This window comes from Archocentrus centrarchus, unplaced genomic scaffold (genome assembly GCF_007364275.1).
Source record: "Archocentrus centrarchus isolate MPI-CPG fArcCen1 unplaced genomic scaffold, fArcCen1 scaffold_24_ctg1, whole genome shotgun sequence".
Lineage (NCBI taxonomy): Eukaryota > Metazoa > Chordata > Actinopteri > Cichliformes > Cichlidae > Archocentrus > Archocentrus centrarchus.
In genome coordinates, this window is record NW_022060254.1 from 3281597 (window position 1) to 3353685 (window position 72089).

Here is a 72089-nt window from a genome sequence, read left to right on the forward strand (position 1 = left end):
ACATCGCCCCACCCACTGCTGTCAGGTGTGCTTCCAATCTCCCATATCACAGCAGGTCAAACCTTCATATACCAGTGTGACTGAAGCAGCGTGGAGGGTCACTTTGTGAGCGTGTTTCTTTGTGGACAGAAGAAGACTCTCACCCTGTGTGAAGTGGAGGTGTATGCTGCTGGATTTTACTGACTGAAACACACCTGCCTGATCTTGACTCATGCCTGTTTGTGCTTTTCAACACTTTTATGGGGATATTTTCACTGCTGCCTTAAACAAACAGTCCAGTCTTCAGCTTGGTATGGGCTGGTGTCTGGGCCACAACCTATCGATTGGTGCAGAAACTTGAAGGATGGATGTTATACACATGTTTCAAATGATCTGGATGCCTGATGGAGAGCAGACTTATTGGCTGTCACTGCTGTCACCATCATCAACAGACAAGACCATTATATAGACAGGATCAATGGGGTGATTGGGGGGGCTCTCTAGAGCAGAATGGCAACCAAAAGCCAGATAAGACATGACTTCAGACAACTGGATCATTTCTCCATAAATATTAAAGGAGAAAAAACATTTCTGATTTAAACAACACTTTAATGTCTGAATAAAGTTTACAAATGCCAACCCTGCATTTGTTTCTGTGCAGTAAATCAAACTGACACATTTTCAGTGATCTTTCTATAAACCATCAGGTTTCCTTACAGTGTTGTCAGACCTGCAGCAGCTGCTCCACCCCCTCCTCACACTGTGACGGTGCTCTTGGGTGGCAGTAACATAAGTAATTTATAAGTGATGTACTTCAACAGGAAGAAGGTGTCACCCATATATTATGGGAATAAATTTCTCTCAATATTATTCAAACAAAAAAACCTAATCTTAATCAAAAAAAAAAAATTGTGGTCAAAACTTTCAGATTTGTAATGAAATATTTTTTTGTAAAACTTTTTTGTTCAAATTACAAAATTTTTGTCTTAAAACAATTTTTTTTTAATTTAAATGACTCATTTTTTCTCATGAAAAAAAAATTTATTTGGAAAACCTAAACTTTTATTTGCGCATGTCAGAAATCTTTGGTTACGATTCTCTAACTTTCGGTTTTGACGCTCCCTTGAGGTGAGCGTTTTTTGCACTCTTGGAACGTGAACATCCTGGGGCGGGGCCTAAAGATGAATGATGTAACACGTGTCCCTATTGGTTAGCGCTGACTAAAGCAGCAGACTCTGATCCCTCCCACCTGCCGAGAACTGCAGGGCTTGCTTTGATTCAGTTCCAGGACATCAACACTAGAAAAGAAAGGAGGTAACACAGAAACTGAACGGTAAGTAATCTTCACAAATTTACACTGTTTAACAGCTACTAAAGTGTCCATCCTCTTTTCAAAGAAGAAAGAAGAAAGAGCCCAACACGTGGACATCCTCTGTTCTAAAATCATTTCAGCTGTTGTGTTAAATCCTCGTGACTTTTTTGCCTTTCTGACTGTATAAAGGACACTCTGAGACAAAAGCAGGCTGAGGAAAACAATCTGATGATGCTGTAGACTAATCCACAGGATCTGATCTCCTTGATTGATGGATCATTTTCCTATACTTGTCATATTCAAACGTCAGACATCTTCAAGTGTGTGTGTGCCTCTGAAGCACAGCTGTGACTCTGTCACTTCTTTTCCTCTACTTAATGATTGAGAAGAAGGGTGGAGTGCCCTCTCCGGCTCAGGAACGAGTTCTTGCCCCAAGTGGAGGAGTTCAAGTATCTCGGGGTCTTGTTCACGAGTGACGGGAGAAGGGAGCGGGAGATCGACAGACGGATCGGGGCTGCTTCTGCAGTGATGCGGTCGCTGCACCGGTCTGTTGTGGTGAAGAGGGAGCTTAGTGTAAAAGCGAAGCTCTCGATTTACCGGTCGATCTAAGTTCCTACCCTCACCTATGGTCACGAGCTTTGGGTAGTGACCGAAAGAGTAAGATCGCGAATACAAGCGGCAGAAATGAGTTTCTTTCGAAGGGTGGCTGGCCTCTCCCTTAGAGATAAGGTGAGGAGTGCGGCCATCCGGGAGGGGCTCAGAATAGAGCCGCTGCACCTCCACATCGAAAGGAGCCAGTTGAGGTGGCTCGGTCATCTGATTAGGATGCCTCCTGGCCGCCTCGTGGGTGAGGTGTTCCGGGCATGTCCCACCGGGAGGAGGCCCCGTGGTAGACCCAGAACACGCTGGAGGGATTATATCTCTTGGCTGGCCTGGGAACGCCTTGGGGTCCCTCCGGATGAGCTGGAAGAGGTGGCTGGGGAGAGGGAAGCCTGGGCTTCTCTGCTTAGGCTCCTGCCCCGGCGACCCAGCCCTGGATAAGCAGAAGAGAATGGATGGATGGATGGAATGATTGAGAAGAAGTTTGATGAGACCAGTGCTGCATTTGAATGCTTTCTTTCTCATCACACAACATCCAGACTGAAAGCTTCAAAGAATGAACTCCAAACTGTTCAAACAGGCTCCCACTGGCCATCACTGCCTCTGCCTGTAGCCGGGTCAGACCTGCAGCTGCAGGGTTTTGATGCTGATCTAAGAACATTTCAATGATCCAGTCATCCCTCGTGGTGCTCACAGCTTCACTTTCATGGGCCCTAAAGGGAAATTAGCTGTGCAGCTGAGCAAGAACAAAAACATGTAGAAAACAGAGACACAGACACTCAGAGGAAGACAGGAAATAACCTCTGACCCCCCCCTCCTCCTTTCAGGGTGGAGCCTGCTGGAGTCCGATGGTTGAGCCCAGGTCTGAGGAAGTGTAAGTGTGTTTTTAATGTGATTGATGAAAACAAAGCAGCACACATTCAACCATCTTCAAACTGTCACGTCACTCATTCACATCTCTGATGTCAGGAGTCATCATCAAAGTGTCAATCAATGAACAGATGATGGATCAATAACTGCAGCTGGATTGTGTTTGTTCTCTCCATCAGATTCCTGTCAATTCACAATCGACACAAACACAGTACACACAAACCTACAACTGTGTGACAACAACAGGAAGGTGACACATGTGGAGGAGGTTCAGTCATTTTTATTGAGGTTCATCATCCTTTTAACTGGTTTTAGATTGAGTCAGTTTCTTTTCTTGCTCACAGCTTCTCCACATCTGATCTTTCCAGTGGTGGGTCAGTCATGTACCGCTGCACCTCCACTGTAACACCTGCTGTGGCATTTCCTGCCCTCCTTGCTACAGAAGCATCTCTGTCCAGTGTTTCTCAGAGGTTTATATCTGAAAGATAAACATGAAGGTAATTATTAGTACTGAAAGTCATCAATATATGTGTCCCTTTTTACTTGTCCTGCATTTTACCGTTAATCCATTAAACCATCACCCCACGTGCCCCAAAACTTTATGTTAAGTCTCTGAGAGCTGCTGCTGAGGTCACATGGTTCCTTCTGGATCATTGGAGCAGCTGCTGCTCTGACTGGATCTAGTGGACTGTACACAGAGACACAGGCTGCTGAACATTTGAAGCTCTGCAGTAGAAATGTAATTTCAGAGCAGTCTGGTGATGATGATGAACCTTATTGTGTGTGGCGCAATAACAGACTAACATCCACAACCCCCTCCTCCTCCTCCTCCTCCTCCTCCTCCTCTGTCTCTAACAGAGTAGCAGTGTATGTGGACTGTCCTGCTGGCACTCTGTCCTTCTACAGAGTCTCCTCTGACACTCTGATCCACCTCCACACCTTCAACACCACATTCACTGAACCTCTTTATCCTGGGTTTGGAGTCTGGTCTCCTGCTTCCTCAGTGTGTCTGTGCTGAGCTGAGTGTAAAGAGCGTCCTCCTGTTAGAGAAACACTCTGACTGTTGAACAGATAGTTCAGTCTGTACATGTCTGTCTCTTTCACTCACAAACACGTTTTCACATTCATGGATTCAATCAGTTGATGTTTGAAACTGTTCTCAATGATTCCTTGTAAACTTCTTCCTCTTCAGTCCTTTAAAGATGGAAGCTGTGATTATTCCAGGATCCACATGTTGTTTTTCTGTCTTTTTCCACTTTTGCTCTTTTCCCTGCAGTTCGTTCCCACAATGACTCCATGATGGAAATCTCTAATAAACTCATCAAATGAACAGCATGTCTCCCAGTTTTTGTGTGTCCTTTCTGCTCTTCTCCTTGTATCCAGTCTCTGCTGCTGTGTGCTGTGCTGCACTCACTCACAGATCAGAGTACATGTACAGTTATCCCACCGACACCAGGAGGAGACAAATGTTTGGCTTCATTTACAAACAACAATCTCAGCTATGGATTCAAACAGCAGCAAATATGGAAATGAATCCTATTCAAGCTCCACCTTTGACCTTTTCTTTTCCTTACAAAGATCGGAGCACTGGGAAGCGTAATGTTGGCTTTATTAAAAATCAGCAGCTTGAAGCTGTCAGGGAGAGTCTCAGGGTCAGGGTGCTGTCTCACTGCAGAGTCTTCAGGCTGAATCCTCCTGAGCTCACACACACAATTATTTCTATGTTATATTTAGCTGATATTTCAAAAACAAAGCTCCACTGGAGTGAACAGAGATGAGGCCACTCTGACTGTTTGAGGTCTCTGCAGTTGTTCCAACTTCCAGCTGATCTGAGAGCAGTGAAAGCAGAACAGCAGCAGCTTGTCTCACACGCTGGTCTCCATCAAAGACTGCAGGTTTATCCACAATGAACAAACAACCAGAGAAAAGCTGCTCCACCCAACAAGCTCCAGCCACCTCCAGCTTCTGAACAGCACACACACACTGAAGCTTGAGCGACAATAGGCAACTGTGGCCACAAGATGATCAGCGAAGGGAACGGGAGATCGACAGGCGGATTGGGGCTGCTTCTGCAGTGATGCGGACGCTGCACCGGTCCGTCGTGGTGAAGAGGGAGCTTAGCGTAAAAGCGAAGCTCTCGATTTACCGGTCGATCTACGTTCCTACCCTCACCTATGGTCACGAGCTTTGGGTAGTGACCGAAAGAATAAGATCGCGAATACAAGCGGCAGAAATGAGTTTCCTTCGAAGGGTGGCTGGCCTCTCCCTTAGAGATAAGGTAAGGAGTGCGGCCATCCGGGAGGGGCTCAGAGTAGAGCCGCTGCTCCTCCACATCGAAAGGAGCCAGTTGAGGTGGCTCGGGCATCTGATTAGGATGCCTCCTGGCCGCCTCCTGGGTGAGGTGTTCCGGGCATGTCCCACCGGGAAGAGGCCCCGTGGTAGACCCAGGACACGCTGGAGAGATTATGTATCTCGGCTGGCCTGGGAACGCCTTGGGGTCCCTCCGGATGAGCTGGAGGAGGTGGCTGGGGAGAGGGAAGCTTGGGCTTCTCTGCTTAGGCTTCTGCCCCCGCGACCCGGCCCCGGATAAGCGGAAGAAAATGGATGGATGGATGGATGGCCACAAGATGGCACTAATGTAAAGGATGGATGCAAACAGGTGAGGGTGCTGTGGGAGTCAGGTGACTGAAAGCAGGAGGAGAGTGTGAGGACACCTGGTGGCGGGATGGAGAGTGAAGGGGTGAAAACAGCACAGGGCTGAGACAGGAACACAGACAGGGGGCGCTACTAGATGGGGATCTGACCCGAAACAGAGCAGAGACCTCCTGTGGGTCTGAAGGAGTCTGACTTCTGACCTCCATCACCTGTTTTCTATCTGCTCTGCGTTTCACGCTAACATAATCATAGCATCAATATAAGGAATCATAATCTCTGCAAAGCTCTGCAAAGACCCCCTGCAGAGTCTGAATCAAGCCTCAGAGTCTGGTTGTGGTGGAAGGCCTTTCAGATCAGAGCCTCCTCACCTCTCTGAAGCTGAGAAAAAGGGAGAACTCGGCAGCGGTCGGGGGGTGGTGGACCTGAGGCCTGGGCTGCAGAGTGAGTTCAGAATAGGTTATGTTTCTGTTAGCTGGATTAATTTAACCTAACATGGAGTCAGGTGAAGCTGGCTGTCAGCTCCCTCAGTGAACCCGTTTAAAGTTTGGACTCTCTGAGGTCTGAGAGCAAAGATTCAGTCTAAAAACAGCATTCAAACACAGGATCAGTCTGCGTGTAGATCTGATCTCAGGTCAGCAGTGTAGCTGTCCTGTTTCAGGATCAGGAGACTGAAGAACAGAAACCTGCAGCCAAACTGCAACACTGTGTTTGAGAATGTGTCTGTTGTGCTGAGAATCTACCTTGTTGATGCCAGAGGTCAGAGGTGAAAGGTCAGGCTGCTCTGAGCTCATATAAAGTCAACAGTAATTCAAATACCACTCATTGTAACCAAGGTATGCAGAAGAGCATCTCTGAGCACACGTCAAACATTGAAGCAGACGGGCTGCAGCAGCAGAAGACCACACCGGGTACCACTGCTGTCAGCTAAGAACAGGAAACTGAGGCTACAGTTCACACAGACTCACTAAAAGTGGACAACAGAAGGTTGGAAAAATGTTTCCTGGTATGATGAGACTCAGTTTGTGCTGCAACATTCAGATGGTAGGGTCAGACTGTGGCATCAATAACATGAAAGCATGGATCCATCCTGCTTGTATCAGAGGTTCAGGCTGCTGGTGTTGGTGTGATGATGTGGGGATATTTTCTTGGTACCCTCTGGGCCCCTCAGTACCAGCTCAGCATCATTTAAACACCACAGCCTACCTGAGTGTTGTTGCTGACCATGTCCCTCCCTTTATGACCACAGCGTACCATCTTCTGATGCTGCTTTGAGCAGGATAACACACCGTGTCACAAAGCTCAGATCATCTCAAACTGCTTTACTGAACCTGACTCTGAGTTCACTGCAGTCAAACGGCCTCCACAGTCACCAGATCTCAATCCAACAGAGCACCTTTGGGATGTGGAGGAACGGGAGAGTCTCATCATGGATACACAGCCAACAAATCTGCAGCAACTGTGTGATGCTGTCAATATGGACCAAAATCTCTGAGGACCTAATAAAGTGGCAGTCAGTGCAGATTAAAGAGAAGCTGATAACAAAGGAACAACTCTGAGCAAGTAAAACCAAAACCAGCATTAAAATCACAACTTTAACAAATTATTTCAATATAATTGAAATAATCAGCAAATATCTGGAAACATGAAACATTTTAAGGCCTTATTTTTCTTCATGTTAATGTCAGAGTTTTTAATAAGCTGCAGGAAGCCTGTTCAGTGTGAGTGGAGAGCAGCCAAGTCTCCTCCTCTGATAAACCTCCATCTGTGCCACTGAAAAGTTCATCTGACTGCAAACATGTTTCCATTTGGCACTTCAGTCTTTACTCTGAAATTCAGCCTTCTTACCAGAACTTGTAAAGCAGAACATCTCTCCTCTGTTCTGGGCTCCCTTCACTGGCTTCCTGTGTTTTAGGATTCATTTTAAGATTTTATTGTATGTTTTTAAAATCTCTAAACGGGTTGGCTCCATCATATCTGGCTGAACCTGTAACCCCGTATGACCCCTCAGGGTCACTGAGATCAACTGACCTGCTCCTCCTCAGTGTTCCTAAAACTAGATTTAAGAACGGGGGGAGGGGGGATTTCTTGTTACATTTAATTATTTATTGTTGTGTGTGTGTTATATTTATTTTATTGTGTTATCCTGTTTTCACGTCCATCACTTTGGTCAACCTTGTTGTTTTAAATGTGCTTTATAAATAAATTTGGATTGGAAGTGACATCATGGCTCAAATGATTCATTATTAAACTGTTTCTTTAACATTTTTAAATATTTTTATTTAACCTTTGTAAGATTTACAACACAAACAAAACAGCAACAACATGAAGATTAAACAGATTAAGTACAAACTAACATGTAAGATAACTTTATAATACAAATACTAAAACTAAATACAAATAACTACATGCTACTAATTTCTAGAAAAAAAATGTAAGTATGTAACATTTTCTTTCACAGCTCCCTCATCAGATCTTTACAGGAGATTCCATCAGAATTCTGTGGAGCCGGATCTCAAGGTTTTTAAGTTTGACCAGAAGAGGATCTTTGTGTGTCTGCAGATTCATTGTGATCCAATGATGGGAATGATTTCAGGCCTGCATGATCACGCTGATGTTTGCACAGAGCAGATAATGAAGAGAATGTTTTTGCACATTGGTAACAGTGAAACAGTTTCTTTGCAGCGTGGGATCGTTTGTGTTGGGAGTATGAAGTGAGATTCCTGAAGCTCTTGTCACACTGGTCACAGCTGTAGTTCCCTTCAGTGTGTTCAGTGTGTGTACTTTCATGACGGGTACGATGGCCTGATCGTGAGAAGCTTTTGTCACAGTGTCTGCACTTGTATGGTTTCTCTCCTGTGTGGACTCGTTTATGCACTTTAAGGTGACTTGCAGTGATGAAGGATGACCCACACTGGTCACAGAGGTGCTTTTTAACCCCACTGTGGATGAGTTCATGGTGTTTTAATGCATTTGTTGTGGGGAAGCTTCTCCCACATTCTTTGCATTCCTTCAGTTTGTGTCCAGTGTGTCTACGCTGATGTGTTTTTAGGCTCTGTTGATGATTGAAAGTTTTCCCACAAAGGTCACAGCGAAACGCTTTCCCACCACCACAGCGATGACAGGGTTGAGAACTGGATCCATCTGTGTGGCTCTGCTTCTAAACAAAGACACAAAGACAGTGTAAGTCAGGGAATTCCTTCAACATTTTTATCCTGTACGTCGCCTGGAATAAAGAGCATCTCTGCCAACGTCCAATTACATTTTACTGTTTACATTACAACACTCAGCTTACTGGGATACAATAACTACAATACTACCACCATAATACTACAATAATACTCATTTAATACTAGAATAACCTTTGTGTGGTAGTGCTACAATACTAATGTCTTACTAAATTAATACTAAAGTAATACTGCAATAATATTGTAGTACTGCATTCCGACCACTGTAAATGTGCAATAACATCAATGTAATACTATAATGCTTATAATAGGACCAGAAGACCACATTAATACTACAATACTGCTAATGTAATACTATATACCACCACCAGAGTACATTCATAGAGCACAACAAACTGTGGGACTCACTATAAGTGAGCAGTGAGTGATTTTGGACACAGCTGTGTCTGTTCATTTTTCATACGGCTCATTTCATACAGACTTTCTCCTGCAGCCTTCAAACAAGTCACACTTTGACTCTGTGAGCTGGAGAACGGTGGAACAAAGAGAGGACATGAGAGGAAGATGAGACTCTTTCAAAGGTAACGAGTCAAAGACAAACAATGTAAATGTTTTAAAGGCCCACTTCCAGCTCTGCTGTGGAAACATTAACGTAAACGAGCCAAATATACGACAAAAAGTGGCATCACAAGCAAACAGCAGAGCAGGCAGCCTGTTAAGGACCGACTCCCTGTGACAAATATTTAAACTGTTTGTAGTTTGGCTCTGTTTACTCTGTGCTAACAAAGCTTACAGGTGTTTTTACCTGCAGAGAGAAGAATTTGGGCTTCAAAGCAAAGAATTAAACAGAAATGTTTTGATCATTTGTTCTATGGTTGTATTTTATAATTTATTTTTTATGACAGTAAAATTATTTTTATTCTATAGACACCTGACTGAAGAAGGAGCCACTGTAAACCAACATAAAGACCCATATATGCAGAAATAATAATACCATGATATACCAGGAAACTGGTGTATCATAAATAATACAGTGATATAAATGTTTGTCACTACAAAAAAGTAACAATTTAGTTTCTTATGATCATAGAAGCAAAAATCATAACTGAACAGTTGTTCCCAACAGTCAGGCTAAAGTTACGAGATCAAAATAAAAACACATACCTCACAGTAACTGCACTTGTAGAGTCTCTTTCTGCTGTGGATCTGTTGGTGTTTTCTCAGGTGCTTTGGAGCTTTAAAAGTCTTATCACACAGGTCACATTTATGAGGTCTCTCCTCAGTGTGGGTAAACATGTGGGATTGTAATTGTTGGTCTGTTCCAAACTTTTTGCCACACTGATCACAGCTGTACACATCATGTCCAGTGTGAATGCGTAGGTGTGTATTTCTGCTCCTTAGCCGACTGAAAGTTTTTCCACAATAGTCACAGCTGTATGCCTTAATTCCAGAGTGGGTGACTTGATGATTCTTTAAGCTGCAACTTTGACTAAAAGCTCTGCCACACTGATCACAGCTGTACGGCTTCTCTCCACTGTGGATGAGTTGGTGTCTTTTTAAGCTTCCAGTCAGGGTAAAAGACTTTCCACACAAGTCACAGCTGAACGGCTTCTCTCCAGTGTGGATGACTTGATGATTTTTTAATGAACGTTTACTAGTAAAATCCTTCCCACACTGATCACAGGTGTATTTTTTTCCTCCCTTCCTTCTGTGAGGTTTGTCAGCCTCCTGAGAGCGCTGACTTCTCGCTCCTTGTTGGTCCTGCAGTGACAGAGATACAAACAGAGGCAGTGAGTGAAATGCAGTCGTGGAACAAACTTCAAACTCCATTAATATTAGAGTTTTTTTGGTAGCCTCCAAAGATCTACTAGGTCTATTACCTCCACCTACTGTGAAAGTAGCACATGCAGCCATGTACAAGGGAAAAAAAGAGGAAACATAAAATTATGTGAAATGATTTCAAAGCATTAATTGAACATCCTGGTTATAAACAATCATAACAGTCCAGCTCCAAAATGCCAAAGGATGGGACAACACTGCAAATGGATGAAAGCCATCCTGGAAACTTGTTTTATCTGTGAGCTAACAGACACATCCTGGTCAAAGATGAATCCAAGATTCCTTACAGGACTACTGCAGGCCACATGAATGCCATAAAAGGACAGCAAACACACACTTTTCAAGTACTGTATGCATATATTTTCTAATAAATAACAAAGCAAATATGAGCTCTCTCTCACTGAGTTTCTGATCACACTGACAGACAAACTCCACAGTGTTGAACTGCAGTTTGTGATGGTACTTGTTGTTCTGCTCTGCAGCCTCTGTGAGTTTGGTGTAGCAGCACATGAAGCAGCTCTCCACCTTCTGCAGCTTCTGCTTAGAGTGACCCTAAAGCTTGAAGCAGATCTTCAGAGCAGAACAAGGACTACTGCCACCAGCTGCAGTCCAACACAGTGGAGTTGGAGTGTGTTGAACCACGGGATGAGAGACTCTGGGGATCACCACAACATCAACATCAACAGCTACTGGTACAGCATTTCCAAACCAGTAAGAACTGGAATCAAACTGGTTGGAAAACAATGAGATCTAATGAGGAGAGAGTGGAAAAGTGCTATGAAAATATGAAATGTGTAATTATAACAGTAATGAAAATGACATTATAGATCAAATACTGCTCAGTGAAAATGATGTATTGTATGATAAATTGTGGGTTTGATCTGAATCTTGATTATTAATGTCTTTGTTTCAGTGTCCTGTTAAAATGTGACCTTTTTATTTGGTCTTGTTGTAACTTCAGTGCTAATTGGGACCATAATAAAACAAACCAACAGCAGCTGATGAAGTCACACAGTTTCAATAATAGTGTAACACTGATATTTTTCTCACCTGTTGTGTTGAACTCATTGTTTCCTCCTGTAGAGGCTGAAAATGTTCCTCTGCTGCTCCGTCAGACTCTCCTCCTCCTGATAATCAGCTGCAGGAGAACAGATCTTTATTAGAAGCTACCACACTGCACTGTTTGGGGGAATGAGCCCTTTAAGGCTGGATTTGGATTGATACACTTTTGTGGGATACGGCCGGTTCTAGCCGGCTATGTTAGGGTGGGCATCTAGAAACAGTAGGTGGGAAACTTGTTTGAAACAAAGACAGAAGGTCTGAACAGCCGACTAGTAACCCACAGGTTTGTGGTTGGAGTCCCTGTTCGATCTGGACTTGAAGGAAATGAGTTTTTATTTAGTTTCAAATATACTCATGGTACATGTTTGCTCTTACCATCGTTACATTTATTTCCCTGACAAATCTGTCTTTGACTGGAAAATAAACATAACTGATTAATGACACAGAAGCTCATAATGTTTGGGGTCAGCCAAGAACAGTGTGTTTGTTCTGGGTATGTCTCTAACTAACAGATGCCAGGACTCTGTCAGGTGAAATGGTCAGCCACTGATGGAGACCAAACAAACAATAAACAAACTCTGAGGTCGTGTGAAGACACAGCTGCTGGAATCCTTTGTCTTACACAATTCTTGTTTTGTATATGATGTAAGCAGGACTGATAAGCTTTGACTATATGAAAACCTGAGCTGAAGAAGAGAGTGTCAGTACTTCATGTCATGTCCAGTACCACACTGGGCATGGTATACAGTTCTGACCCAGATTAATCTGTAAACTGTATGAAAATGGCTAATTAAATTTAATAATTGACTCTGTTGCCTGGAGTGGTGGCCTAGGGGAGAAGAAGAGGGTTCATCACTGAGAGGACCCTGGTTCAAATCCTCAGGCTGGCATCACTGTGGGTCCCTGAGCAAGCCCCCCCCCCCCCCCAGGTTGCTCCCCGGGCGCCCTTTGGCTGCCCCCTGCTCCATGCTGTGCTGTGTGTATTACATACTCCATGTGTGTGATGGGTTAAATGCAGAGAATGAATCTCACTGCATGTATATATATGTGACAAATAAAGCTCTCTCTTCTCTTCTTCTTCTCTGTTGGAAGTTAAGAACGTGGTCATATATACTTGATTTTTGCTGCTGAAATCCTTTCTCCTGCTTACATCATATACAAAACCAGAAATGTGCAAGACAAAGGATTCCAGCAGCTGTGTCTTCACATGACCTCAGAGTTTCTCTTTATTGTTTGTTTGGTCTCCATCAGTGGCTGACCATTTCACCTGACAGAGTCCTGGTGTCTGTTAGTTAGAGACATACCCAGAACAAACACACTGTTCTTGGCTGACACCAAACATTATGAGCTTCTGTGTCATTAATCAATTATGTTTATTTTCCAGTCTAAGACAGATTTCTCAGCCAAATAAATGTAGAACTAATAAAATCAAATGCATATCATTATTATATTTAAAGCGTCATAAAAACTCACTTCCTTCAACTCCTTATTCCATTGTGTAATTCCTGTTCGATAAACGAACACGTTGAAACCTTGGAGGAAGAAGCTGGTAACAGATTTCTTCAACTGCGGTTTTCAGGACCGCTCCAACAGTTTGGATGAGTACATACCAAACAACACTTTTCAGTTTTTTTAATTATAAAAAATTTTTTTGAATCATGTATAATTGGTCTTTTACATTAAATTCCAGTGAAATATAATTATGTTTGTGGTTATAATGTGACAAAATATGGAAAAGTTCAAGGGGTATGAATACTTTTGCAAGCCACTGTAGATGCTGTGACGTCCTACATCAGCTTCTGTGAGGACAGCTGCACACCATCACACACCAGGGTGACTTATAGTAATGACGAGCCCTGGTTCACAGCTAAGCTGAGGAGGCTGAGGCTGGAAAAGGAGGAAGTGTTTCAGAGTGGAGACAGAGGCAGTTTCAAAGTTCAGGTTTAGCAAAGCAGTGAGAGGCTAAACAGGTGAACTGAGAGAAACTCCAAAACCAGTTTTCAGTGAACGACTCTGCTTCTGTCTGGAAAGTTCTCAGTGACCCAACCACAAGCCTAAAGCCCCCCCACTGCACCAGCAGTTCACACCTCACCAACAGCCTGAACAGCTTCTCTTGTAGCTTCAACAATGGGACAGACCTGTTACTCCCCCCTCACCCCAGTCCCACCACCTCCACCATTCATACTACAACAGGGACCTGCTCACCACCTCACAAGTCTCTCCACCCCCCATGACGCCTCTCTCCATAGTTGAGAGAGATGTAAATACTCTTTCAGAGACAGAACCCCCACAAAGCAGCTGGACCAGACTCAGTGTCTCCATCATCTACCACACAGTGGATCCCAGTAGAAAGCAAATATAGAAACAGGAGAACATCTGAATTCACTCTGTGCTAAACATTCATTTGATAGAAGGAACAATTGTAATCATAGTCAGATTGTCATGAAACATCTGTGTGGCAGGCAGGCAGGAGGACCCCAAAGCAGGACACGCCAGGCAAAACGTAAAAGGTAATTCCACTTTATTGCTGGTGCTTGAACAAAAGGCCGGACTAGGAAGAGCTAGTGGCAAAACTCAATACGAAAAAATACCACACTTAAGCAGAACAGGACACACAGCAGGAGACATAGACGACGCAACAACAGGCATTGAAAACACTGGACTTAAATACACAAGAGGCCTGATGAGGAAAGAGGAAACAGGTGGGAACACAGGTGACGCTGATAACACTGACGAGACCAGGGGAAGCAAAACTAAACACAAGAGACCAGAACTGGACGACTATCAAAATAAAACAGGAAGTAAGACGATGGAACAGAGACGCAGACCTGACACAGAGTACAGAGAGAACACCAGGGACTAGAAACAACAATTAAACCTCACAACCAAAAGAAATCCCAAAACAGAACAGACAAAATGAAGCAAAACAAAAAACACACTGGGTCCAAAGGACCCCGGACCATGACACAGATCTACCTGAGCTTTAATGACGGGGCCTTTTAACTCACACATTCAACACTTTTTACCAGCTTTCCTTCCTGGCTTTGACTGCTGCAGCTGTGTTTGACACTGCAAGACATTTTTAAATTATTCTTCATTCTTCATGATTATAGTTTATTCTTTTGGGGGAAATGCAGCTTTAAACCTTCAAATGTTCAAGTGAACCCAACAATACACAAGAAAAATCAATCTGATTGATCACAAGTGGACAAACTTTTGGCTTCTGTAGACAAAATAAAATCCAACATTTAATCCACAACATGATTAAAACATTCTTCTTGTCCCAAATCACCAAGAGCTGCACATGAAGCACCACAATATGTTTTTATTCTCAGTGATTTCAGATATGAACTCTGTTTACTTTCATCAGTGTTTGTTAACATCTTCCTCTGCATTAGTTTATAGCAGCGAGTCATTCAAATGAGACTTTTTAGGAGTTCACTTCCTCTCATGTGTTCATCCACAGCAGTTTTCTACTAAGCTGCTAAAGTTAGCTCGATGCTTACCTTTAGCTGAGCCCACAGACAGAGTTTAACGCTGTTCTCAGGTCAGATCCAGGAGACCAGGGTGCGCGGATCGATCCAAGTATCAACAGTATCGATACAAACGTTGGTAGTGATGTTGGATCGATGCTTTAGTTTGTTTCTCCTCTAAGTTCACTTCTTTTCCTCCAGGAAAAAGCAGCTCTCTCTCTGTGCTCCGCTCCAACCACGCAGCCGCACTTTGCTCCGCCCCCTCCTTCCTGCTCTGCTGTGGTTTGTTGCTGCGCGGTCACGTGACTCCGCGGCGCTCAGATATCACGTTTGCTGGAAATTCTCTACAACAGCAGCAACTTATAAAGACACGAAAAAGAGCAACAAAGAAACAAAGAGGAGGGAAATCATCATCAATTCATATCAATCATCAATAACCTGAGTAAATACAAACTGCACTTTTTCAATCATTTCATGCATTAAGGGAACAAAGTCATCCAAACCTACCTGCCCTGTGGGAAAAACTCATTTCCCCTCGTCTTCAATGATCAATGAACTGTGATGAAGCAGATTGTTGGAAAGCTGACTTCAGTCTCACTGCCACACTCAGGCCTGATTACTGCAGAGCTGCTCAATCACGAAGGCCCTTAAACACAAGCTGTGTGACAAAGTCAAGTGTAACAGGCCCCTGGCGAGTGGGCTGCCAACAGATTATATTTTGTCCTGAAAAGAACAGGAAAATCATGGGACGGACGACATCAGTGTGTTTCCTTCTCCCGCTTCTGCTGAGTCTGAAGACGGAAGCGGAAGCCACACTAAGCCATCTCACTGGGGTGAAGGTGCCCCCTTGTGGCGTAACTCAGGATAGCACTCCATTTATCTTGTAACAGAAATCAGAAAACTAAGATCCTAATTTAACAAAATTACAAACAAAATTCACACAATACCACAAAGTCAAACCACATAATGTGACCACACATTACGGTGTGTCACACGGTCCCTGACAAAATAAGAATGGCTCCTGACATTTGAAACCTTAATTTTTTTTTCCAAAAGATTTTACAAACAACAACAACATTTAATAAAGCAAGGGTGTGTTGTATGCGTGAGGTGCGTAAGTGTATGGGAGGTAAGGTGTGAAGCCAGAGAGTCCTGGAATATAAGGGGAAACCATCCCTGGTGGCATGTAGGGTGGGGAAAGCATTGCAACAGTGGGGTGAGGCTGAAAAGAAGGTTCACCCAAAGTTTGATATGTGAGCATCTGTCTAGGCTTCCTCTCCCTAGTCGACCTTCTTATGCCTCCGGGTGGGTGTAGTGGAGGTGGATGTGTAGGTCCTTCTCCTTCGCTTGGGACTAAAGTTTCATCCTCTGCGCATTCTGATGGGACTGAGTCATGTAATGAAAGTGCTTCGGAAAGGTTGTCTCCCAGACTGACTTGTTCCTGGCCGACCAGCGTATTAGTGTGATTTCTTCCCCATACAGATACATGTCTGTTTGCTTCTGCAGGGTTTATCTGAGATGGAGTAGGCGTACTCTGGTAAGCCTTTCTCCGAGTAGACTCCCTCTCTCTCACAGGAATCCTCAACCAAAATGTTTCACTACTGCCTTCAGAGTCTGATTCGCTTGCTTCTGACTGTCCCCTCATTTCTCTGTCATGTGACTGGTCCTTTCTTTTTGTTCGTCCCCTTGGTGTAGGCTCAGGGATGTTTGGTGGAGTCTCCACTGGTAAGTCATTCACAAGTAGTAACAAGTTACGGTGGAGCACTCGGGTCTTCTGTCTATCTCCTGCCTCTCGGTACACTACATACACAGGGTTGTCAGCTACCCGTTCTTTGACTACATAGATGCTTCTTTCCCAGTATGATCTGAGTTTTCCGGGCCCCCCTCTCTCACTGAGATTTCTAACGAGGACCCTGTCCCCAGGATGCAAGATGACACCCCTGAGTTTCTTGTCATAATAATATTTGCCCCGTTCACTGGATAGTCTACTGTTCTCACAAGCAATCTTGTATGCTTCAGTCATCTTTTCTGCCCATTTTTCAGCATAGCTTCTGTGAGACAAAGTTTTTTTCTCCCCAATCAGGCCAAACAACAAATCTATTGGTAGACGGGGGTGATGACCATACATCAAAAAATAAGGACAATACCCAGTTGACTCATGTCGCGTACAGTTATAGGCATGCACTGTTTGTTGGAGGTGATCTTTCCAGCGTTCTTTTTCTTTGTCACCAAGTGTTCTAAGCATCTGCAAGAGAGTTCGGTTAAATCTCTCAGCAGGATTACACTGGGGATGATATGGTGTGGTCCTCGAATGTCCAATACCAGCTTTTTCTCTTAGAGTCTTAAAGAGCTGATTTTCAAATTCACGACCCTGGTCATGATGCAGCCTGCCAGGGTATCCAAAACGCTGAATAAAGTCACCAAAGATGCGCTCAGCTGCTGTCCTTCCTGACTTATTTTTGGTTGGGTATGCCTGAGCAAACCTTGTGAAATGATCCACTACAACCAGGATATATTCATATCCACCTCGGCTGGGTTCTAGGTGGAGATAGTCTATGCATACAAGGTCTAAAGGTGAGTTTGAACTGATTGTGCCCATTGGGGCACGGACATGTACAGCGGGTTTTTTCTGCTTTATGCAGGGACATTTCTTTGTGACATATTCCTCAACTTCCTGCTTCATAAATGGCCAGTAAAACCTCTCCCTAACTAGGGACAGTACTCGTTCTGTGCCAATGTGTCCCATGTCGTCATGGAGGTACTTTAATACTATGGCCTTGTATCTAGCTGGGAGGACTAGTTGTTGCCTTTCACTGGTCAGTCTGTACAAAAGTCCGTTGTCAAGATATAGTTTGCTCCATTCATGGAGAAGTCTCCTGGCTGCTCTACTTACTGTTTGTCGTATCTCATTTGTCATTACAGCATTGGTCTCTTTTAGCTGGATGACTTCTCCCACTGCTGGATCTTCCCTTTGGGCCTTGGCCAACTCCTCACTGCTGATGGTTGGGAGTGACGTTGGGGGCCCTTGGCTTGTGTTAGTGGCGAGAGCAAGGGCAGCAACCCAAGCTACATCCTGTTCCTGGGCTGCCTTAGCACCACCCCATGTGGCTTGCACCACATCAGGAGACAGCTCCTCAGTGCACTCTGTCACATACTTGCTAATGTCAAGGGGCATGCGGGACAACGTGTCAGCATCTGAGTTTGCTTTTCCTGGTCTATATTTGATCTCAAACCGAAAGTCTGACAACTCCCCAACCCAACGATGCCCGACAGCATTGAGCTTAGCAGTGCTCATCACATAAGTGAGCGGGTTATTGTCAGTGTAAATGGTGAAGTGTGGCGCATAGTACAAATAGTCTCTAAACTTTTCGCACACTGCCCATTTAAGAGCCAGGAATTCTAATTTTCCACTGTGCAGGCGATAGTTTCTCTCAGCCTGTGACAATGTCCGGGAGCCATACCCAATAACCCTCAACCTACCATCCTGTAGTTGATAAAGTACAGCACCAAGGCCCTGTTCAGAGGCATCTGTGTGTAGCAAGAAAGGTAAGTTGAAGTCTGGGTAGGCCAAGACTGGAGGCTGGGTGAGCATGTCAACAAGCTGCTCCAGCACCCCCTGGTGTTCACCAGTCCAATCCACAGGTGTACTGGAAGGTAACTGGTTACTTTTGGGTTTCTTTTGGTGAGACTGTGCTAGTGTCATGCCAGGCTTAGCTTGGAGAAGTTCATACACAGGCTTTGCTATGCGTGAGAAGTCCTGGATGTAGCTACGATAATAGCTGAGGAAGCCCAGGAGCCGTCTCACATCACCAACAGTCCGAGGTGTTTTGGCCGTGAGTGACTGCACAGCCTCCAGGTCCTTTGGATCAATCTGCACGCCCTCTGCAGAAACAAGGCGGCCCAAATATCTCACCTGCCTGCGAAACAGTTCGCACTTCTCAGGTCTCAGTTTCACGCCATGATGTTGGAGTGCTTTTAAGACTTTGCGGACACCCTCAACATGGTCCTCAAAAGTCTTAGTGTAGCAGAGAATGTCATCCAAGTAGGGGATGCAGCATTCATCCCTGAATGAATGCAACATCTCTTCCATACTCCTTTGAAAGGCTGCAGGAGCATTTGAGAGGCCAAAGGGTATTCTAACCCACTCATATAACCCCCAGGGGGTTACAAAGGCTGTGAGGTGCCTTGAACCTTCTGCCATATATCCCTGGTGGTATGCCTTTCCTTGATCAAGAATACTGAACCAGGAATGGCCCCCCAGTGTGTCGATCAGATCTTGGATTCGAGGCAGTGGGTGCCTATCAGGGATGGTTTTTTGGTTCAGTAGACGATAGTCAATGCAAAGGCGTAATGTGCCGTCTTTTTTGCGGACACACACAACAGGGGCAGCATAAGGAGACTTTGATTTGATGATCCAGCCTTTCGCCAAAAGGTCCTGAATGTACTCTTTTACTTCATTAAACAATGGCTTTGGGACTGAGCTGTAGGCTTTTTGTACAGGAATGTCATCTTTAAGGTTTAGTGACATCTGTAGACTTGGAATGCAGCCAATATCATTGGCATCCTTTGCAAAAGCAGCTGACTCCTCATACAACAACTTTTTCACAACTCCTTGCTGCTCCTCTGTAAGGTGTTTTACATCAACTGGTGGATGCCAAAGTAGCGGTGAGCAGTTTGAATTGGGTGGGGGGGTGGTAACACTCTGGATCTTTGTGTCTCTGTTTGGGAGTGAGTCAGTTTGGACAATTTTTTTAATGGGTTGGATACTGCCAATCAAAGATTTTCGAGGTAGAATGATGTCATGTTTTGTCTGGTTTCCCAGAGGTAGGTTCACATGGGGGGTTTTCCCCCTCTGAATTTCTAAGAGACCCTCACCTATGTCTAGCTGTTGTAGCTGCGGGCAGCTTTCCTCAGGTTCAAACAATACTAGCGAACCACAAGGGTCAAGCTGCGGTGGTACTTTACATTTTATACAGGTTACGCTCCCAGCTGGGATGACTTTTTCTTTGTGACCTATCCTCAAGCGTCCCTGAGCTGAAACTGTTTTTTTGGTCTGTACAAAATGTACAATGGTCTGAGCTGTGTCACTAGGGATGGACATTGCTCCACCAAGTAAGCGAGTTAATGTGGGAGCTAACCTTTCTGGTTTTCCCTGAATCACCACTTCTATCACATTGAATCCCAAAAGTGGCACCTCTAATGGTAATGAGCTCACCAGGAAGGGCACACTGATCGATAAGTCTGGGTCTTCATTCCCTGGTAAGTTCACAGTTATGATGACCCAGCCATCAAAGGGAATTTGTTCTCCACTCACTGCATACACTTCTAATGTCTTTTTGTCCTCCATGAGTTCAATTAATTCAGCCAGTGGACGAATGTCAAGATCAGGTAAGTATTTTTCTTTCCAAGGTCGGTCTATTATGCTGACTTGGGCTCCTGTGTCCAGGAGAGCGTCAACAGCAAGGCCATTGAGAATGCACTTGGTCAAAGCCTTCCTGCCTATTAATTTAGCAACAGGCTCATTGGTAGATTCCATTATGTCTTTTGAAGAGTTATCAGTAGTTTTCTCGTAGCCAGACCTTTTGTTAACAACAGCTGTTTCAGTGGTTATTTTTGTCTTGCTGTTCCTAGTTTTATTGTGGGTGCTACCAGGTGCAGTTTCCCTGTGTGTGCATTGGGACTCTGGAAGAGCTCCGGTTACTGTTTGTCCCCCCACAGCAACCGGTTCATGTTTCCCTGATGCTTAGGGAGTTTTAGACAACCTACAGCCCTGTGTCCCAGTTCACCACAAGAAAAACAGTGTTTACAATCTTGTAAACCCCCCTGCACACACTGTGGACAGCCGAAGCGGTTCTCTCTCCTGACTACTTGTGGCTTGCCAGGTGGACCGCTGCACATCTGCTTTTTCTCCACTTTCTCTGCCAGTGAGTCTACTAATTTGGTGAGCACATCTATTTTTTCTGCAAGTTTCTGTACTTCATTGGGCATAGTTTTATGCTCTGCCGTCTCTTTCTTTGCACTTGGCCGCTGCACACTCTCTCCCTCGACCTGCACACTATGTGCAGTAGTTTGTTTTGAGCGTTGTGTTGATCCCAGACGCCTTTGTCGCTCACTCTCATCACTGGTCACTCTCATCACATGTTTAAGGATTGTCTCGTCTGTAACTGTTTGGTCTGAAAGGAAGGGCTTCAGCTCCCGACGAATATCATTGTGCTTGTGTCCTATTCCCTGGTACACTGTGTGTAGAAAGACACCTTGCACTGTGTCTGGGCTATATCTAATATCAGTCCCTGGTTGCCTTGATTCAAACAAGATTCTTTGTTTCAGCCCAATAACTCGGTAAAGGAACTGTTGAGGGGTCTCGTGCTCTTTTTGCTTTGTGCACATTAGTTCTTGAAATAGTTCTGTGCTATTCCTCTCCCCCAAGTGTGACTGGAGGAACCCCCTGAGCTCAACTACAGTCATGTCTTCCTTATTAACCAGCATGTCCTTGAAGTCCCCTGGTTTTATTATCCTTAACACACCTCTTACAATCTCTGAGTCGGTAAAGTTGTCCTTTAACCCCTCGTCTATCTGTCTGCACACACTGTTATAGCTAATGTCAGAAGAGTGGTCCCCAATTTGGCCTCCCTGTACTTTAAATTCACGATGGTGAATATAGGCAAGATCCTTTAGGGACACTACTTGTTCAGGTCCTGAGGGTCTGGAAGTGTCTGTCTGTGTTTCAAAGTGAGGTAGGGTTCTGTTTGGCAGAACAGGCCGTATAGATGTAAGCTGGGCTGTGGCTTGTGGTGTGTGGATGTGCACAAGTTGGGACAGTTTTTTGCTTAAATCCTCATAATCTAACAGCATTCTTTGGACATTCTCTGGTGACACATTACAAGTAACATCATTCATGTCAGTGGCTAACTGAGCATTTGTTGTCACAGAAGTGGCAGCATTCATTACATCGGTTAATGGCACATCAGTTGTAGCTGATTGTGCTGACTCAATAGGTGGAGCGGTGCCAAATGTTGACACTGGCTTTAGATGTACATTTGGCTCAACAGGTAGAATCACACTACTTTGCGACTGAAAAACGTCATCAACAATATCTTTCAGGGCTAGCAGTTCTCCCATGCCCCTATCCTCAGAATCTAGCAAGTTCTTACTGTACATGAAGGCGTGGATGTACTCAAAGCATCCTTCTGCGTCTCCACTGGAGAGCTCTGCAGCATCCTTGCCTGGAACAGGGCCAACAGCAGAGGCAATCTTGAAAAGTTCGTTGGATGACAGCGAGAGCAGGATCTTCCTGATGTCCCACACCAGGCTCTTCCTCTCGTGGTCTGCCATGTTAACGTCTTCCACAACCTCCTGCAGCAGATGACTCTCAGGAACAGCTCTTCCTTCGCTTCGTCACCAGCTCACCTTCAGGCAATGAGCATCGAGCCACCAGCTTTACCAGTCACAGGTAATGTAGATTGTGGGATTAGCTCGTAACCAACATCAAGAGCCAATCCCGGCCGAGCCCCCAAGAATCTGTAACAGGCCCCTGGCGAGTGGGCTGCCAACAGATTATATTTTGTCCTGAAAAGAACAGGAAAATCATGGGACGGACGACATCAGTGTGTTTCCTTCTCCCGCTTCTGCTGAGTCTGAAGACGGAAGCGGAAGCCACACTAAGCCATCTCACTGGGGTGAAGGTGCCCCCTTGTGGCGTAACTCAGGATAGCACTCCATTTATCTTGTAACAGAAATCAGAAAACTAAGATCCTAATTTAACAAAATTACAAACAAAATTCACACAATACCACAAAGTCAAACCACATAATGTGACCACACATTACGGTGTGTCACACAAGCAGCTCAAAGATGTCAGGAAGCAAAAAAGGAGCTTCCAAGACAAAGAAAGAAGCTGAAAGGAACCAATGCAGACACAAATGAGCCTCTGACAAAGAAACATGCAGACACAACACCACAAGCACCAATACTAAGGAGACAAAAACACATTCAATCAACATGGATCAAAGTGCAAGATCAAAGTTACAGGAGCAGCTGAAGGACAAAAAGCTGTGATCATTAAAGAACTCTGAGCTTTGGACAAATATCACAAATGTTCACAATTATGACAGCTTCATCCAAACCAGTTTTATAGCTCCTGTAATGTAGCGGACCACAAACATTGGGTCAGGCCTGAGGAATCTGCTGCAGCCATGGCTCTTATACTGGACCATAAGAAGTTTGTCTCATGTACTGTTTATATCTGTTGAGACTGAAGAAACCTGAAAAACTAGCCTATCCCCCAGGTTCCGGCATGTTCGTTTATTAAACAGGAATGACAGCAAACAACGGAATAAGGAGTCCAATTATTACATTTAATAAAGACATTTCTAACAGTTTACAGATTAATCTGGGTCAGACTGCATGCCATGCCGTGTGAGATGGCATGAAGTACTGGCACATTCTAATTCACACTAGACATACCATAAATATAACAATTTAAACAGAAATATAGCATCAAGTAGCATATTGCAGAATTAATCTTCACAACAAGGTGAAGGTGTTGAAATAACTCTGTACAGCAGACAGAAATAAGACTGCATAGTAGAGAAACAACAAAATCACATGCCGATGATTTACTGGAAAAGAATGTGTGTTTTGGTCTGATGTTTTGTGTCTACAGGACCCAGATGAGGCCGTTAACAGGCGACAGTGAAGGGCACAGAAGAAGGAACTGATAAGCATGCTACATGCTTGCATATTTCAATAACTGTGTAACTGTGTCTAAGTCTGTATAAAAGTTGAACTAAGATAGAGAGTGGTGTCAGACTTGTGTGAAGCTGCACTGACTGCATCAGACAGCTCCGACAACTCTGAACCAGATTAATCTGTGAAACTGTTTGAAATGGCTTTATTAAATGTAATAATTGGACTCCTTATTTCTGTTTGTTCTGTGTCCATTCCTGTTCAATAAAACGAACACGCAGAAACCTAAAGGCTTAAACAGCAACAGCACACACACTCTTCTTATTATTATATTTAAATTCCTTCAGGTCCAATCAAAGTCCAACTCTAAGAAGCTCTTACTCCAAACATACAAAGAAATGATCAACTGGACCAATGCACAGGTAGCAGTTAAATATGCAGCCTTCAGCCTCCAATACATCAGATCTGACAGTGCTTATATTCACTGAACCCACAGATGTTCAAACCACAGTAGTCATCGATTTATCACTGCAGATGTATTCCTACACCTCTTGGACAAACACTGTCCATATATGGCCGTCATCCTGGTCAGTTTCCTGTGAAAGGCACATAATGTCTCAGATGTGGTCTCAGACACCTGTGGGAAAAGTCCAGTGAGATAAAGTTCCAATTCTTCCCCGACAATTAAACAAATTGAGTCATGAACTGCAGGCCTTATGGGTCAATAATTACATTTACACAAACAGCTAGGACTATAGTTTAACAGGACACCAAGGTGCCCACAATATATATTTTAGAGATCTATTTATTCACTGGCTTTTCATTGTAAATCTCTTGTTTGTTTATCATGATGAGAAATTATGTTACAGTTTTAATATACCCCTAGTTTTAGCAGCACGGTGGAGCAGTGGTTAGCACTGCTGCTTCCCAGTTAGAATACCATCTGGAAGGCGTGGGTTTGATTCCACCTTGGCCCAGGCCTCTCCCTCTCTCTGAGTGGAGTTTGCATGTTCTACCCGTGCTTGCGTGGGTTTCTTCTGGGTACTCTGGTTTTCTCCCACATTCCAAAGACATGCACTTACTGGGGTTAGGTTAATTGGCTACTATAAATTGCGCATAGCTGTGAATGAGAGTGTGAGCGTGAAAGGTTGTTTGTCTCTCTGTGTTGGCTCTGTGACAGGCTGGCGACCTGTTCAGGGTGTACCCTGCCTCTCGCCCTATGACTCTTGCAACCCTGAACAGGATAAGTGAATGGATGGATAGTTTTACTAAGTTAGGATCAATCCATCAAAAGTGAATCTGTTTTCATGCACCCAGAGTTGTTTGTCAAATGCCTTTAAGCAGAACACTGAGAGACATTATGTCTGTGAGTGTAAGCTGCTTCTTCAATGCAAGTGTGTGTTTTTTTCTCTGTCTACAAGGTCAGTGTCAGCTGTCTTATCTTTCATCCAACTGTAAAGTTAATTTTTGCATTTTGGTCTCAAACTCATCAGTAAATATGAAATACAAATTAATGTCCTCAATCAAATTTTGACACACTTTCTATGTAAGTTAGAATGGAACAAAAAGCACACAAGAAAACAAAAAACAAAACATGGGATGAAGCCCAAAATGTCTAAAAATAATCATTTTAAAGTTCTCCAATTTTAAATAGCTCGTGGTTAACCTGTAAAATATCTGTAAAATTACTGTTCAAATCTGACTCCATTGCATGTGAAGATCTGGGCAAAAAAAATATCTTAAAAAAATCAACAATCAAAATCTTTTCACAGGATTATACTGGACTCAAAATTATATTTATTCTGCGAGGGTCTGTACCCAAAAAATCAAATCAAATCAAGGTTTATTTGTCACATACCTGGTCATACACAATACAACTGGCAGTGAAATGCTTTTGTGACTGCACCGCCACCCTGATTACAAAACTACAGAATAGTTAAAAAATATATTATACAGAAATAGAATGTATTTAAAAAGTATAAGTATATAAACATTAGAAAAATTAACAATATAATTAAAAAGAACAAATTAAACTGAGTAAACAAAATTAACAATATAATTACAAGGGGCAATTTAGAGTGAACCAGTGCGTAAAGCAACAGCAGTGCATATGCTACATAATTCTATACAGATGTGATAATAAAAGCATAACTATAGCAAAAAAATATGGCTTTAAAAACTTCACATTGCTAAATTATGGAGGGAAAAAAAGCAAAACCTTGACCTAAAAAACATCAGCAGTTTTTACCACTTTGCCAGTGAAATAAGAGTGATTTTTGTTTCTGATCTCTCCCTGTGTAGTTCTGTTTTTAAATCTAAAACCCCTGTAGTGGGGTTTCACCACAAAACAAACAAAAATAAAAATAAAAATGTTATGGACAATTTAGTCAAAATGTAGATACTTTTAGGGTCAGAGGTCATACTCATAACACCACTTTGTTGACCTTACATGCAGCTCACAGCAGACTTGTCATCAAAGTGAAATCAGGGCGTGTCCCCCTGAGGCCTCATGGGAATTCATAACAGAAATAAAAAAACAATAGTTAGTGTTGGAGGAAGCATTAAAGACATTTTAGTCCTGAAACCACAGAATTCTGGCCCCTGTACCCTAGTTATGGTAAACTACAATTTATACATGATAGACAAATATGAAAGTGATTACGAGTCAGACTACAAAAAAAGTATAACTGGAATAGAAACATTGTCAGTTTTCTTCTTTCCGTGCAGTTCCTTGACCCCTGTGAACACTGATGTGTTCCTTCTTCACTGGAACCCTGTGACTGGATGGGCCTGTGTCTACCATCCCCCACGTCAGAAACACACATATTGTTGACATTTCTCTGGGCCCAGCCTTTACACCGAGGTCACGGGTTCAGGTACTCACAGTTCACCCATTTTGCCTTTGCCAGATGTTTGGCCTTCTGGTGACAGCAGTCTTGTTCTCCCATCTTCAGGTCTGTGAGTCTGTTCGCGGGAGCTTGATATGACCTTGAGCGCCCTGAACTGCACCAGAGTTTCTTGATGTTCAAACTCTGTTGAAATGAGACTGAAAAAACTTTATTAGTGACATCATCATCTCTTAATTTAGTTTTACTTTGAAACTTTTCAGTATAACTTGGCTTCTTTTAGAAACTCTTTCTTCAAATTTAACAACAAGGCATTAGTCCATTATACTTGCTTTGTTTTAGAAAAACTCAATAAACAACAACGTACTCCTGACTGTCCCTTTTTTTGTATTTCTATTTATATTGTTATTTTTTTGTCCTTTGTCCACCTTTGATTGGCTCATCTAATCCTTTGTATCAGAAGCAAAAACCTCCTCCTGAGCACTTTTAACCCTCACATCCTCTCATCAACCAAAATATCTGCTCAAAAAAGAAAAGGAAAGAAGAAAGTTGTAACTCTGTCCCACACACACAAAGATCAGAGAGAAACGCACACACACGTGCTAAAACTGAGCAACCATTCCCTTCTCTCTGTTAAACACACACAAACAGCCATGCTCAACAGCTCACTCACTCACACACACACACACACACACACACACACACACACACGAACACACATACTCATACCTCACACACAGCATGGTAAAGAACAGCTGATATGACCTTCTCATGTACTTAAACTCAACTGCTGAGCGAAGAACAAAATGCCACCATCCATTGTTCGAAGCGTTCTATCAAGAAATGTTCTGTTATCACTGATTAGAACAGTCACCAGGCTCCATCATCTCTCAGCACTCATCTCTCTCTCTGAGACACACACAGACACACACACAGAAACACATTCAAGCATCCATCAGTTTCTCTCAATATACATTATTGTTACAGACTTTTTCTTTCCCATGTGACCCCATTTTGGGATTGCTTAATGAATTTTCTGACCTCTTGTTGTCAGATGGTGAATCAGTCAAAGTTTCTGACCCAAACATCAACTTTTACTTGATTAAAATGAAGACGTCTCTCCTTTAAACTTAGCTTTCAGCTTAATATCTGTGCTTGGGAGTTTACACAAAAATAATTTTACATCACCGGTTATTTCTGAAGATTTCACCCTCTTTTTAATCAGAGCCCATTTTCTACACCCATCAGTCATTTTATCAGTCAGTCAGTCCTCACCACAAACTGCAACAAACAGTGTTAACAAGGTACCAGCGCTTAGATTTTCTCTTTTTTTTTATTAGAATAGAATAGAATAGCGTTTTTATTGTCACTGTTAAAAAAAAAAAACAATGCTAAGAACAATGTTAAAACAGTGAAATGCAGTTTAGCATCCTCTCTGCGGCAGTAATTAAAAAGATAAAAAAAAAAAAACTGCATATGCAAGACAACAATAAATAAGTAAATGTAGTAAATTAAGGTAAATATATCAATGCTAGGAAAAAGATAAGATAAGATAAAACTTTAATGATCCCACGACGGGGAAATTTGCGCATTACAGCAGCTCAGTACAGAAAACTAAAAATAGAATAGAATAAAATAGAAAAACACTATACACATATACATAAGCACTATATACAGAAAATATATAGTCAATACACACATGTACATATACACACATATACACACACATCAAAACACTATATACAGATATCAAAATATTATATACATTTGTAGCCGGTAAGGTACACAGCATACACGGTATGCATTATATGGGTGAGTGTAATAAATAAAATGTATCTGGACTGTAAGGATAAAGTGATGGCAGAGGAGGTAAAGTGTCCAAGTGACTCAAGACATTATGAAGTGATTGTACAGTCTAACTGCTGTTGGGATGAATGACCTGTGAAAGCGCTCCTTCCTGCAGCGAGGATGTTTCAGTCTCTGACTGAAGGAGCTGCTCAGCTCACCCACGGTCTCATGCAGAGGGTGATGGGGGTTGTTCATGATGGATGTCAGCTTTGCTAACATCCTCCTCTCACCCACCACCATCACAGACTCTAGAGGACATACCAACACAGAGCTAGACCTCCGCACCAGTTTGTCGATCCTGCTCCTGTCCCTTTCGGTGCATCCACCCCCCCAGCAGGCCACTGCATAGAAAAGGGCAGATGCTACCACTGAGTCATAAAAGGTCTTTAACAGAGTCCTGCAGACACCAAAGGACCTCAGTCTCCTCAGCAGGTGGAGTCGACTCTGGCCCTTCTTATACAGGACGTCTGTGTTTGTACTCCAGTCCAACTTGTTATTGAGATGAACACCCAGGTACTTGTAGGAGACCACTGTTTCAATGTCCTTTCCCTGGATGTTCACCGGTGCTGTAGGGGGTGGCTTCCTCCTGAAGTCTATGACCATCTCCTTTGTCCGTGCCCTGTGGCGCCCCCGTGCTGCAGACTACCACATCAGACATACAGTCATGGCAGCTCACATACTGTGGTCTGTTGGTGAGGTAGTTGATGGTCCATGCCGTCAGCTGACTGTCCACTCCGGCTCCCTCCATCTTCCCTCTCAGTAGTGCAGGCTGGATGGTGTTGAAAGCACTGGAGAAGTCAAAGAACATGACCCTCACAGTGTTCCCTGCCTGCTCTAGGTGAGAGAGGGATCTGTGCAGCAGGTAGATGACGGCATCGTCCACCCCAATGCCGGGCTGGTAGGCGAACTGCAGGGGGTCCAGCGCTGAGCTCACCAGTGGGCGGAGGTGATGAAGGATGAGCCTCTCCATGGTCTTCATCAGGTGAGAAGTCAGGGCCACAGGTCTGTAGTGGTTGGACTCCCTGGGCTGTGCGATCTTTGGCACTGGAACTATGCAGGAAGTCTTCCACAGTTCAGGAACCCTCTCCAGATTCAGGCTCAGGTTGAAGATGTGTACAAGTATGTACAAGCTTTAGATTGTTTAAAGTGACGTGTGCAATCGGTGGTGGGCTGGCGGATGGGGGGGGTGGGGTGGGGATGGGGGGTTGGGGGTTGGGGTGGAGTTCACTGTAATTGTCCATTGGAGTCGATTGTCCACTAATTCTGCTGTTTGCCCATCAGGATGTATAGGTTGGCTGAAGGTGGGGGATTAATGGCTTTCACAGCCTGAGGGAAGAAGCTGTGTTTCAGGCTGTTAGTGTTTGCCTTTAATTGTCTGAATCTCTTTTTTTTTCTTACAAAACTCTTTATCTCTTTACTCTTTAATTTATCTCTTTCTTCTCTTTATTCTTTACTCTTTATTCTCTATTCTTCTTCACAGCTTCTACAGTTCATTCTGAAAAGAAAAACTTCTGAACCTAAATTTGTTATTTTTATGTTAAAAAAAGAACTGAGGGAACTCTAAACCCGACTTCGCTGTTCTGATGGGGTTTCTTTGATAATTTACTCTAAAACAAAGGACTTCAGAACACAGTGTGCTTGTTTTTATGTTTTTGAGAATAAATTGAGGGGCCTCGAAAACCTGCTTCCCTAAAGGCTTTTAAGGGGGGCTGCTTTCTTTGTGGTGTGATGCGAAATATCGGTCCCTCCAAACCGTAAAATTGTTGCTTTTATATCTCAAACCAGACCGCCAGGACCTCTAAACCTAATGAACCCAGTTTGGTTCCCCGGAGAGACAGGCATTTTTTAGGGAGTTGATCGGTCTCTGCTGGGCTCGTCATGTCACTACTCGTGCCTTTTTCTTTTAAACTTTTTTTAAAACTTCTTATTTCTTACTACTATTAAAACTTGTGTGAAGTGGCTATGACTTACACCTTCTCCTTTCTCACTACCAGTGACCAATTTGATAAAATACAATATGCAGATATTTAGAAAAGGTCTGTATTAACCTCTCAGATGGAGATCTCCTGCTCAATGACAGAGTCTAGGAGTCAGCACTGTCACGCGGACTCTCGAAGCGACGATTACCGGTGGCCATATCGCTCCTTATTTCCATGGAATTAAAAACACAAGAACCAAACAAAACATTAAAAAATCAAAAGAAATCCTCTGATCACATCGGGCATCACCATCTGAAGCAACCTGAAAACCACCTTCATCCTTTTAGGTTCCTCGTGTTCTTTAATTGGAAAGATTTCACACAACACACGAGATAAGGAGTCAATTACTAAATTTAATAAAACCATTTCAAACAGGTTTACAGATGAATCTGGTTCAGATTTGTTGCCTAATGCAGTCAGTCTGTGCAGCTTCACACAAGTCTGACACCGCTCTCTATCTTAGGCCACTTTTTATACACAGACTTAGACACAGTTACACAGTTATTGAAATATGCAAGATGTTACTTGCACATGTAGCAGCTCGTCAGCTCCTTCTTCTGTGCCCTTCGCTGTCGCCTGTTAAGAGCCTCATCTGGATCCTCTACACACAAAACATCAGACCAAAACACACATTCGTGTGATTTTGTAGTTTCTCTACTCTGCAGTCTTATTTCAACACCTTCACCTTGTTGTGAAGATTAATGCTGTGATATGTTACTTGATGCTATATTTCATTTAAATTGTTATATTCTACTGTGCAGCTTCTTTACACTCCTTCCTTCAGTGTTTGAGTCTACACTCGTTTTAAGAGAAGATGCAGCCTAAGACTCACGCAGCATCATCACACAGTTATAACGTCATATCCCTGAGACCATGTTTGTTTGTTTTGAAAACACAGCATATAGTTAGACCTGTTACGTAGCCTAATAAAGACGGGCAAATTAGAACACGTGTATTTCTTGTTTATGTTTCCTAAGCATAACACCCTTAGGAGGACATATGTGGATCGGGCTTAACAGAAAAACTAATCACAGTCACACAGGAGTGTCATAAAACCTGTGAGACCTTTGGGTGGGACCCCCACTAAAGTCACAACCACCCGTCTTTCTTAAAACGTGACAGTTCGTCGTAAACAAAACGGTCGTTGAATCAGCTTTAGGACAGAGGTTGGCCATTTCCCTAAGCTATGGTGCTGAAAGCTGGTACAGATCCTTTCAGGAAAAAATAAAACCGATGATCATCCTAATTTAGTGAAAAAAGTAGTTTAGGTTTATTTATCCTACACAAAGATAGGCTTAACCATCAAACTGTGGAGAAACTAAAGTAGCTCAGACCCTGCTAGTTAGGATGCATCATCAATGTGTGTGTGACTGTGAGGCCTTTTCTTTATGAATAAAAACATTTTACACCTCACATGACAGAGACTTTGTTTTTTAAGCTGATTATTAGGCTGTACACTATACAGGTGATACTATTCTTAACCTGTGATGTTTTAAAGCTGTTTCACTTTATGTTCTGACTTTATTGAGTCAAACTTATAACACACTTAGAAAAGGATGTGAAGAAGCTGCTGCAATAATGCTTTCACAGAGCCAAAGGGATTATTGAATAAAAACAAGCAGGGTATTCAGAAGTTTTAACTTTGGACTTTAAAACACAAACTAAAGTAGCTCAGACTCTGATACTGGGTTGATTGTCAAAGTGTATGTGTGGCTGTGGGGACTTCTCTCACCTAAAGGAGCTCATGTGAGTGCAGATCCCTTTGGTCTCTTTGTCTTTGTGTCTGCAAAATAGTGGCAGCTGCTGTTTGAAGGAAATGCAGATGTGATAACAGAAATACAGGAGAGCTGTAAGAACTCTTTTGTCCCCTTAGAGAGGAAAATACACACCCACTGCTTTAACCACAGTTTTGCTTGGATATAGCATGTAAGTGTTGTTTGGAATGATACAACACTTACATGTTGTATCATGGTGATTAAATATATTTTGAAGAGACACAGTCTCCTTTAGTTGGAAGTGATGAGGCATCTGTAAAGCAATGTTTTGTAAAGCTCTGATTGTGAGTCTCATACATGCAAAAGTTACAAGAAATATTTACATAATAAATTTGCAAAAATTTCTACATTTGTTTTTTTCTGTCAAGATGGGGTGCTGAGTGTACATTAATGAGAAATAAAAAGGAACTTTTTTGATTTTAGCAAATGGCTGCAATGAAACAAAGAGTGAAAAATTGAAAGGGGTCTGAATACTTTCCGTACCCACTGTATATCAAGCTTGGATCTTCATGGGGAAATATAGCAAAATTAAAACAGTATATGTTTCACACACAAGTCTGTGTTTGAGTGCTGTGTGAGTCTTAGTCGGCATCTCTTAAACAAATGTAGACTCATCAAACAGTATCACACTACAGCACTATTTGATGATTTGGCTAATTATATATATGCTTGTTCTAAACATTATAGACATGTTTGATGTGTTTGATGAAAAAAATCCTATAGGTTGAGACAGGCCTGAGAGGCCTGGGAGGAGCATCATTATTCTACTTCCTACTATTGATCTGATTGATGTGATCTGCTGTTCCATTGTGGAGAAGCTGCTCAGTATTACAGGATTCACAGCTATTATAAGATAAGATAAGATAAGATAAGATAAGATAGTGTTTATTTGTCACATGCACAGTTATACACAGTACAATGCACAGTGAAATGTATTTTGTACCTGCAACCATATATACACACACATATAAATAAGAAGAATAAAAATAAAAAAAAAGTAATTCACACTATACACTATACTCTATATACTATACACTATACACACTTTTTAAATTATATTATTTACATTGTGCAATAATGGTCCAGTTAGGGCTCAGAGTTGAGCAGACGGATGGCTTGTGGGTAAAAACTCTTCTTCAACCTTTCAGTCTTAGTCCTCAGGCAGCGGTAACGCCGGCCTGATGGGAGCAGGGAGAAGAGAGAGTGTCCGGGGTGGCTGGGCTGTCTATTATTATGGATCCTGGTATAGAAATGATTTTCAGGCTCTGTGATCAGTGCACTCAAAGAGTTTTAGTCCCAAATCCTCATTTTCACTCTTCATTTATGGACAGAGTTCATTTGGAGCAAACAGAGCAAAGTGATTATTGTTCCATTGTTATATGATAGTAGACTGTTGTGGCTTCCTGATGGGAAATGATGGTTTGGATGAAGCTCTCATAATTGTGAACATTTGTGATATTTGTCCAAAGCTCAGAGTTCTTTAATGATCACAGCTTTTTGTCCTTCAGCTGCTCCTGTAACTTTGATCTTGCACTTTGATCCATGTTGATTGAATGTGGTTTTGTCTCCTTAGTATTGGTGCTTGTGGTGTTGTGTCTGCATGTTTCTTTGTCAGAGGCTCATTTGTGTCTGCATTGGTTCCTTTCAGCTTCTTTCTTTGTCTTGGAAGCTCCTTTTTTGCTTCCTGACATCTTTGAGCTGCTTGACTTTGTCACACAGCTTGTGTTTAAGGGCCTTCGTGATTGAGCAGCTCTGCAGTAATCAGGCCTGAGTGTGGCAGTGAGACTGAAGTCAGCTTTCCAACAATCTGCTTCATCACAGTTCATTGATCATTGAAGACGAGGGGAAATGAGTTTTTCCCACAGGGCAGGTAGGTTTGGATGACTTTGTTCCCTTAATGCATGAAATGATTGAAAAAGTGCAGTTTGTATTTACTCAGGTTATTGATGATTGATATGAATTGATGATGATTTCCCTCCTCTTTGTTTCTTTGTTGCTCTTTTTCGTGTCTTTATAAGTTGCTGCTGTTGTAGAGAATTTCCAGCAAACGTGATATCTGAGCGCCGCGGAGTCACGTGACCGCGCAGCAACAAACCATAGCAGAGCAGGAAGGAGGGGGCGGAGCGAAGTGCGGCTGCGTGGTTGGAGCGGAGCACAGAGAGAGAGCTGCTTTTTCCTGGAGGAGAAGAAGTGAACTTAGAGGAGAAACAAACTAAAGCATCGATCCAACATCACTACCAACGTTTGTATCGATACTATTGATACTTGGATCGATCCACGCACTCTGATCTCCTGGATCTGACCTGAGAACAGCGTTAGTCTCTGTCTGTGGGCTCAGCTAAAGGTAAGCATCGAGCTAACTTTAGTAGCTTAGTAGAAAACTGCTGTGGATGAACACATGAGAGGAAGTGAACTCCTAAAAAGTCTCATTTGAATGACTCGCTGCTATAAACTAATGCAGAGGAAGATGTTAACAAACACTGATGAAAGTAAACAGAGTTCATATCTGAAATCACTGAGAATAAAAACATATTGTGGTGCTTCATGTGCAGCTCTTGGTGATTTGGGACAAGAAGAAAGTTTTAATCATGTTGTGGATTAAATGTTGGATTTTATTTTGTCTACAGAAGCCAGAAGTTTGTCCACTTGTGATCAATCAGATTGATTTTTCTTGTGTATTGTTGGGTTCACTTTAACATTTGAAGGTTTAAAGCTGCATTTCCCCAAAAAGAATAAATTATAATCATGAAGAATGAAGAATAATTTAAAAATGTCTTCCAGTGTCAAACACAGCTGCAGCAGTCAAAGCCAGGAAGGAAAGCTGGTAGAAAGTGTTGAATGTGTGAGTTAAAAGGCCCCATCATTAAAGCTCAGGTAGATCTGACTATGATTACAATTGTTCCTTCTATCAAATGAATGTTTAGCACAGAGTGAATTCAGATGTTCTCCTGTTTTATTTCTATATTTGCTTTCTACTGGGATCCACTGTGTGGTAGATGATGGAGACACTGAGTCTGGTCCAGCTGCTTTGTGGGGGTTCTGTCTCTGAAAGAGTATTTACATCTCTCTCAACTATGGAGAGAGGCGTCATGGGGGGTGGAGAGACTTGTGAGGTGGTGAGCAGGTCCCTGTTGTAGTATGAATGGTGGAGGTGGTGGGACTGGGGTGGGGGAGTAACAGGTTTGTCCCATTGTTGAAGCTACAGGAGAAGCTGTTCAGGCTGTTGGTGAGGTGTGAACTGCTGGTGCAGTGGGGGGGCTTTAGGCTTGTGGTTGGGTCACTGAGAACTTTCCAGACAGAAGCAGAGTCGTTCACTGAAAACTGGTTTTGGAGTTTCTCTCAGTTCACCTGTTTAGCCTCTCACTGCTTTGCTAAACCTGAACTTTGAAACTGCCTCTGTCTCCACTCTGAAACACTTCCTCCTTTTCCAGCCTCAGCCTCCTCAGCTTAGCTGTGAACCAGGGCTCGTCATTACTATAACTCACCCTGGTATGTGATGGTGTGCAGCTGTCCTCACAGAAGCTGATGTAGGACGTCACAGCATCTACAGTGGCTTGCAAAAGTATTCATACCCCTTGAACTTTTCCATTTTTTGTGACATTACAACCACAAACATAAATATATTTCACTGGAATTTAATGTGAAAGACCAACACAAAGTGGTATACAATTGTGAAGTGGAAAGAAAATTATACATGATTGAAAACATTTTTTATATTTAAAAAAACTGAAAAGTGTGGTGTGCAAAAGTATTCAGCCCCCTTTTCTCTGAGTGCGACCAATTGCATTCAGAAGTTGCCTGATGACTGCTAATGACTAAAAAGAGTCCACCTGTGTGTAATCTAATCTCAGTACAAATACAGCTGCTCTGTGACGGCCTCAGAGGTTGGTTAAGAAAATATTGGGGAGTAAACAGCATCATGAATCCAAAGAACACAGCAGACAGGTCAGAAATAAGTTTGTGGAGAAGTTTAAAGCAGGCTGAGGCTATAAAAAGATTTCCCAAGCTTTGAACATCTCACGGAGCACTGTTCAATCCATCATCTGGAAATGGAAAGAGTACGGCACAACTGTAAACCTACCAAGACAAGGCCGTCCACCTAAACTTACAGGCCGAACAAGGAGAGCACTGATCAGAGATGCAGCCAAGAGGCCCAGGGTGACTCTGGACCAAATGCAGAGATCCACAGCTCAGGTGGGGGAATCTGTCCACAGGACAACTATTAGTCGTGCACTGCACAAATGTGGTCTTTATGGAAGAGTGGCAAGAAGAAAGCCATTGTTAAAAGAAAACCATAAAATGTCCCGTTTGCAGTTTGCCAGAAGCCATGTTGGAGACACAGCAAACATGTGGAACAAGGTGCTTTGGTCAGATGAGACCAAAATTGAACTTTTTGGCCAAAATGCAAAACGCTATGTGTGGCAGAGAATTAACACTGCACATCACTCTGAACACACCATCCCCACTGTCAAATATGGTGGTGGCAGCATCATGCTGTGGGGCTGCTTCTCTTCAGCAGGGACAGGGAAGTTGGTCAGAGTTGATGGAAGATGGATGGAGCCAAATACAGGGCAATCTTAGAGGAAAACCTGTTGGAGTCTGCAAAAGACTTGAGACTGGGGCAGAGGTTCACCTTCCAGCAGGCCAACAACCCTAAACATAAAGCCAGGGCTACAATGTAATGGTTTCAAACCAAATATATTCATGTGTTAGAACGGCCCAGTCAAAGTCCAGACCTAAACCCAATCAAGAATTTGTGGCAAGATCTGAAAACTGCCGTTCACAAACGCTCTCCATCTAATCTGACTGAGCTTGAACTGGTTTGCAAAGAAGAATGGGCAAAAATTTCAGTCACTAGATGTGCAAAGCTGGTGGAGACAAACCCTAAAAGACTTGCAGCTGTAACTGCAGCAAAAGGTGGTTCCACAAAGTATTGACTCAGGGGGGCTCAATACTTTTGCACACCGCACTTTTCAGTTTTTTTATTTTTTTAAATTTTTTGAATCATGTATAATTTTCTTTCTACTTCACAATTGTATACCACTGTGTGTTGGTCTTTCACATTAAATTCCAGTGAAATATATTTATGTTTGTTGTTGTAATGTGACTGTTAGGGCTGCAACTAACGACTATTTTGATAGTCGATTAGTCATCGACTATTGAAACGATTAGTCGACTAATCAGATTATGAATCACATAATTATGAAATGGCACTTATTTAGCTATCAGCTTTTACATTTAGCATAAGGTTATTTAAAATGTGGTAGTGACACATACTTCATTCAAAACCTTTAATCAGGTTTGCTGCTGATATAACTAACGGTCCATTTTTCCAACCATAAAAAAAATATATATATAGTACTCTTTGTCCCTGTAAAACAAAGTTTGCACAGTTTTACCAGTATCCCCCATCACTAAACGTGCGGCTGAATGCTATCCGGTCTTTAACTCTGACGTCGTTTCTGGGTCCAAATGATTCTAAATAAACAGCAACGGTATAACCCAGGGGTCGGCAACCTGCGGCTCATCCAGGCTTAATGTGCGGCTCTGTGTGGCTCGTGGAAGTAAATTCTAAGTATCCAGTTGAAGTGCATTTTGTTTTTCTCAGTTCGGTTTTTGTTGTAGTTTTAAATTGGAACATTAGTGTGATCTTGATATATTAAAATAAAATAATTTTATTTATTTATTTTAGTTTCTCAATATATGCATCACTCCCGGTAACCTCTACCGGCTTTGGGTAGTGGCTACCGGCTTCCGCTAGTATTTGCGACTTTTCCGTGTAAACCGGGTTCAAATGGCTCTTTCCGGATTACGGGTTGCCGACCCCTGGACTATAACCAATGACTGGTCACTATTAAAGATGATTGTAACATACCTTATCAACTGCAGCTATTTCCGCTTCTCTTTCTCATCGGTAAAATCACAGCTGAGTGTGTTTTTTTTCGAGTTAAAACAACCAGGGACACAGCATTGCGGCAACTTGATCACGTGACAGTTTGGACCAGGAAATGGAATTCTACGTCATCACTTAACAGCCGGATTGCGCATGTGTGAAGCTCGCCAGAGAAAGACGGACAGGAAGATGTCTCACTACGTAAAAAAAAAAAAAATCACCAGTAATAATAAACGACTATTGTCGACAATTAAATTCGTCGGCGACTATTTTTATTGTCGATTATTGTCGACTATGTCGACTAATCGTTGCATCCCTAGTGACTGTGGTGTCTGCACTGCTATGTTAAACCCTGTATATGCATGTATGGTTTCTTCCTTAAGGTTTCATGCAAAAAGAAGTAACTTGAATTTAACATAAAGGTTTGCCATCAGCACAAAGGAATGCACTAAGGGCCCCTTGTAGGCTCTCTTGGTTCCATATAAGGAATTGACTATATGTCCAGATATAGGTTATGGGTTGAAGCTGTTTTAAATAGCCACATATGGAAAGTTAGGATGTGGGGGTTTCGCCAATACTATATAACCTTTGTCCTCCCATTGTTGAGCTGAGTTAGGAAGATTGGGCCTCCTCTCCCAGTTAGCTAAGGAAAAAGCATCTGTTTTTACACTGTCTGTTTTTTGCAATAAACTTTGTATATATGCATTAAGACTTTGTCAGCGAGGATTTTTTTATTCAAGAACACATCCATCCAACACAGCTTGACAAAATATGGAAAAGTTCAAGGGGTATGAATACTTTTGCAGGCCACTGTATATACTCATCCAAACTGTTGGAGCGGTCCTGAAAACCTCCCAGTCAATGCAGTTGAAGAAACCTGTTACCAGCTTCTTCCTCCAAGGTTTCAGCGTGTTCGTTTATCGAACAGGAATTACACAACGGAATAAGGAGTTGAAGGAAGTGAGTTTTTATGAAGCTTTAAATATAATAATGATATGCATTTGATTTCATTAGTTCTACATTTATTTGCCTGAGAAATCTGTCGTTGACTGGAAAATAAACATAACTGATTAATGACACAGAAGCTCATAATGTTTGGGGTCAGCCAAGAACAGTGTGTTTGTTCTGGGTATGTCTCTAACTAACAGACACCAGGACTCTGTCAGGTGAAATGGTCAGCCACTGATGGAGACCAAACAAACAATAAACAGAAACTCTGAGGTCGTGTGAAGACGCAGCTGCTGGAATCCTTTGTCTTACACATTTCTGGTTTTGTAAATGATGTAAGCAAGATTGATAAGCTTTGACTATATGAAAACCTGAGCTGAAGAAGAGAGGGTCAGTACTTCATGTCATGTCCAGTACCACACTGGGCACGGTATACAGGGATACAGCCGGCTAGAACCGGCCGTATCCCACAAAAGTGTATAAATCCAAATCCAGCCTTAAAGGGCTCATTCCCCCAAACAGTGCAGTGTGGTAGCTTCTAATAAAGATCTGTTCTCCTGCAGCTGATTATCAGGAGGAGGAGAGTCTGACGGAGCAGCAGAGGAACATTTTCAGCCTCTACAGAGGAAACAATGAGTTCAACACAACAGGTGAGAAAAATATCAGTGTTACACTATTATTGAAACTGTGTGACTTCATCAGCTGCTGTTGGTTTGTTTTATTATGGTCCCAATTAGCACTGAAGTTACAACAAGACAAAATAAAAAGGTCACATTTTAACAGGACACTGAAACAAAGACATTAATAATCAAGATTCAGATCAAACCCACAATTGATCATACAATACATCATTTTCATTCAGCAGTATTTGATCTATAATGTCATTTTCATTACTGTTATAATTACACATTTCATATTTTCATAGCACTTTTCCACTCTCTCCTCATTAGATCTCATTGTTTTCCAACCAGTTTGCTTTCACCAGTAGGTGGAGGTAATAGACCTAGTAGATTTTTGGAGGCTACCAAAAAAACTCTAATATTAATGAAGTTTGAAGTTTGTTCCACGACTGCATTTCACTCACTGCCTCTGTTTGTATCTCTGTCACTGCAGGACCAACATGGAGCGAGAAGTCAGCGCGCAGAAAAAAAATACACCTGTGATCAGTGTGGGACGGATTTTACTAGGAAGGATTCATTGAAAAGACATCAAGTGATCCACACTGGAGAGAAGCCGTACAGCTGTGACTTGTGTGGAAAGTCTTTTACCCTGGCTGGAAGCTTAAAAACACACCAACTCATCCACAGTGGAGAGAAGCCGTACAGCTGTGATCAGTGTGGCAGAGCTTTCACTCACAGTGGCCACTTAAAGAAGCATCATGTTACCCACTCTGGAATTAAGGCATACAGCTGTGACTATTGTGGAAAAACTTTCAGTCTGCTAGGGAACAGAAATATACACCTACGCATTCACACTGGACATGATGTGTACTGCTGTGATCAGTGTGGGAAAAAGTTTCGAACAGACCAACAATTACGATACCACATGTTTACCCACACTGAGGAGAGACCTCATAAATGTGACCTGTGTGATAAGACTTTTAAACTTCCACATCACCTGAGAGCACACCAACAGATCCACAGCAGAGAGAGACTCTACAAGTGCAGTTACTGTGAGGTATGTGTTTTTATTTTGATCTTGTAACTTTAGCCTGACTGTTGGGAACAACTGTTCAGTTATGATTTTTGCTTCTATGATCATAAGAAACTAAATTATTACTTTTTTGTAGTGACCAACATTTATATCACTGTATTATTTATGATACACCAGTTTCCTGGTATATCATGGTATTATTATTTCTGCATATATGTGTCTTTATGTTGGTTTACAGTGGCTCCTTCTTCAGTCAGGTGTATATAGAATAAAAGTAATTTTTTTCTCATAAGAAATAAATTATAAAATACAACCATAGAACAAATTATCAAAACATTTCTGTTTAATTCTTTGCTTTGAAGCCCAAATTCTTCTCTCTGCAGGTAAAAACACCTGTAAGCTTTTTTAGCACAGAGTAAACAGAGCCAAACTACAAACAGTTTAAATATTTGTCACAGGGAGTCGGTCCTTAACAGGCTGCCTGCTCTGCTGTTTGCTTGTGATGCCACTTTTTGTCATATATTTGGCTCGTTTACGTTAATGTTTCCACAGCAGAGCTGGAAGTGAGCCTTTAAAACCATTTACATTGTTTGTCTTTGACTCACCTGGTTTCCTGTTGCTGTGTGTGGGCGGAGCTTCCTGGGTGGTGTAACCTCTTCCTACCATATATAGGTCCATGTTAGATTTGCCATTATGGCTGCTGGAGTTTGGCAAGTGTCCCTAAAGAATACAATAAGCTTAAATTCAAACTGATGACTCCTTCTAGAAGTGAGTCCTGTTACTTTGCAGCCATATTGAAACACACTGGAGCACTTACAGTTATTTTGAAGCATTATCTAAATTAACTTTCATTTCAAAGATCAACGGGACATAAAAACTTCATGCACAGAATATTCAGTCAGATCTGATAAAAGTTTCTTTGTACACAAATAAGATTTTAACAGCTTCTCTCCTGGTAGTTATACTTCCACCATCTTTCTATCTGATATTTAGTCATAAATTTCAGTTCAGAGTTGAGCTCCATGTCTCTCTCTCATAATGTCTCTGCTGCTACCAGGACCTAACCTAGCAGTGACCAAGGATCCCACAGTCTGCCCTGCAGCAATCCAACAGAGTTCATCACTGTAAACTGAACCACAACACTGCAAACTACCCAGTTTAGCCTGCACTTACTGTCCACTATAAACTTTGAATAACATGAATTATCATTTCATTTGCTTTCAGAAAACTTTCTAGAAGATGAAACATCATGTACAGATCCAATATCTGACTAAAACTCTAAAATGAATGATAACGTTACCTGTAAGCTTTAAATTAGTAGTTTATCAAAGGACACTTGCTGAGCAGTCTTTACCTTAGAAAGAGTCTCATCTTCCTCTCATGTCCTCTCTTTGTTCCACCGTTCTCCAGCTCACAGAGTCAAAGTGTGACTTGTTTGAAGGCTGCAGGAGAAAGTCTGTATGAAATGAGCCGTATGAAAAATGAACAGACACAGCTGTGTCCAAAATCACTCACTGCTCACTTATAGTGAGTCCCACAGTTTGTTGTGCTCTATGAATGTACTCTGTATAGTATGGTGGTGGTATATAGTATTACATTAGCAGTATTGTAGTATTAATGTGGTATTCTGGTACTATATAAGCATTATAATATTACATTGATGTTATTGCACATTTACAGTGGTGGGAATGCAGTACTACAATATTATTGCAGTATTACTTTAGTATTAATTTAGTAAGACATTAGTATTGTAGCACTACCACACTAAGGTTATTCTAGTATTAAAATGAGTATTATTGTAGTATTCTGGTGGTAGTATTGTAGTTATTGTATCCCAGTAAGCTGAGTGTTGTAATGTAAACAGTAAAATGTAATTGGACGTTGGCAGAGATGCTCTTTATTCCAGGTGACGTACAGGATAAAAATGTTGAAGGAATTCCCTGACTTACACTGTCTTTGTGTCTTTGTTTAGAAGCAGAGCCACACAGATGGATCCAGTTCTCAACCCTGTCATCGCTGTGGTGGTGGGAAAGCGTTTCGCTGTGACTTTTGTGGGAAAACTTTCAGTCATCAACAGAGCCTAAAAATACATCAGCGTAGACACACTGGACACAAACTGAAGGACTGCAAAGAATGTGGGAGGAGCTTCACCACAACAAGTGCATTAAAACACCATGAACTCATCCACAGTGGGGTTAAAAAGCACCTCTGTGGCCAGTGTGGGTCATCCTTCATCACTGCAGGTCAGCTTAAAGTGCATAAACGAGTCCACACAGGAGAGAAACCATACAAGTGCAGACACTGTGACAAAAGCTTCTCATGTTCAGGCCATCGTAACCTTCATGAAAGTACACACACTGAACACACTGATGAGAACTACAGCTGTGACCAGTGTGACAAGAGCTTCAAGAATCTCACTTCATACTCCCAACACAAACGATCCCACGCTGCAAAGAAACTGTTTCACTGTTACCAATGTGCAAAAACATTCTCTTCATTATCTGCTCTGTGCAAACATCAGCGTGATCATGCAGGCCTGAAATCATTCCCATCATTGGATCACAATGAATCTGCAGACACACAAAGATCCTCTTCTGGTCAAACTTAAAAACCTTGAGATCCGGCTCCACAGAATTCTGATGGAATCTCCTGTAAAGATCTGATGAGGGAGCTGTGAAAGAAAATGTTACCATAGTTACATTTTGTTTCTAGAAATTAGTAGCATGCAGTTATTTGTATTTAGTTTTAGTATTTGTGTTATAAAGTTGCAGAAATGTACAAAATACATTTCACTGTGCATTGTACTGTGTATAACTGTGCATGTGACAAATAAACACTATCTATCTATCTATCTAAATGTGTGTTTTGTTCAGGTGAGATTGCAGCAGTATTATAAGTTTGCCATCCAGTGGGCTGGATTAGACTAATTGAATCTTTTGGTGGGCCTCAGGCCTTATGTTTGACAACCCTGAATTTAACACATCTGAGACAAAAGATCCATAAGATTGAAATGTTTGAGGAAACCTTCTTCCTGGATTTAAAGTGTTTTAGCTGTTAGAGTTCGTGTTAGTGATTAGCTTTTCTCCAGCAGTCAGATTAAAAATCAGTTCTTATCTTACATGTTAGTTTGTACTGAATCTGTTTTATCCTCATGTTGTTGCTGTTTTATTGTTGAGTTTTTGTTGTCATATCCCACAAATCCAAGGTTAAATAAACAATTTAAAACTTTTAAATGGTTTAATAATGAATCATTTGAGCCATGATGTCACTTCCAGTTCAATTTTATTCATAAAGCACATTTAAAACAACAAGGTTGAACAAAGTGATGGACATGAAAACGTGATAACACAATAAAATACATTTAACACACACAGCAATAAATATATGTAAGAAATCACAAAAATATAACGGATGACAGGGTTGGAGCTGATCCAGCTGAATGATGTCATTAATATTTCATGTCATTTTCCTTCACAGCTGTTTCTCTGCTTTTTTCTTCCTTCAACTGTTCTGAGCTTTTCTTCTTCACTGGATGTTGGACTTTTGGTTCACAATCAGTTTTTTCCTGTTTAGCTGTTCATCTTTTTATTAAATATTGTGAAAGTTTCCACACATGAAGCTCTGCAGGTAGAAATGGCTGTTCCTGCTGTGCATGTCAAAGGTCATATATGAAAGTCCTCACAGGTGAAGCTCTGAGTTCAAATCTCCAGTTTGATCAAAGCAGTTTTCTTTTCTCCTCAGCTGCAGCATCCAGTGCAGTTTGTTTCAGAGCGTCCTTTAGCTCACTGTGATTCTAAGGACTCTGCTGGCTCTTTGAAATGGTGGAGATGTTTTAATGTTCATCCAGCTGTTCAGTAAATTTAGTGTCATCATCCTTGCTGTGTATATTGTAATGATATCAGAGCATCTGTTTGTGCTCATATTACAGAAGTGATCCTTACAGATCAATCAGAGGCTGCACAGTACAGCCCTGCTGACACGGCAGAGGAACCACATGGAAACATGATCTTTAAATCCATGTTTAATGTTACACTTGAGGATTGTTTGCTGTCCATCACTGTGGCTGTTCTTCCCCCCTTACACAGCACATTCAAGCTGCACGCTGCAAACACAAAGATCCTCCTCTGTAGTTGTTGTTGTCTTCACAGCAGCACACACAGCAGAGCACATTCAGAAGAAGTGGAGGAAGAAATGTTTGAAGGCGTGAACTGAAAGGCTGTTTTTCTTGTTATCATGAGACATTTGGAGGGACGGTTGCTGCCACTCAGTTTCTGGTTGTGCTTCAGTGAAGCTCGGTCTGAGAAGCTGCTGTTGGTGTTTAACACAAAGAGAAAAGCTCACTTCTTTGAACTGATTCACAGCTACAAAAATGTGACTTTAAACAGCTTTGACAGCTTTGATCTTCTGATCATCACACTATATCTGAGCTGCTGGACTTCATCTCAGAGCTTTCTGGGTCCTGATGCTGCGTTTCCACTAAGCAGTGACACTTTGATTAGGACACATTTAGATTTACGATCCCAGATTTGCCAAAGATGTGTTTTTGTGTTTGTTGTGCTGCAGCTTCACAGCAGATGGAAGGAAACTCAAAGAGCCACTAATGCAGCCGCTGTGCTGACTGCACATGGAGGATCTCTGCAGATCGTTGTGTTCCTCATCTTCCTCGTCAGCCGCTGCTTCAGGTCTCGCTGACACTATCAGACAGCAGCAGCTGTTATTGAGCCATGAAGCATCTGTAACCTTGTTGAAGCTGTTCAGGAAGAAGCTCTGAGATTAATGAGCCCGTTTCCCACAGAGATCTGGAGACAGAAGCAGCAGAAACATGAAGATACAACAATAAGAACAGATGTGGAACAGCTGCTTAGATCACTGACAGCTCGACCATTGAAGAGTCTGATTCTGCTTCTTCACATAGAAATGAATATCAAATATAAAGATGGCCGACCTTATGAAGCTCATGTGTCCATGATGATTGTTTTTATATCTCACCATTAAAGTGGAGCTTAAAGTTTAATGGGTGACACCCCCCTCTCCCATTACCTAAGCAACCAAAGCTAACTAGTGGGGGTATTTCCACCCTCCAAAGCAGTGGGGTAAAGAGAGCAGCAACAAAGCAGCAGCCTGCACAGCCAGAGACGTGCTCCCACCCATGTTCAATGCCATGATCCAAACACTGAGGAAAAGCTCTGAAATGTGTGCTGTTTGGAGCTGTCATATTACTGCATGCTAGGGTGTGTTCCTACAAACAGCTGAGCTCTGGTTTCTATTTTGAGGAGCACCTGCAGCCCAGATCTTGTTTCCAAAGCTTTAGTTTAGTTCTTTCTTCCTGTTTCCTTGGACATCATCTTTGCTCTTCTCTCTTCTCTCATAGAGATCTCATACAGACACATTTTAGTGAGCTCATTATGAGACTGGGCTGCTTCCCTCTGATCTGGAAGTGTCTCCAAAAAGCACATGGAGCAGTAATGTGTGTGTGCAGCTGTCTTTAAACAGCAGCTGTCTGTTTGTGAGGATGCACAGATGACGCTGGGATCCAGTTTCAGCCTGTATCCACTGTTTAGCTCAGATCTGACTGAAGTCTGCTGAGCTCCAATGATCATGAGACTTTCTCCCAGCTGTCACAGGGCAGAGGAAGGAAACAGTCTCATCAAACTCTGGGATCAGAGACATAATGTGAAGCTCACACTTCTCTGAAATCCAACTTTAATGACAAATGTGAGCAGCTGTGCTTCTTTCTGAGACATCAATGTTTGTGAGCAGAGCTTATTATGATCAGCCACTTTCTAACATCTTTATGGAACAAAGAGCATCAGTGCTGGAAGCCTCCCCTCTCTCTCTCTGCTGTGAAACGCAGAGATCCAGGAAATCATTGGTACACTCGAAAAGGTAATACCTATTTTTACTTAAATTACGTTTGTGTGCTTTACTTAAATCTCACTATACTGTCGATTTAACTCAAGCAACGTGAGTAATTTACATGTTTAGCCTGAGACAGGTACAAGACTAAGTTCTAGTGTGTAAACTGGACTTGAATATTTTTGTTACTGGAGTTAATGCTGGAGTGAGTTCAGCAGTGCACATGCGCAGTACAGAAGTGCGGGAAGCTTCCAGAAACCCTGTGGACTTACACATTGGAAGAAGCTGATCTTCTCTAAAGGTGAGCTATTCATCTTCATTATATTTTCATGTGTCATGTATGACTATATCATTCAATGTATTGTTACAGGCTAGTTTTGCATGATGATGTATAAATGTATTTGCAGACTAATGCTAATGTTAATGTTAGCATGGGCTTATGGGGCCATCCATCCATCCATTCTCTCCCGCTTATCCGGGGCTGGGTCGCGGGGGGCAGGAGCCTAAGCAAAGAAGCCCAGGCTTCCCTCTCCCCAGCCACCTCCTCCAGCTCATAGGGAGGGACCCCAAGGCATTCCCAGGCCAGCCGAGAGATGTAATCCCTCCAGCGTGTCCTGGGGTCTACCACGGGGCCTCCTCCTGGTGGGACATGCCTGGAACACCTCACCCAAGAGGCGGCCAGGAGGCATCCTAATCAAATGCCCGAGCCACCTCAACTGGCTCCTTTCGATGTGGAGGAGCAGCGGCTCTACTCTGAGCCCCTCCCGGATGGCCGCACTCCTCACCTTATCTCTAAGGGAGAGGCCAGCCACCCTTCAAAGGAAACTCATTTCTGCCGCTTGTATTCGCGATCTTATTCTTTTGGTCACTACCCAAAGCTCGTGACCATAGGTGAGGGTAGGAACGTAGATCGACCGGTAAATCGAGAGCTTCGCTTTTACACTAAGCTCTCTCTTCACCACGACAGACTGGTGCAGCGTCCGCATCACTGCAGAAGCAGCCCCGATCCGTCTGTCGATCTCCCGCTCCCTTCTCCCGTCACTCGTTAACAAGACCCCAAGATACTTGAACTCCTCCACTTGGGTCAAGAACTCGTTCCTGAGCCTGAGAGGGCACTCCACCCTTTTCCGGCTGAGGACCATGGCCTCAGACTTAGAGATGCTGATTCTCATGCCGGCCGCTTCACACTCGGCTGCACTGCGAGCTGGAGGCCACCCCCTGATGAAGCCAACAGAACCACATCATCTGCAAAAAAGCAGAGATGAGACTCTGAGGCCACCAAGGAAGAAGCCTTCCGCGACCTGGCTTCGCCTAGAAATTCTGTCCATAAAAATTATGAACAGAATCGGTGACAAAGGGCAGCCCTGACGGAGTCCAACACCCACAGGACACGAATCTGACTTATTACCGGCTATACGGACCAAGCTCTCACTGCGGTTGTACAAAGACTGAATGGCCCGCAACAATGGGCCAGACACCCCATACTCCCGCAGGACCTCCCAAAGGACACCCCGAGGGACACGGTCGAATGCCTTCTCCAAGTCCACAAAGCACATCTAGACTGGTTGGGCAAACTCCCACGCACACTCAAATATCCTTGAGAGGATAAAGAGCTGGTCCAGCATTCCGCGACCAGGACGAAAACCGCATTGTTCCTCTGGATCCGAGGTTCGACTAACGGAGGGACCCTCCTTTCCAGCACCCTGGCATAGACCTTACTGGGGAGGCTGAGGAGTGTGATCCCCTGAAAGTTCGAGCACACCCTCCGGTCTCCCTTCTTAAAGATGGGGACCACCACCCCGATCTGCTAATCCAATGGCACTGCCCCAGATCTCCACGCGATGTTGTAGAGGAGTGTCAACCAAGTCAGCAGCACCCCACCCGCACTATAAAACCATGTGAGTGGAGCACTGCTTTCCCCTCCTGAGTCGCCTGACGGTTTGCCAGAATCGCTTCGATGCCGTCCGAAAGTCTTTTTCCATAGCCTCACCGAACTCCTCCCACACCCAAGTTTTTGCTTCGACCACTGCCCGAGCTGCATTCCGCTTGGCCTGCTGATACCTGTCAGCTGTCTCCGGAGTCCCACAGGCTAACCAAGCCCGATAGGACTCTTTCTTCAGCTTGATGGCTCCCTTCACCTCCAGTGACCACCATCTGGTTTGGGGGTTACCACCACGACAGGCACCAACCACCTTGCAGCCACAGCACTGAGCAGGAGCCTCAACAATGGAGGTACGGAACATGGTCCATTCGGACTCAATGTCCTCAGCCTCCCTCGGAATGCTGTCAAAGTTCTGCCGGAGGTGGGAGTTGAAGATCTCCCGGTCTGGGGCTTCTGCCAGGCATTCCCAGCACACCCTCACAATACGTTTAGGTGCACCACGTCTGGCCAGCATCTTCCCCCGCCACCTGATCCAACTCACCACCAGGTGGTGATCAGTTGACAGCTCAGCTCCTCTCTTCACCCGAGTGTCCAGAACATACGGCCGCAGATTTGATGATACGATTACAAAATCGATCATCGACCTGCGACCTAGGGTGTCCTGGGGCCATGTGCACTTATGGACATCCTTATGTTTGAACATGGTGTTCATTATGGACAAACTGTGGTTTGCACAGAAGTTCAATAACAAAACACCATTCGGGTTCAGATCGGGCAGGCCGTTCCTCCCAATCACGCCCCTCCAGGTCTCACTGTCATTGCCCACGTGAGCATTGAAGTCTCCCAGCAAGACTATGGAGTCACCAGATGGAGCACTCTCCAGCACCCTACCCAGCGACTCCAAAAAGGGTGGGTACTCTGAACTGTCATTCGGCGCATAAGCGCAAACAACAGTCAGGACCCGTTCCCCAGCCCGAAGGTGCAGGGAAACTACCCTCTCGTCCACTGGTGTAAATGCCGACGTACAGGCAGCAAGCCGGGGGGGATACAAGAATACCCACCCCAGCTTGCCACCTCTCACCAAGGGCAACTCCAGACTGGAACAGAGTCCAGCCCTTCTCCAGGAGACTGGTTCTGGAGCCCAGGCCATGTGTTGAGGTGAGCCCAACTATATCTAGCTGATATCTCTCAACCTCACGCACTAGCTCAGGCTCCTTCCCCACCAGAGAGGTGACATTCCGTGTCCCAATAGCCATTCTCGATAGTCGTGGATTGGTCTGCCAGGGCCTCCGCCCTCTGCCACCGCCCAACACACACTGCACCCGACCCCTATGACGCCTCCTGCGGGTGGTGGGCCTACAGGAGGGTGGGCCCATGTAACCTCTTCGGCAGAGGTGGCAAAAGTACTGACATTCTATACTTAAGTAGAAGTACAAGTACTTGTGTTAAAAAATACTTTGGTAAAAGTTGAAGTACTGGTTCAATTTCTTTACTTAAGTAAAAGTAAAAAAGTACAGGCTCTGAAATGTACTCAAAGTAAGAAAGTAAAAGTAGCTTACTGGAGGACGTTTCTACCTGCTATTTTTCTGTAAGCTAACTGAACCTCATTATATTGTATATTATTGTAATAATATAAAAGGTATTAGGTACTAAACTGCAGTATTTTCATACAATCTCCGAATTACACAAAGTCAGCATACATCAGTTTATTTTCCAGTCCTTACCTTTAAATCTAGCCTCTCTTCTTCCTCTCCTGTCCTCTTTCTCCATCTCTGAGTGAACTTCTCTCTCTTTGCTCTCCCTGAAATACAGCAGCTCTTCTTTTAGCTAGCAGACACACTGTGTGACAAACTGCACACACTTTGTGTGTTTGCAGATATTTGTTGAGCATTTAGAAACGTTGCATTTACCTGCCACACGTTACTCCCTTCATGCTCGCTCCTCTTCAGTAGCGCTAGCTAAGCTGTTCATGTCCCGCGAGCGCAACTTACGGACTCGGTCCGGCCCGCTGTAACTCCTGATTATAGCGCTGTAAATGAGACATTAATTAAATGGGTTTGTGTATTTAATCCCTGTGTACGTGATAAGTCCGGTGATGGAGGATACGCCAGTACGATTGTCTCTTATGTTATTATTCCTCCATTTAGATCGTTTGATGTTTGACGGAAATGCAGACTTTTCTCAGACGTGTTAACCTAAAGTAACGAGTCTGTTTGAAAATGTAAGAAGTAGAAAGTACAGATACTTGTGTAAAAATGTAGGGAGTAAAAGTAAAAAGTACTCAGAAAAATAAATACTCAAATAAAGTACAGATACCTGAAAAATGTACTTAAGTACAGTAACGAAGTATTTGTACTTCGTTACTTCCCACCTCTGCTCTTCGGGCTGTGCCCGGCCGAGCACCACGGGCTAATGCCCGGCCACCAGACGCTCTCTCTTGAGCTCCCTCCCCAGGCCTGGCTCCAGGGTGGGGCCCCGGTAACCCGGTAAACTGTTCCCTTGCTGTTTCAGTCATAAGGGTCTTCTGAACCGCTCTTTTTCTGGACCCTAACCAAGGACCAGTTTGCCATGGGAGACCCTACCAGGGGGACAAGTCCCCAGACAACATAGCTCCTGGGATCACTGGGGCACACAAACCCCTCCACCACCCATAAGGTGGCGATTCACAGAGGAGCTTATGGGGCAATATTAGCTAAATCTGCCATGCGTTTTACTTGAGAGCCTTTAGTCCGCCCTGTTTTGTCCACGATAAGAGCTCTTAACATTAATTACCTGTATTTCAAATGCAGCACGTTAGCATGTTTGTAAGCGTAAACCAGGCCTGCTAACTTTCATGTAGCCTTAATTTCACTCGGTCATGCGGAGGGTAATGTGACATTCAGGAACAAGCCTGGAGTGGAAAAACTGCTGAACAGTTCAAATACTGGCACCAGAACCCCGTCGGTGGAAAAGCGGCCAGTGAGAGTCATTCTTTGTTGTTTTACGACTTTGCTTGCTTATAATACTTTGCACATGTAGCATGGAAGAAAAAAATGCAATACATTCCACTAAATAAGTGCTCTCACCGTGCTAAACAATTATTTTGTGTCACTTATTGTGAAAAATGTGATTCATTTTCTTCAGAAGATGCTTTTGCTTACTTTTATTGTTTTTCCCTTCTTGTAGACCAATGATGTTGTTCCCATGAGGACTGCTGTCCTGCGATGTCTCTCGGATTTCCTTGGGGATGATGAAAGAGACTTCTACAATGTCCCTTTTGTATGTATTGCAATTTCGTTTGTTAGAGGTTCTGCATTTGAAATCAAGATTTTCACCCCTTTCTTTTTTTCTCTCTTTTTTTTTTCTTAATATCCACAGGATTCAGATACCATGGCAGACTTCACCCAGGTTCCTGTGGGATTATTGACTGTTATTCCTGAAGTCAGTCAGCAGCCAGGTCAGAATGCTCTTTACCTTGAACCATCCAACATGTTATCATTCTGGAAGGTACAATTGTCATGGTTGACACTGAACACTGATCAAGCTGTTTGCCTCATATTTGGGCTGATTTATGCCCTATGTCCTGACTGTCCAAAATGCCTTAAAAACACCTTTGATTTCATTCAGAGGCTGATGCTCAGTCTGGTTTCTTTTTTATGCCATTATTTGTATTTCTATGTTTTTTCATATTGTGTATTTATTTAATATGATTTTTTTTTTTACTTATTGTCATATTTTAATTTTAATTTGTGTTTTGCACTGTTGCACTGTATTATCAAATAAGTTGGTAAAGTTCTTATTTTGTATTTGTTGGATGCAATGTTTGGCACACGTGTAACAGTATTTATGTTGTATGTGATTCCACTTGCCATAATAACCACAGTTTGTAATGTGGAGGTTTACTGGCTCAATGGCGCCCTCTCTGAAAAGGCAATGGATAAATGCCTCTGGCAATGTTGTAATGTGGCCAGATCATGAGAGACGAGCCTGAGGTGGGTTGTAGCGCACAGCAGTGTACATGATTATTAAGTATTAACATCTGTTTAGCTATTATATGAAGTGTATGACTATTATAAATGATGTTACTGCTAACGGAATACCTTAAGTGGACTGTTGCAGTCGTGGAGTGCTATAACAATCATATAATGACAGGATGCACCGGCTAAGCTAGCTAGCGAACTTCTGTGCCCTTACAATGTACCGTCCTTTTGTAGAGCGCTGTGCTTGAGCTGCCCCGTACTGAGCCAACCTGCCTGACCAGTATATGTTCTGTTCTTACCCAGACAATAAAACGGATCACATCTTAAAGATAAGCAAGCCTTCGTCTATTATTACTACACAACGCAGAGTCGAAGAGGTTTAATTGGACCAGCCAGTTACAGTGTAATTGAGCCCTGGTTACACATGGATTACTTCATCAAGCTATTTTTTTATTTCTATGTTTATTGCCAAGTATGTCAGAATATGCCCTCCATATATAACTACTTAAATCACTCTTTTTTTAAAAATGTTACAGTGCTAGAGTGCCCACTTGTTACAGTTCAAAATAAACTGTTTAAGTTGCTGCTCATTCAGCCTGTAAGCTGACTTAAGCATCTTTCTGGTGTTACTGTAATTGAGCCCTGTGGAAGGGTAAAAACGTGATTAGTTTTGTATTTGTTCATGTGTGGCCACATTGGCCTTTTGTTAAGAAACTAAGGATAGTATTTTGTTAAAAATAAAACACTGAACCTTGTGAACTCATCATGTTTTGTTGTAGTTACTTCATTCATTTAAGGCAATCGGTTTCCTAGAGCAGTGTTTTTCAACCTTTTTTGAGCCAAGGTACATTTTTTTCATTGAAAAATATCACGAGGCACACCACCAGCCAAAAATGTTTTTAAAAAACAATGATACTCTGTAGCCTATATTAACAATATAGTCATTCTCAAAGTGTCTTGAAAAGGAATCAAATAAACACAAAAAAGAACTTCATCATATAATATATATCTTCTTTCAAATAAAAAGTGCACTTAACATGTCCACTTCAAAAACACAGCTTGAACATGACAAATGCCACAACAATGTGGTCTTACAGTAGAAAACTTCAGTGTTTTGCAAACTCTAATTCTGCCCAAAAGCATTCTATTACCAGGAATAACACAACACAACAATACATGAGATAGAGGCAAGATCACAGCTAATACCAGTTTAATATCATCATCATGCATAAGTCCCTTATACAATGTTTTAATGGATGAAGGTTATCATTGTTAACTATAACCCTATACCACCGAACATGTCATAATCGGCTCAGTGTACTTCAAAAGTGCCGCCGTTCGTGGAGTTACGGCAACAATTAGCGTAATAACACCAGAGTAATACCCTATGTTGGTTGTGAAGTGCAGTTTCTCAGCTTTCAGAAAGAACCGTCTCAGGCTCTGTGCTAACCAGCTGTTCGGATAGTAGCGGCGAGGATTCTGGTGAAGGAGTCGCTCTCATGCCTCCGCTAGTGATGATACTCCCTGGCTAATCAGTGGCATACTGTACTCTGCCTCATATTTTTGTATCTCCTGGGATCGCTTAGAACCTCGGGTGAGTGAGTACGGAAAAAAGGACCGGCAAAATGTACCTGATTCTAATGGAGATGCCGTCAAATCGCGGCGAGTCGAGTCGACCCCCAGCGAGTCGTTCCGTATGGAAACGCGGCTTAATTCTCTTGTCTCTATGTACAATGCAATTTGGTACCTGCTGCTATCTAGTCTACAGATATGGAAGTGTAACACATGATTATGCTCCCTGTCACTATTACAGCACAGACACTCATGGCATATTAGGTGAAATTGGATAATTTCCCACGGCACACCTGACGATCTCCCACGGCACACCTGACGATCTCCCACGGCACACCTGACGAGTGTGCCGCGGCACACTGGTTGAAAAACACTGTCCTAGAGTCTGCTAAGTAAACTGTACTGTTCATGTAAGTTGGACTAACTTGATGTAGCTAAGTTAAGAACAGGTTAATTTACTTGCTATTTCTGAGTTGAAACAACTTCAAAAACTAAGTTAGTTTAACTTAGCATGATTAAATTGACACAACAAGGTCTTAAGTACACTGAACAAGTATATGTTAAGTAAACAAACATAAGACTTAATAGTTATACTTACATTTTTCAGGGCAATCGGTTTCCTAGATTTTCTTAAGTAAGGTCAACTTGTCAAATTTTAGAGTGTACCCACAGCTGTCAGGCTTTTTCACTGCTCATACAAACAGCAGCTGAGCTTCAGACACATGAACTTCCCTCTGGGATCAATAAAGTTCTTCTTCTTCTGAACTTCCTGTAAGTTTGGCTTCATAAAGATGATTGATGTCAGAGCATACGTTCATATTCAGACAGCAGCACATTTGTAGGCTCAGACTGTGATGGTGAACCTGAGGCGATGGTCCACAGAAAGCAAACATATTAGAACAATATTCAGGTGATGCCTTTACCTGTGAAATGAGGCTGCGCACACAATGACTTCACCTCGTTCACACCCAGCTCTATGATGGCCTCTGTCTCCATGGTTACATCATATGGTAGCTTCTTCCAAAGATGCTGCCACAGCTCTGCAGCTTTGATGGGAGAGGACACACATCAATGTTCACAGACACATTTTCATTTTCATGCATGGAGCCTGCTTTGATTTGACTTTGTGTTTCTATTGTTGAACCAAATGTTGGACACCACTCTGGTGGAGCGGAGACCCACCCAGGGTGCAGCCAGGATAGAGGAAGAGGACTTAAAGACTCAAACACTGATTAGACAACAGTGACAGGTGCTGCTTCTGGCTGCTGTCTTTCATCCTGTGTCTGCAGCTCCAGTCTCACACCTGTATGTTACAAAAAGTCCTGCAGAAATATTCAGATATTAGCAGCCTGTAAGTGCTGTGGGACACCTGAGCAAACAGTCTGAAAGCTATGAAATAGTTCAGTGTTGAGCTTCATCTCTTCCATTTCTCCATTCTTACTCTGCAAACATCACACAAGCTAAATGTGTGCTCAGTTGTTGGAGCAGCAAATGTTGTTGAAGAGCACAGCTCACAGAATTGTAGGAGCAACAAAACAAACACGTGTTTCAGTTTCCTGACTGGGAGGCGGAGCTTCAGCTTTCAGGCCCCTCCTCTGTGGAAGCAGTTTGGATTCAGGAGACAGACACCCTCTCTATTTTTAAGATCAGCTTCAAACTTTCCTTTCTAAATAGTTCTTATAGACTCTTTTCCATCTGAGCACTCAAAGTAACATGTTTACATTTACCCATTCACACCCATTCATACAAGCACTTCCATATATAACTAAGCTAAGTGCTTCTATTGTCTAACATTCACACACATTCATGCTCCAACACTTGCATTGGAGAGGAATGAAGGGTGGCTCAGGACTTTTGCACAGTGCTGTATTTCTACATTTGCTGACGTTTAGTTTTTAAATCTAATCCTCCTGCTATGATCTGAATGTGCTCCTTAAATAGTAGTAGTAGCAGTGTAATTATTAACACAAAGATTATTGTGACTGAGTGGATGTGAGTGTGTGTAAATGTTGTGTGGTTGCATTTGTAAAGCAAAGTGATTTGAAGGCTTTGTGGTCACACTGAGACATTTTGCTGTCGTCCATCATGAGTGGGCCTGTTAGTGGAGTAGATAAGGGCCCCGTGATCCCTGACTCTGCTCATCTGTCTAACAAAGGTGCAAATGTACACGAGTCTTTGTTCACTTTTTAGCAACACAACTTTGTGTGAGTCACAGCCACAAGTTTGGTTGTTGAGACGCACAAAAAGTCTTTGGACATTTCTTCTCTCTGAGCTGTTTTTCCTGAAGCGTGTCCGAGCAGTTTGGCTCTAAAAAGCAGCAACAGGATCTAAAGTGAAGCAGCTGCATCATTAATGCACTGCTGCTAAAGGCAGAGCCATGAAGGGACACACTCACCTTAGAGTGACACTCACACACATCAAAGGTCATGTTGGATTGTGTGTCTGTCAGAGTGTCACACAGATGAAGAGGAGTGTATCTGACACACAGCCCAGTCTGACGCCACACAGTCTGTTTGTTCTCATGTTCATGCAGTCTCAGGCTGAGAGCTCTGCTTCCTCCATCTGACATTAAATACTGTCTGATCTGACTGAGGATCTGCTGCTCACAACAATCATGGACACCAAATGTGTGTCCTGGAACAGGAATCGATGGGTCAAAGGTCACGAACGTTTGACGGGCTGTGACAGAGTCTCTGCGTCTGCAGCGTCCCTGCAATGAGCCGATGGAACAAACTGCAGCTGATTATTTCCCACATCATCATTTCTTCTTCAGGAACTTGAAGCTGTTTCTCACATTAGACAAAGTGAGAGTGTTTCTATCAGAGCTGCATTTGAATTCTCATTAGCAGCATGTCATCTTTGTGAGGCACATTTCCACTAAACTCACTAAAGATGCTAAATGTTCCCTCAGGAGTCAGCAGCTGAATGAAGACGTGATGCTGATCCAGCTTTAAACAAACCAGAGCACTGAAAACATTTGAAGCTTTAGACACTTTGTTACCAGCAGCCTGTTACAAACACACATCATTTGTTCCCATTTCTTTGGTTGGATCCATGAAAAATGCCAAAAATAACACAGTTTGACACACATCAAATAGTATTTGTGCAGCAACAAGGTGATCATCACAGAGATATTAGCTGCAGACTTGGAGGAGCAAAGAAGAAGAAGAAGAAGAAGAAGAAACATCCTTTATTGTCCCACAGAGGGGAAATTTGGGTGTAACAGCAGCCGCAGTTATTATAAAGAAGAAGAGCTTTGAATGGCTGATGTTGATTCCAGATGTGTCTCTGGTAACTGTGAGCAGCACACAGTTTATCCACTGCTGCAGGAGCTCGTTTTACTGGGACAAACTGGATGCTGGGACGTGTCGCTCATTTCAAAACACTTCATGTCAACTGTGTTCATTAAAGTGACATCATGCAGTTTGTGTTTGCACCTCCAGAGGGCGACAAATCAGCACAGACAGAGAGCTCGATTCAAACTTTGCTGCCATCAGTAATAATTCTTCAAATATGATCATCAGTGTTTGAGCAGTTATGATATCAGGGACAATCTAGACATGTGTGACAATACTGAACATGTTTGACACTCCTTCAAAATCATGTGATCCACTCTCAGTCTGCACTTTCATTGATGAGCTCAACATGTTCAAATGTGCTTTGAAGAAGCTTCAATCAAATAAAGCTTTCATCACAGGAAAGCAAAGAATCAGTGGATTTATCTTCTGTTTGGCATCAACTCTGATCACTTAGAGCATCTTAAGGACCTTTTTTCTAAGTTCTCACTAACATCTGAGATGATTTCAGGTCCCTGCTGTTCTCCACCTGCCCTGTAGGTGGCCTCAGTGTGTTCCCATTGTTTTAAGTCACCTGAACCCCTCATCCATCAGCACACCTGTTCCCTGCTCCTCCTGCTGCAGGTACAGAAAGTCTGGACACTCTGTGGAAAATGTCCATGAATCCAATGATTTGAAATCTAACTAACAGGGCGGATTTTGTGGGTTGGGGAAGATTTTTATTGAGGTTCATCATCCTTTTAACTGGTTTTAGATTGAGTCAGTTTCTTTTCTTGCTCACAGCTTCTCCACATCTGATCTTTCCAGTGGTGGGTCAGTCATGTACCGCTGCACCTCCACTGTAACACCTGCTGTGGCATTTCCTGCCCTCCTTGCTACAGAAGCATCTCTGTCCAGTGTTTCTCAGAGGTTTATATCTGAAAGATAAACATGAAGGTAATTATTAGTACTGAAAGTCATCAATATATGTGTCCCTTTTTACTTGTCCTGCATTTTACCGTTAATCCATTAAACCATCACCCCACGTGCCCCAAAACTTTATGTTAAGTCTCTGAGAGCTGCTGCTGAGGTCACATGGTTCCTTCTGGATCATTGGAGCAGCTGCTGCTCTGACTGGATCTAGTGGACTGTACACAGAGACACAGGCTGCTGAACATTTGAAGCTCTGCAGTAGAAATGTAATTTCAGAGCAGTCTGGTGATGATGATGAACCTTATTGTGTGTGGCGCAATAACAGACTAACATCCACAACCCCCTCCTCCTCAACCCCCTCCTCCTCTGTCTCTAACAGAGTAGCAGTGTATGTGGACTGTCCTGCTGGCACTCTGTCCTTCTACAGAGTCTCCTCTCACACTCTGATCCACCTCCACACCTTCAACTCCACATTCACTGAACCTCTTTATCCTGGGTTTGGAGTCTGGTCTCCTGCTTCCTCAGTGTGTCTGTGCTGAGCTGAGTGTAAAGAGCGTCCTCCTGTTAGAGAAACACTCTGACTGTTGAACAGATAGTTCAGTCTGTACATGTCTGTCTCTTTCACTCACAAACACGTTTTCACATTCATGGATTCAATCAGTTGATGTTTGAAACTGTTCTCAATGATTCCTTGTAAACTTCTTCCTCTTCAGTCCTTTAAAGATGGAAGCTGTGATTATTCCAGGATCCACATGTTGTTTTTCTGTCTGTTTCCACTCAAAGCTTCACAGTGAATATCAGGATGTTGTGTTTCTCTGAAGCTCACTTCACAACCAGCTCCTCTGCATTTTCAACAAGTCTGAGCTCATTCAAATCAATCCAAATCTTTGATTTCTCTTTCTTAACGGCATTTTTCCAACCTCTCCACATGCTCTTACTGTTTGACTCCTTTTTGGAAGCTGTGATGGAAGCAGGACAGGAAGGAAGCTCTCAGCAGAAGCACCTTATCACAATATGTTTTTCTAATTGGACTGCTGACTGCTGTTAACCACACTGAGACCAACACTGATGTCTTCAACACAAACATTGATGTGGATGAACAGTCACTAAAGACTATTAATGTATATTTGTGTCTTTAACTTCTTTCTGTTTTTCACAGAGAATCTCTGGATTTGATTTCTGGATCTTTGCTCTTTTCCCTGCAGTTAGTTCCCACAATGACTCCATGATGGAAATCTCTAATAAACTCATCAAATGAACAGCATGTCTCCCAGTTTTTGTGTGTCCTTTCTGCTCTTCTCCTTGTATCCAGTCTCTGCTGCTGTGTGCTGTGCTGCACTCACTCACAGATCAGAGTACATGTACAGTTATCCCACCGACACCAGGAGGAGACAAATGTTTGGCTTCATTTACAAACAACAATCTCAGCTATGGATTCAAACAGCAGCAAATATGGAAATGAATCCTATTCAAGCTCCACCTTTGACCTTTCCTTTTCCTTACAAAGATCGGAGCACTGGGAAGCGTAATGTTGGCTTTATTAAAAATCAGCAGCTTGAAGCTGTCAGGGAAAGTCTCAGGGTCAGGGTGCTGTCTCACTGCAGAGTCTTCAGACTGAATCCTCCTGAGCTCACACACACACAATTATTTCTATGTTATATTTAGCTGATATTTCAAAAACAAAGCTCCACTGGAGTGAACAGAGATGAGGCCACTCTGACTGTTTGAGGTCTCTGCAGTTGTTAAAAATTCCAGCTGATCTGAGAGCAGTGAAAGCAGAGCAGCAGCAGCTTGTCTCACACGCTGGTCTCCATCAAAGACTGCAGGTTTATCCACAATGAACAAACAACCAGAGAAAAGCTGCTCCACCCAACAAGCTCCAGCCACCTCCAGCTTCTTAACAGCACACACACACACAAACACACACACTGAAGCTTCAGTGACAATAGCCAACTGTGGCCACAAGATGGCAGTAATGTAAAGGATTGATGCAAACAGGTGAGGGTGCTGTGGGAGTCAGGTGACTGAAAGCAGGAGGAGAGTGTGAGGACACCTGGTGGCTGGATGGAGAGTGAAGAGGTGAAAACAGCACAGGGCTGAGACAGGAACACAGACAGGGGGCGCTACTAGACGGGGATCTGACCCGAAACAGAGCAGAGACCTCCTGTGGGTCTGAGGATGGCCTCACGCTGGAGAAGGATGAAGGAGTCTGACCTCTGACCCCCTTCACCTGTTTTCTATCTGCTATGCTCCCTGTTTCACACCAACATAATCATAGCATCAATATAAGGAATCATAATCTCTGCAAAGCTCTGCAAAGACCCCCTGCAGAGTCTGAATCAAGCCTCAGAGTCTGTTTGTGGTGGAAGGCCTTTCAGATCAGAGCCTCCTCACCTCTCTGAAGCTGAGAAAAAGGGAAAACTCGGCCAAAGTCGGGGGTGGTGGACCTGAGGCCTGGACTGCAGAGTGAGTTCAGAATAGGTTATGTTTCTGTTAGCTGGATTAATTTAACCTAACATGGAGTCAGGTGAAGCTGGCTGTCAGCTCCCTCAGTGAACCCGTTTAAAGTTTGGACTCTCTGAGCTCTGAGAGCAAAGATTCAGTCTAAAAACAGCATTCAAACACAGGATCAGTCTGTGTGTGGATCTGATCTCAGGTCAGCAGTGTAGCTGTCCTGTTTCAGGATCACGTGAATGAAGAACAGAAACCTGCAGCCAAACAGCAACACTGTGTCTGAGAATGTGTCTGTTGTGCTGAGAATCTACCTTGTTGATGCCAGAGGTCAGAGGTGAAAGGTCAGGCTGCTCTGAGCTGATATAAAGTCAACAGTAATTCAAATACCACTCATTGTAACCAAAGTATGCAGAAGAGCATCTCTGAGCACATGTCAAACATTGAAGCAGTCGGGCTGCAGCAGCAGAAGACCACACCGGGTACCACTGCTGTCAGCTAAGAACAGGAAACTGAGGCTACAGTTCACACAGACTCACTAAAAGTGGACAACAGAAGGTTGGAAAAATGTTTCCTGGTCTGATGAGTCTCAGTTTGTGCTGCAACATTCAGATGGTAGGGTCAGACTGTGGCATCAATAACATGAAAGCATGGATCCATCCTGCTTGTATCAGAGGTTCAGGCTGCTGGTGTTGGTGTGATGATGTGGGGATATTTTCTTGGCACCCTCTGGGCCCCTCAGTACCAGCTCAGCATCATTGAAACACCACAGCCTACCTGAGTGTTGTTGCTGACCATGTCCATCCCTTTATGACCACAGCGTACCATCTTCTGATGCTGCTTCCAGCAGGATAACACACCGTGTCACAAAGCTCAGATCATCTCAAACTGCTTTACTGAACCTGACTCTGAGTTCACTGCAGTCAAACGGCCTCCACAGTCACTAGATCTCAATCCAACAGAGCACCTTTGGGGTGTGGAGGAACGGGAGAGTCTCATCGTGGATACGCAGCCAACAAATCTGCAGCAACTGTGTGATGCTGTCAATATGGACCAAAATCTCTGAGGACCTAATAAAGTGGCAGTCAGTGCAGATTAAAGAGAAGCTGTTAATAAAAGAACAACATACACCTTAAACCTCATTTTTATTCTTTGGCTTTAAGCTGCAGTGAGAGCTATTTGAGGCTTTTATATTATCTTTGATATTTTTGTGACTATCATGTCCATCACTTTGGTCAACCTTCTTATTTTAAATATGTTTTATGAATAAAACTGAATTGGACAATTGACATCATGGCTCAAATGATTCATAATTAAACTGTTTCTTTAACATTTTTAAATATTTTTATTTAACCTTTGCAGGATTTTACAACACAAACAAAACAGCAACAACATGAGGATGAAACAGATTCAGTACAAACTAACATGTAAGATAAGAACTGATTTTTAATCTGACTGCTGGAGAAAAGCTAATCACTAACACGAACTCTAACAGCTAAAACACTTTAAATCCAGGAAGAAGGTTTCCTCAAACATTTCAATCTTATGGATCTTTTGTCCCAGATGTGTTAAATTCAGGGTTGTCAAACATAAGGCCTGAGGCCCACCAAAAGATTCAATTAGTCTAATCCAGCCCACTGGATGGCAAACTTATAATACTGCTGCAATCTCACCTAAACACAACACACATTTCTGCAACTTTATAATACAAATACTAAAACTAAATACAAATAACTGCATGCTACTAATTTCTAGAGAAAAATGTAACTATGGTAACATTTCCTTTCACAGCTCCCTCATCAGATCTTTACAGGAGATTCCATCAGAATTCTGTGGAGCCGGATCTCAAGGTTTTTAAGTTTGACCAGAAGAGGATCTTTGTGTGTCTGCAGATTCATTGTGATCCAATGATGGGAATGATTTCAGGCCTGCATGATCACGCTGATGTTTGTACAGAGCAGATAATGAAGAGAATGTTTTTGCACATTGGTAACAGTGAAACAGTTTCTTTGCAGCGTGGGATCGTTTGTGTCGGGAGTATGAAGTGAGATTCCTGAAGCTCTTGTCACACTGGTCACAGCTGTAGTTCCCTTCAGTGTGTTCAGTGTGTCTACTTTCATGAAGGTTACGAGTACCTGATAGTGAGAAGCTTTTGTCACAGTGTCTGCACTTGTATGGTTTCTCTCCTGTGTGGACTCGTTTATGCACTTTAAGCTCACCTGCAGTGATGAAGGATGACCCACACTGGTCACAGAGGTGCTTTTTAACCCCACTGTGGATGAGTTCATGTTGTTTTAATTTACCTGTTGTGAGGAAGCTCCTCCCACATTCTTTGCAGTACTTCAGTTTATGTCCAGTGTGTCTACGATTATGTATTTTTAGGCTCATTTGATGACTGAAAATTTTCCCACAAAGGTCACAGCGAAACGCTTTCCCACCACCACAGCGATGACAGGGCTGAGAACTGGATCCATCTGTGTGGCTCTGCTTCTAAACAAAGACACAAAGACAGTGTAAGTCAGGTAATTCCTTCAACATTTTTATCCTGTACGTCGCCTGGAATAAAGAGCATCTCTGCCAACGTCCAATTACATTTTACTGTTTACATTACAACACTCAGCTTACTGGGATACAAGAACTACAATACTACCACCATAATAGTACAATAATGTAAAAGTGTAAAAGTGTGTATAGTGTATAATATATAGAGTATAGTGTATAGTGCGAATTACTTATTTTAATTCTTCTTATTTATGTGTGTGTATATATGGTTGCAGGTACAAAATACATTTCACTGTGCATTCAATTCAATTCAATTTTATTTATATAGCGCCAAATCACAACAAACAGTCGCCTCAAGGCGCTTTGTATTGTGGGTAAAGACCCTACAATAATACAGAGAAAACCCAACAGTCAAAACGACCCCCTATGAGCAAGCACTTGGTGACAGTGGAAAGGAAAAACTCCCTTTTAACAGGAAGAAACCTCCAGCAGAACCAGGCTCAGGGAGGGGCAGTCATCTGCCGCGACCGGTTGGGCTGAGGGGAGAGAAAGACATGCTGTGGAAGAGAGCCAGAGATTAATAACAATTAATGATTAAATGCAGAGTGGAGTATAAACAAAGTAAATAAGGTGAATGAGAAGAAACAGTGCATTATGTGAACCCCCCAGCAGACTAGGCCTATAGCAGCATAACTAAGGGATGGTTCAGGGTCACCTGATCCAGCCCTAACTACAAGTTTGATCATAAAGGAAAGTTTTAAGCCTAATCTTAAAAATAGAGAGGGTGTCTGTCTCCCGAATCCAAGCTGGGAGCTGGTTCCACAGAAGAGGCGCCTGAAAGCTGAAGGCTCTGCCTCCCATTCTACTCTTAAGTATCCTAGGAACCACAAGTAAGCCAGCAGTCTGAAAGCGAAGTGCTCTGTTGGGGTGATGTGGGACTATAAGGTCTTTGAGATAAGATGGGGCCTGATTATTCAGGACCTTGTATGTGAGGAGAAGGATTTTAAATTCTATTTTAGATTTAACAGGGAGCCAATGAAGAGAAGCCAATATGGGAGAAATATGCTCTCTCTTTCTAGTCCCTGTCAGTACTCTAGCTGCAGCATTTTGGATCAGCTGAAGGCTTTTCAGGGAGCTTTTAGGACAGCCTGATAATAACGAATTACAATAGTCCACCCTAGAAGTAATAAATGCATGGATTAGCTTTTCAGCATCACCCTGAGAAAGGATGTTTCTAATTTTAGAAATATTGCGCAAATGCAAAAAAGCAGTCCTACATATTTGTTTAATATGTGCATTGAAGGACAAATCCTGGTCAAAAATGACTCCAAGATTTCTCACAGTGTTACTGGAGGCCAAAGTAATGCCATCCAGAGTAAGTATCTGCTTTGACACCATGTTTCTAAGATTTGTGGGGCCGAGAACAAGAATTTCAGTTTTATCTGAATTTAGAAGCAGGAAATTAGAGGTCATCCAGGCCTTAATGTCTTTAAGACATTCCTGCAGTTTAACTAATTGATGTGTGTCATCTGGCTTCATTGATAGATAAAGCTGAGTATCATCTGCATAACAATGAAAATTGATGCAATGCTTTCTAATAATACTGCCTAAGGGAAGCATGTATAATGTAAATAGAATTGGTCCTAGCACAGAACCCTGTGGAACTCCTTAATTAACCTCAGTGTGTGAAGAAGACTCCCCATTTACATGAACAAATTGGAGTCTATGAGATAAATATGATTCAAACCACTGCAGTGCAGTACCTTTAATACCTATAGCATGCTCTGTAATAAAATGTTATGGTCAACAGTATCAAAATCTGCACTGAGGTCCAACAGGACAAGAACAGAGATGAGTCCACTGTCAGAGGCTGTAAGAAGATCATTTGTAACCTTCACTAATGCTGTTTCTGTACTGTGATGAATTCTGAAACCTGACTGAAACTCTTCAAATAAACCGTTCCTCTCCAGATGATCAGTTAGCTGTTTTACAACTACTCTTTCAGGAATCTTTGAAAGAAAAGGAAGGTTGGAGATTGGCCTATAATTAGCTAGGACAGCTGGGTCAAGTGATGGCTTTTTAAGTAGCGGTTTAATAACAGCCACTTTGAAGGTCTGTGGTACATAGCCAACTAATAAAGACAGATTGATCATTTTTAAGATTGAAGCATCAATAATGGGAAAGACTGCATTGTACTGTGTATAACCGTGCATGTGACAAATAAACACTATCTTATCTTAATACTCATTTAATACCAGTGCTTTCAAATTATACCGGCGCCAGGCACATTTTCCACCTACTCCACCACTCTGCGCTGTCTACTTTTTAATTTTCCTAAAAAAAATTTGCGCCGTCCGCCGTCTTCATTTCCAGCGCCATGTGGACGCACGTGGCAATATTTACATTTGTTCAATATGAGCCATTTGATTGGTTCACGATTGCCATGTGACTATTCATGCTGCTGTCATGGCTTCTCATGCAGGTAAGAGAAATAAGAGAAAACAGCAGCCGTCACAAGTGGACGCCAGGCATGAGGACCAGATGATTGGGCTGTTCGTTGAGGGGCAAGCTTGACGATAAAATAATATGCATTAGCATAGCTTCTGTACTTTTGACGATTAACTTTCAAAATTATTTAAAATTAAACCATAGCATTGTTGAGATGTATTGCATATAAGTAATGGTTTGTGAACACATTGGCCGTGGCATTTCTTCCTTTCATAGTAGAAGTTGTTCATTTATAGTAACTTTGATATATTTATGGGAATACTGAATTAAAGTCTTTAAAAAGTGGTAAAATTTAGGGGATAGTACTCATAAAAGCAAAACAGATGGGAAAAGACACCCATGGAGGACAGCAAAGGTCTCAATCATAAAGTGCCTGCTACTTTGCCATGCACCGCTGCTACTCCAGAACAATTTGAAAGCCCTGAGTACTATAATGCAACATTTCTTCCTGTGCTTGACTATGGGGATGTTCTGTACATGCATGCTTTATCTAAGAGTCTACATGCTCTTGATACTGTGTATCACGGAGCATTAAAATTTATCTTAAACTCTAAGGCTCTTACTCATCATTGTTTGCTGTATGACGGTGTCGGATGGCCCTCCCTTAAGGTTCGCAGATTTAAACAGTGGTGCGTTCTTATATATAAGTGTGTTCTAGGTTTGCTTCCCTCCTACCTTCAGACCCACTTGCAACAGAAGAGTTCAGGTCCTTACACTCTGCGGTCTCAGGATTGTTTGTTGTTGTCTGTCCCTAAGGCCAGGACTGAGACAGGCAAAAAACCATTCCAATTCGCTGCTCTTATTACATGGAATGAAATTCAAAAAGACCTCAAGCTTAAGGACCTGGTCTCAATACATGAGTTTAAGGCAATTTTAAATAACCTGCCAATGACTGCAATGAGCTGTAGATGATTTGTTTAATTTTAATGACATTTTCTAGATTTTTAGATTTTTTACTCATTTATCCTTTTGACCTATATGGCTGTTTTATGTGAATATTTTTCATACCCAGGACACACTTGAAAAAGAGATTTTAATCTCAATGTGTTTTTCTTCCTGGTTAAATAAAGGTTTGAATTGAATTGAATTGAATAGTAACCTTAATGCTGTAATGCTACAATAATGTCACACTATAATAATACTAATTAAAGCCGCAAGCGGCGATGAGCGGGCCCTCGCACCCGGCGCGCGTCGACCCCTGGCGCGCTCCAGCCGAGCCGCGCGTCGACCCGTGGCACGCGCCAGCCGAACCGCGCTCGGAGGTTCTCGCAGACGAGAGAGTAGCTGGCTCACCCGGCTGCTGACGGCTCAGCAGGCTAGCCGTACTCCGCGTCGATCGTCTCCCGCTTCCACTAGGTGGCGTCGGTGAGTGCCCACTAATTAATATGTCACAATGCTCTATGTAATGCCTGCAGCCATCAATGAAACTGTAATGACCATAGGATGATGAGTATCAGTGTCCTACTGATTTCCTGTTGCCACTAGGTGGCGTTATGAGTGTGAAACAAAGCTGATAGAGGGGTGTGTCCAGTCTCCCTTACCCTCCCATTAAGCCTGTGAAGTTTGAGGCAGATCGGACAATGTATGTCAGAGATGTAACAATTTGGTGCACTGTGGTATATGAGTAAAATCCCACATTTAGAGGGTTGCTACGGCAACACCGTTCAATATTCTACAAAACCATGAATATCTTTTGATGGGCTACTTGTGTAGATGATCTGGAGCCATTTTGGTGTGACTGGATGAAAAGCTGTAGTAGAAGATGATTCAAATAGCAGGCCTGAAAAATGTGAAAAATGCTGCAAAAATGACACCTTAATTAGAACATGTCAGGCTTCCTGTTGGATTTCGGCTATCGGTCCAAGAGACTTTTTTGTGCGTCTTAGGATGTTACTTCAGCATGCACGATTTCAGGTACACAGACCAAGCACTGCCCTGGGGCTGATGTTTAGAACCTATCTGGGCCTGAAATGGAAAAAAAGTCCAAATTCAGAGGGTTGCTATGGCAACACCGTTCAATATTCTACAAAACCATGAATATCTTTTGATGGGCTACTTGTGTGTATGATCTGGAGCCATTTTGGTCTCACTGGGTCAAATGCCCTAGGAGGAGTTGAGGCAAAAAGGCCTGAAAAAGGCGAAAAATGCTGCAAAAATGACACTTTAAAGTAAACGTGGCTGACTTCCTGTTGGGTTTGGGCTATCGGTCCAAGAGAGTTTTTTGTAGATGTTAGCATCTTACATCAGCAGGCACATTTTCAGGTACATAGAGAAAGCACAGCCCAGGGGCTGATGTTTAGAATCTCTGTGAATTTGAAATTGAAAAAAGTCCAAATTCAGAGGGTTGCCATGGCAACACCGTTCAATATTCTACAAAACCCTGAATAACTTTTGATGGGCTACTTGTGTAGATGATCTGGAGCCAATTTGGTGTCACTGGGTGAAATGCCCTAGGACAAGTTCGTTCAAATAGCAGGCGTGGAAATCGCAAAAATTGACACCTTCAATTGAAGATGGCCGACTTCCTGTAGGGTTTAGGGTATGGGTCCAAGAGACTTTTTTGTACGTCTTAGTATGTTACATGAGCATGTACATTTTCATACATGTAGATAAAACGTAGCTCCGGGGCTACTCAAAAAACTTGCTATTTTAAGATATTCCGAGCTGCCACTAGGCGGCGCTCTAACGTTTATGGACTTTATGCATATGAGTGTGTTCAGGGCAGCATGCTTATCACACCACTGAAGTTTGAGCCAGATTGGGCAAGTTGGCTTTGAGTTACAGCCATTTTTGTGTTCATGGCGAATCATCGAACTTTGCCGTCCCATAAGGGTCACGCCCTTTTGTCAAAAACTCACAGTTTTGAAAACACAGTAAGTCCAACTTCTTAAGGCTTTCCAGGTGAAATTTGAGATGGTTCTGCTAAACCACCTTGGAGCTGGACCTCCAAGTGTAAAATATGACATTTCCTGTTCCCACTAGGTGGCGCTGCGACTGATATTAAATATTGTCATATGTATGTGTTCAGGGGGGCACCCTCATCCTACTGGAGAAGTTTGATGCACATTGGATCATGTAGGTATGAATGAGAGGCAATCAAAATTTCATGGCGAATGATCAAAGTTCAAAGGGGCATAAGGACCCCTCCCCCTTGGCAAAAACTCACCATTTTCGAGATTTAGATTCCCCTGGGGGTGTAGGTTAGACAAACCAAATATGAAGATGATAACGTCTAAAACCTCTGAGTTATTAGAAAAAGTGTGAGGGCTGCAAATCGCCAAATTTGCATAATTAATTCAAAATGGCGGACTTCCTGTTGGGTTTAGGGCATGGCTCCCAGAGGATTTTTTGTGCGCCTGGACATGATATACATGTGTATGAAGTTTCATTCATGTACGTGAAACACAGCGGTGGGGCTCCAGTTTAGGGGGCGCTAGCGAGCCATTTGGGCGCGCCCTTGCCCGAGCCCATTAAAATACTTAAATTTTCACCAGGTGTGACACGCGTGCAAAGTTTCATGAGTTTTTGAATATGATAAAGCCCCCAAAAAGCCTCATGAGTTTTTGAATATGATAAAGCCCCCAAAAAGCCAATTCATTTGCCTGAATAATAATAAAAAAAAAAAAAATAATAATAATAAACGAAGCAATTACAATAGGGCCTTCGCACAGTTCGTGCTCGGGCCCTAATAAAATAATACAATGATATTGTAATACTGCATTATCAGCACTGTAATGGGCAATTTTGTACATGCAATACTACAATGTTTGTATAGGACCAGAATACCACAGTAATACTACAATACTGCTAATGAAATACTATATACCACCACCATGCTATACGGAGTACATTCATAGAGCACAGCAAACTGTGGGACTCACTATAAGTGAGCAGTGAGTGATTTTGGACACAGCTGTGTCTGTTCATTTTTCATACGGCTCATTTCATACAGACTTTCTCCTGCAGCCTTCAAACAAGTCACACTTTGACTCTGTGAGCTGGAGAACGGTGGAACAAAGAGAGGACATGAGAGGAAGATGAGATTCTTTCTAAGGTAAAGACTGCTCAGCAAGTGTCCTTTGATAAACTACTAATTTAAAGCTTACAGGTAACGTTATCATTCATTTTAGAGTTTTAGTCAGATATTGGATCTGTACATGATGTTTCATCTTCTAGAAAGTTTTCTGAAAGCAAATGAAATGATAATTCATGTTATTCAAAGTTTATGCTGGACCGTAAGTGCAGGCTAAACTGGGTAGTTTGCAGTGTTGTGGTTCAGTTTACAGTGATGAACTCTGTTGGACTGCTGCAGGGCAGACTGTGGGATCCTTGGTCACTGCTAGGTTAGGTCCTGGTAGCAGCAGAGACATTATGAGAGAGAGACATGGAGCTCAACTCTGAACTGAAATTTCTGACTAAATATTAGATAGAAAGATGGTGGAAGTATAACTACCAGGAGAGAAGCTGTTAAAATCTTATTTGTGTACAAAGTCAGAAAACTTTTAGCTGATTTTATCAGATCTGACTGAATATTCTGTGCATGAAGTTTTTATGTCCCGTTGATCTTTGAAATGAAAGTTAATTTAGATAATGCTTCAAAATAACTGTAAGTGCTCCAGTGTGTTTCAATATGGCTGCAAAGTAACAGGACTCACTTCTAGAAGGAGTCATCAGTTTGAATTTAAGCTGATTGTGTTCTTCAGGGACACTTGCCAAACTCCAGCAGCCATAATGGCAAATGTAACATGGACCTATATATGGTAGGAAGAGGTTACACCACCCAGGAAGCTCCGCCCACACACAGCAACAGGAAACCAGGTGAGCCAAAGACAAACAATGTAAATGGTTTTAAAGGCCCACTTCCAGCTCTGCTGTGGAAACATTAACGTAAACGAGCCAAATATACAACAAAAAGTGGCATCACAAGCAAACAGCAGAGCAGGCAGCCTGTTAAGGACCGACTCCCTGTGACAAATATTTAAACTGTTTGTAGTTTGGCTCTGTTTACTCTGTACTAACAAAGCTTACAGGTGTTTTTACCTGCAGAGAGAAGAATTTGGGCTTCAAAGCAAAGAATTAAACAGAAATGTTTTGATCATTTGTTCTATGGTTTATTTTATAATTTATTTTTTATGACAATAAAATTATTTTTATTCTATATACACCTGACTGAAGAAGGAGCCACTGTAAACCAACATAAAGACCCATATATGCAAAAATAATAATACCATGATATACCAGGAAACTGGTGTATCATAAATAATACAGTGATATAAATGTTTGTCACTACAAAAAGTAATAACTTAGTTTCTTATGATCATAGAAGCAAAAATCATAACTGAACAGTTGTTCCCAACAGTCAGGCTAAAGTTACAAGATCAAAATAAAAACACATACCTCACAGTAACTGCACTTGTAGAGTCTCTTTCTGCTGTGGATCTGTTGGTGTACTCTCAGGTGCTGTGGAGCTTTAAAAGTCTTATCACACAGGTCACATTTATGAGGTCTCTCCTCAGTGTGGGTAAACATGTGGGATTGTAACTGTGCGTCTGTTCCAAACTTTTTGCCACACTGATCACAGCTGTACACATCATGTCCAGTGTGAATGCGTAGGTGTGTATTTCTGCTCTCTATGTGGCTGAAAGTTTTTCCACAATAGTCACAGCTGTATGCCTTAATTTCAGAGTGGGTAACTTGATGATTCTTTAAGTGGCTACTCTGAGTGAAAGCTCTGCCACACTGATCACAGCTGTACGGCTTCTCTCCACTGTGGATGAGTTGGTGTCTTTTTAAGCTTCCAGCCCGGGTAAAAGACTTTCCACACAAGTCACAGCTGAACGGCTTCTCTCCAGTGTGGATGACTTGATGATTTTTGAATGAACCCTTATTAGTAAAATCCTTCCCACACTGATCACAGGTGTATTTTTTTCCTCCTTTCCTTCTGTGAGGTTTGTCAGCCTCCTGAGAGTGCTGACTTCTCGCTCCTTGTTGGTCCTGCAGTGACAGAGATACAAACAGAGGCAGTGAGTGAAATGCAGTCGTGGAACAAACTTCAAACTCCATTAATATTAGAGTTTTTTTGATTGCCTCCAAAGATCTACTAGGGCTATTACCTCCACGTACTGGTGAAAGTAGCACATTACATGCAGCCATGTACAAGAGAAAAGAAGAGGAAATGTAAATTTATGTAAAATGAATTCAAAGTATTAATTGGACATCCTGGTTATAAAGAATCCTTACAGTCCAGCTTCAAAATGCCAAAGGATGGGACAACACTGCAAATGGATGAAAGCCATCCTGGAAAATTGTTTTATCTTTGAGCTAACAGACACATCCTGGTCAAAGATGAATCCAAGATTCCTCACAGGACTACTGCAGGCCACATGAATGCCATAAAAGGGCAGCAAACACACACTTTTTCAAGTACTGTATGAATATATTTTCTAATAAATAACAAAGCAAATATGAGCTCTCTCTCACTGAGTTTCTGATCACACTGATGCTATTTTCCCACCGCAGAGGAGCTGGTTCGTGTGCCAGTGCCCGTGC

The 72089-nt window shown here is 42.6% G+C and overlaps 1 protein-coding gene and 2 long non-coding RNA genes across 3 annotated transcripts in view; 1 reads left to right on the forward strand and 2 right to left on the reverse strand.

Moving 5' to 3' along the window:
• Positions 1-11521: 11521 nt before the first annotated feature.
• Positions 11522-16417, reverse strand: LOC115775705 (uncharacterized). The gene is made up of 3 exons (XR_004019376.1): positions 15483-16417; positions 15009-15334; positions 11522-11578 (listed from the first exon to the last, which is right to left on the reverse strand). It is a non-coding gene; the product is annotated as an uncharacterized LOC115775705 (long non-coding RNA).
• Positions 16418-39563: 23146 nt separating this feature from the next.
• LOC115775704 (zinc finger protein 502-like) lies at positions 39564-44955 on the forward strand. Its single transcript, XM_030723180.1, has 3 exons — positions 39564-39599; positions 40063-40626; positions 44531-44955. The coding sequence occupies exons 1-3, from the start codon at positions 39582-39584 to the stop codon at positions 44534-44536; spliced, it is 588 nt and encodes a 195-aa protein (XP_030579040.1). The 5' UTR covers positions 39564-39581; the 3' UTR covers positions 44537-44955.
• Positions 44956-71046: 26091 nt separating this feature from the next.
• The window catches only part of LOC115775804 (uncharacterized), a 7059-nt gene continuing 6016 nt past the window's right edge, over positions 71047-72089 (reverse strand). The window contains exon 3 of the long non-coding RNA XR_004019396.1: positions 71047-71534. This is a non-coding gene — a long non-coding RNA (uncharacterized LOC115775804). The remainder of the gene's footprint in view (positions 71535-72089) is intronic.